This window comes from Nelumbo nucifera, chromosome 2 (genome assembly GCF_055504915.1).
Source record: "Nelumbo nucifera cultivar China Antique chromosome 2, China Antique-T2T, whole genome shotgun sequence".
Classification (NCBI taxonomy): Eukaryota; Viridiplantae; Streptophyta; class Magnoliopsida; order Proteales; family Nelumbonaceae; genus Nelumbo; species Nelumbo nucifera.
In genome coordinates this window covers 67,506,323-67,575,796 of record NC_142650.1, presented here as the reverse complement: position 1 = coordinate 67,575,796, position 69,474 = coordinate 67,506,323, and the positions used below count along the sequence as shown (strand labels likewise).

General features: G+C 40.6%; 2 protein-coding genes across 2 annotated transcripts; one reads left to right on the top strand and one right to left on the bottom strand.

Moving 5' to 3' along the window:
* The first annotated feature begins 14,745 nt into the window (after positions 1 to 14,745).
* LOC104601422 (serine/threonine-protein phosphatase BSL3) lies at positions 14,746 to 60,571 on the top strand. The gene is made up of 21 exons (XM_010264734.3): positions 14,746 to 15,726; positions 16,031 to 16,091; positions 16,211 to 16,289; positions 16,421 to 16,500; positions 16,582 to 16,676; positions 16,850 to 16,949; positions 20,489 to 20,558; positions 27,753 to 27,854; positions 27,942 to 28,023; positions 32,838 to 33,017; positions 42,724 to 42,991; positions 43,089 to 43,329; positions 43,466 to 43,636; positions 44,174 to 44,412; positions 53,987 to 54,071; positions 54,165 to 54,263; positions 54,367 to 54,566; positions 54,673 to 54,748; positions 59,198 to 59,333; positions 59,416 to 59,555; positions 59,675 to 60,571. Exons 1-21 carry the CDS (start codon positions 15,267 to 15,269, stop codon positions 59,756 to 59,758), a joined length of 3,048 nt encoding a protein of 1,015 aa, XP_010263036.1. The 5' UTR covers positions 14,746 to 15,266; the 3' UTR covers positions 59,759 to 60,571.
* A 1,889-nt stretch (positions 60,572 to 62,460) lies between these two features.
* On the bottom strand, positions 62,461 to 63,678 carry LOC104601421 (syntaxin-121-like). The gene has a single exon (XM_010264733.3). It carries the CDS (start codon positions 63,536 to 63,538, stop codon positions 62,597 to 62,599), a length of 942 nt encoding a protein of 313 aa, XP_010263035.1. The 5' UTR covers positions 63,539 to 63,678; the 3' UTR covers positions 62,461 to 62,596.
* Positions 63,679 to 69,474: the final 5,796 nt, after the last annotated feature.

The following is a 69,474-nucleotide window of genomic DNA, read 5'->3' as shown; positions in this document are numbered from 1 at the left end:
TTGATGGAGGGTGATTTGGCCTGACCTCGTGGCATGGGGACACGTGGACATGACCTGGCATAAGTGACAACTCAGTGTGACAGCTTGGCCATAACTCGGCGTACCGAACTCGCCGGAGCTCGGCCGGACAGCTCGGCGGACGAGGCAACTAGCCGGGAAATAACATCCAGTTCACCTTGAATTCTCTCCAAGGGTGGAGCGAACCGAGCTCCCCCCTCAGCGAAGGGACCCGAGCTCCTCTTAAGACCCGAGCTCTTCCTAAGAAGGGAACACCCCGACCTACGGCTAATTATCCCGAAGTGGAAACACTTCGGGTCAGCACCATTAACACTCCTGTCCATACTTGCCTAAGGCTCGCCTCAAGCATAAGCACCTCGGTGCACCCCCAGCACCTCGGTGTAAGGTAGCTCGGTGCAAAGTAGCTCGGCAACCTACAGGAAAGATTTGCCTGACAATAGTACCTGCCGAATCTGGAGGCTGCGCCCACGTCTCTCATCAGGCGGCGTCGTGCCTGCCATTTCTGAAAGATGTGGCATGCCTGGCAGGTCCATACCCTGCAACGGCTGCCTGCACCCGCCACCTCAGCTCCGACAGTAACGGCTGCGGCGAAGGCAGTTACGCCTGACTTGACAGAGGCGGTTACGCTTGATTTGACAGAACTCCAATATAAAAGGACCCTGATCCCCAAGGAGCAAAGGTACTGAACTTGCGCCATCTGCACTCTTAGCACTCTCTTTGCATTCTCTATAGTTCTCTTAGACTTCTAACTTAATCATCGGAGTGTTCCCGTCGGGCGAGCTCCCTGGGAATTCTTCACCTCCTTCTTCTTCTCATGTACCGTCCGTCGCCAGCTAGGAGTGTTCGGAACACGCTGCATCATTTGGTACTGTCTGTGGGAATGCTTCAAAAAGCCTTTCTCCAATCTCTGCAACTCTCAGAACTCAGCATCCATGGTTTCCTCCAGCAATGTCGGACGAGGTGCCGACCAAAATGCCTCTGAGGAGTGACCTCAACTTCCCACTGTCTGCATTGGACAGTTCACCATCCCCCTCTCTGCGGACGGAGTTCCCAGCCTGAATGTGCCTCAAACAGTGGCACCTGTGAACGCTTTACTTCCTTCCTTGATTGAAACAACCTTCACTGAACCCTCCATTGTTCCTTCGGCGACCAGCCAAAACCAGCTTGAAGACCTGGTGGATGCATGCGAGCTATGCAATATCAAATGCAACAGTTCCAGCAGTTTCAACTCTATCAGCAACAAGTGTTGCATCAAGTTTCCCAGTATCAGTATCAACAACAGTTTCCTCCACTACCTCAGGCCCAGTAGCCGCTTCATCCTCGGCATCCGGCCACGTAGCAAGCCAAGCCTCACCGTCGGAACGAATGTCCTTTTCATCGGGGAGAGACCTCGGCATTGTCTCACGGCAGGAAAGAGAGACCAGCTACCCCTGCCTCGTAGCTTGCAGTCAGGTCAGAGGCCTCTCAGCCAGTTAGGCTCACGTTGCCTCAACATTTGCAATTTGAACTCCCGCTCACCGAAAACCAGTTCGAGGTACTAGCCACGGATTTCAGGCAAGGCCCCTCAGTTCGCAGCTACCAGCATCAGTCCGAGCCCCTCCCTGGGACCATCGAGCTCGGTAACATAGAGGCCAGCAGTACTAACATCGAGCCAGCAAAGAAGCAGCGGAGGCGCCGCCGAGCTCGCTGAGCTACCACTCACGACCTGCCCGAGCTCAAGGGTAAGGAAGAGGTAAGCTTGGGTGAAGTAAAAGCTACTCCACTTCTCTCAGTTCCATCCCCCTATCTCAAGAACTCCTTGCTGTTTCTATGCCCAAGGACTTTAAAGTTCCCCCGTTGGATAAGTATGATGAATCCTTCGATCTGAATGACACTATTGACGCCTTCCAGTCCCAAATGCATTTGGCGAAGGCCATCGAGTCTTGCATGTGCGTGGCTTTCTCAACCACCTTCAAAGGGGTGGCCCGTACATGATACCGGAACCTTGTGTCCGGATCAAAAAGAAGTTGGGCGTAGTTCGTGCAAGTCTTCACTTCTCATTTTGTCACCAGCAAGTGGTGCCCTAGAAACCAGGAGAACCTCCTTGGCATAGTCTAGAGGGAAGGAGAGACAATCCGGAGTTATATCAAGCGGTTCAATGATGCTTGTCTGCAGATACCTGACCTGGACCCCGCAGTTTGCCTCACTACAGCCAAGAGGGGCATCACACACAAAGAATTCAAGTGGCATGTGGTTGTTAATCAGCCCAAGACTGTGACCGAGTTCCTCAAGCTCGCAGATCAGTTTATAGGGACAGAGGAGGAGATCTACCAGAAAGGTGAACAGGCCCTTAAGAAAAGAAAAAGGGAAACAGAGTCCTCAACTCAGGGTGATAGCAAGGATAAGAAGGACCAAGCTCGGGGGGCAAGGCCAGGTCAGCCTTTCCGAGCTCCAGCAGCAGAGAGGACGGACTACACGCCCCTAAACGCGAAGCGGGCCGAGATCCTTATGGCGATCAGGGACGCCCCATATGTGAAGTGGCCACCTCGGCTGAAGGCGGATCCTAGTGTAAGAAATAAGAATTTGTATTGTAATTTCCATAAATACCACGGTCAAAGCACCGAATAGAGATGCTCCTGAATCCAGTAGGCAAGCAGAGTAGCCACAGAGGCAGCCCCCTGAAGAAAGACCAGTTCAGGGAACTATTCATGTGATCGTCGGAGGTTCGATCATCGCGGACTGCACCTCGACTGCAGCTCGAACATTAGCTCGCGAGGCCACCAAGGAAGAGTAGAATCCCCCGAAGCGGCCAAGGACGAAAGACTCGATCTTCTTGACATAGGATGATGCGCGCGGGGTCCACTACCCCCATGATGACGCGCTCGTCATAAAGATAAAGATTAATGACTTTGAAGCCAGGCATGTCCTCGTCGACTCTGGCAGCTCGGCATATATCCTTTTCAAAGCAGCATTTGACAAACTTCAGCTCTGGAAGAGTGATCTCAAGCCTGCAAGCACTCCCTTGGTAGGTTTCAGCGGAGAGGAAGTCAGGCCCTTGGGAAGAGTCACCGTACCTGTGGAGGTCGGCACCTGGCCTAGCATGGTAAGGCTCAACCATGATTTCTTGGTGGTCGTGACTCCCTCCCCGTACAATGCCATAGTAGGTCATCCCATTACCCACGTGTTACGTGCGGTGGTCTCCACCTACTATCTGGCAATGAAGTTCCCTACGGACTTTGGAGTCGGGGTGGCGCGAGGTGATCAACTTGAGTCCCGCAAGTGCTACGTCGCCGTCCTCAAAGGAAAAGCTAAGGTGGTAGACAACCTCAAGCTGGAGCGAGCTGCACCCACAGAAGAGACTGTCTCCACCCTGGCATCGACAAAGGACCCAACTCGATCACTTCAGATCAACACTTCTATTGAGGAGCCTCCGCGATCCCAACTGGTAAATTTCTTACTTGAAAATTTAGATGTTTTGCAAGGTCCGCGGCAGAGATGCCCGGCATAAACCCTAACATCATAACTCACAAGCTTAATGCTAATCCTGTAGTTAGGCCCGTTAGACAGAAGAAACGCAACTGAGCCCCAGAACGATGGAGAGCAGTTGACGAGGAGGTTGGCACGCTCCTCGCAGTCGACTTTATCAAAGAGGTCCATTACCCGAGTTGGGTGGCCAACCCCGTTATGGTAAAAAAGGCTAACGGTAAATGGCGAATGTGCGTCGATTATACTGACCTGAACCAAGCTTGCCCAAAGGACTGCTTCCCGCTCCCCAGGATTGACTGTCTAGTGGACGCGACCTTAGGGCATGAGTTGCTGAGATTTTTAGACGCCTATTCGGGCTACAACCAGATCAGGATGGACCCAACTGACGAATAAAAGACTGCCTTCATAACCGAACTCAGCCTATACTGTTACAAGGTCGTCAAAACCTTTCAGAGACTTGTAAATAAATTATTTGAGCCATTGCTTGGCAGAAAAATAGAATGTTATGTAGACGACATGGTCGTCAAAACCCAATTTTCACATGATTTAATACAAGATTTGCTTTTAGTTTTTGAAATTCGGTGTAAATTTAACATGAAACTGAATCCGAATAATTGCGTCTTCGGTGTCACCTCGGGTAAATTCCTAGGGTACATCATTAACCGGCGCAACATTGAGGCTAACCCGGATAAAATTAAGGCTATCCTAGATATGAGACCACCTCGAAAATTGATGGAGGTTCAGAGGTTGAACAGTCATATAGCCGCTCTTAGCCGCTTCATGTCCAAATCGACATATCACTGCCTGCCTTTCTTTACGGCAATTAAAAGCAAAGGCTTCGAATGGACCGAAGAGTGCCAACTCGTGTTCGACGAGCTCAAAAGGTACCTTGCCAGTATACCGGTCTTAACCCAACCCGAGGAGGGTGATGTTTTGGAGCTGTACCTCTCGGCAAGTAACGAGGTGGTCAGCTCGGTACTGATAAAAGAGGTAGATCGGGTCCAGCGATCTATCTAATATGTTAGCAAAGTGTTGTAGGGAGCTGAGACGAGGTACCCGGAGATCAAAAAATTGGCGTACGCGCTAGTCATTGCAGCTCGGAAGCTTCGTCCGTACTTCCAAGCTCATACTGTCGTCGTCCTCACCAACAAGCCTTTGAGGCAAGTCTTGCTCAAGCTCGAGGTCTCTGGTAGGTTGACGAAGTGGCCATCGAGCTCAGCGAGTACGATCTCCAATACAAGCCGCGAATTGCTATCAAGGCCCAAGCCTTGGCAGACTTTGTCGCGGAATGCACTTTCAGCTCCAAAGTCCCTAGGCCGGTTGAACACGAGGCCCCTAGTTTGGGCGAGCCCGAGGTTCCCTGGCCGGTTAAGCTCGAGCACCGTGAAGTAGCAACCAATACAACAACTCTCCTAGTTAGACCAAGTGCGAACTGGGATGAGGAGCCTTGGATCCTTCACGTAGATGGCTCGTCAAACTAGTAGGGCAGCGGAGCTGGGATCGTTCTGCACAGGCCAAGCGGTGTGAAACTGGAGTATGCACTATGCTTTGAGTTCGCGGCATCCAACAATGAAGCGGAGTATGAGGCGTTAATAGCCGGTCAGACTCTAGCAAACGAAGTGAAAGCCAAATACATTGTCATCTGCAGTGATTCTCAGCTCGTAGTCAACCAGGTTATGGGTGAGTACGAAGCTCGCAAGCCAACCATGATCGCTTACTTAGCCAAAGTAAGAGAGGCTCTGCTCAACTTCCAATCACACTTCATTTAGCAGATCCCGAGATCAGAGAACGTTGAGGCCGATGCCCTATCCCGGTTAGCCAACACCAGTGATAACACCATGAGAACCGTGTATATAGAGAACTTACCTCAGCCTAGCATTCTCACGGGGGCAGAGGAGGTTGCTCCCGTCGTTCAAGAAGAGCCGAGCTGGATCGATCCGCTCGCGAGCTTCCTGCTACACGGAACCCTCCCTGCAAATCGTAATGCCGCCAGAAGGGTAGAGCGTCAGGCAACCAAATACGTCATGATAGACGAACGGCTGTACCGAAAATCTTACACACTCCCCTACTTGTGTTGCTTGCGACCTTCCGAGACTGAGCTCGTCCTCTGCGATACTCATGAGGGCCTGTGCGGTGGACACTTGAGGGGCAAGGCTCTCGCCTAGAAAGTGCTACGACAGGGGTATTACTGGCCAACGATGAAGGTAGATGCAATCGAGCTCGTCAGAAGATGTGACAAGGGTCAGAAGCAAGCCATCATCCACCACCAGCCTGCCGCCGACATAAAATATCTTACCAGCCCGTGGCCCTTCGCACAATGGGGGATCGACATATTCGGACCATTCCCACTAGCAACAGGGTAGAGAAGATTCTTAGTGGTGGCAGTCGACAATTTACTAAGTGGGTTGAGGCTGAACCTCTCGCGACGATTACAACTCAGAATGTGGAAAACTTCTTCTGGAAGAGTATAGTATGCCGTTTCGGACTACCCCGAGTACTGATCTCTGACAATGGTAAGAAGTTCGAAGACATCAAATTCCAAAACTAGTGCAAAAACATGGGGATGCAACAAAACTTTACCTCGGTAGCGCACCTTCAAGCAAACGGCCAAGCGGAAGTCACGAACAGAGCCATCCTCCGCGGACTGAAGGCACGCCTGGACCGAGATAAAGGACTATGGGCAGACGAGCTACCTAGTGTTCTATGGGCTTATCGGACCATGGTGAAGACCGCTACAGGAGAGACTCCCTTCAACCTCACTTATGGCATCGAGGCAGTTATCCTAGCCGAGATCGAGGTTCCCACGTTACGTATAGAAGCGCACGGCGACAAAGCAAACAAAGACGAGATATGCACCAACCTCGACCTAATTGATGAGGTACGAGACCTCGCGTACATAAGGACCGTGGCCTACCAACAGAGAGTAGCTCGGTACTATAACGCTAGGGTCAAAAAGCGGAACCTCTGCGTCGGAGACCTGGTCCTTCGTAAAGTTATGGTGCCTGAAATTGGTGTTGATAAGCTCGGACCAAATTGGGAAGGACCCTACCGAGTAAAGTGGGTGCGCGGGAAAGGAACGTATGAGCTCAAAACCCTAGAGGGGAGACAAGTACATCGGGCATGGAATATTATCAACTTAAGGCAATATTACCTATAAATTTATGAACTGAGTGGACAACAAGTCACTCTCTGAGCCTAAGGGCCAAAATGCCGAGCTAACAAAAAGACCTCGGCACTATTAGACCCAGTTGCCTCTTCGGGATGGGCAAACTCCAGGAGGGGGTGGACTGTAATCGCTCCTAGAGCCTAAGGGCCAAAATGCCAAACTAACGATGACCTCATCACTATAAGACCCAGTCGCCTCTTCAGCATGGGCAGACTCTCGGAGAGTGTGACTATAAGTCACTCTCCCAGCCTAAGGGCTAAAACGCCGAGCTAACTAAGGGCCTCGACACTATATATGACCTAACCGCCTCATCGGCATAGGCTTAGTATGCCAAGGACGCAGGCAACTCGATATACAACAGGTTGGACCTGCTAGGGACAACTATCAATTCAAGTAACCTAGGAGTAGACAAATCGGGCATATGCCTTACTATGTCGCTCACCTCGGTGTACGTTATAAAAATCACCCCTACAAAGTACTGGGAGACAGTTCGGGGTGACAACAGTTGAGAAACCCTACTTCGGGCACTTAACTCTAATAGCTCGGATAAAGCAATCATTTCGGCAAAAGAATAAAGTGACAACACTTGGCAAAAAACAAATTTCATTGATGGAGAGTTCTATACAATGAGCTCAATATATATAAAAAAAGAGAGAATAGGAAACTAAAGCTGAGCTCGCAGGCTCATAGTACAAGGACAACTATTTCATGGGCTTGTCGTTTCTACTCAGGACCTCCTCTGGAGCTTCAGCCAGGTCGGTGACATCTACCTCTTCGTCGCCACCCTCCTCTTCGGAATCCGGATCCTCTATAGCTTGACGGGCTATGTCATTTGTGATCCGTGAAGTGGTGATGGCACTTGTGTCGAGCTCGGGGTACGTGTGCCTTATTAACCACCTACTTAGCTTGAAGCCCTTACGATAGGCCTCCCCCACCACGGCATCGAACTTGTCTGACTTGACATAGTCCATAACAGCCTTGACCTTCGTCTCCTCTATGGCCTGGGTGAAGATCTCGGTTTTCTCCTCAATATCAACATTGAGGAACTCCACCTCGTGCTCCAAGGCCCCCTTGTCTGCCTTGAGGGTGTTCACCTCGCTCTTCAGCCCGTCCCTCTCGCGTGCCAACTCTTCTTTCTCCGCCATCAGTGCTTCAATGACGTTCTTCTGAGCTGAAGCATTGCTCTCCAGCTGATGGATTTGGCCGCGAGTTGCCCTAAGATCGGTATGGGCTACGCGAGCCGAGTCCTCGGCAGCCAGGGCCCGCTTCAAGTGCCTCTCGGACTGAAGGGTCAAGGCGTCACGACGGAGTTCACCTGACAAGAGAAGGTTGGTTAGCACCGAAGAGATAATGACAAAAAAAGGGGAGGAGTTTTAGAACTTACCACCATAGAGTGGGTGGCAGCCCGAGCCCCAAGCTAAGCAGGAGTGAGGTCGGCCCATTCGGTAACCTCTTTAGTGTAGGCAACCTCCTTACTCTTCTGAAGGCTGCACTGTGGGATCAGGATACTTCGGGCTCCCTCCTGGCTCTCCGAGCTGGAAATTGCCTTCTCAGCTGCGTGAATGGGCTCGACAGAGGCTTCAACGGCTACATGAGTGGCTTCGGCAGCAACCTCAGGCTCCATAGCTACCTTAGAAACAAGCTCTGCCACCGCCTCGGGCTCCCAAGGTGGTAAATCCTCCTCCAAGTCAATGACTAGAGAGGCATAAGGAAGCTCGGGCTCAGAGGTAGGGACCTGCGGAGACTCGATGCGAGCTCTCTTAGCAGCTCGCTTCTTTCTCCCCTTCATATGGCTGAAAAGCCTCTCCCCCTTAAGCTTCTCTTCCTCCATGGGTCCTTTAACAAAGCTCGGCGTCAGCAATTCGAAGGTACAAGCTACTAAGGTAAAATGTTTAACTCTAGGTATGACGACCTACCCAGGCTCAAGTCGGCCTATATGAGCTTGCTCTCGGCGATATAATCCTTGTAATCAAACCCGAGCTCAACCCATGACTGGAGCGCCTCTCTTGTCTCCTTGTCCAGTATAATGCTGGGGTCCTGAACAACCGCCCTCCAATGAGTGAGGAAGGGCCACCCTGCGGTGTTCCAGACTAGAAAGTAGTCCTGCTTCCAAGCCGGGACTTTACTTGGAAACTTGTGTAGTAACTTGAAACCCAGGTGAGAGGACAGGTAGTAGGCCCGCCTGTGCTAAGGGAGAACGCTTGAAGCACTCTTCTTTATTGAGAGAATTGAACAAAAAATATCTAAGTCTAAAGGGAGGGCGTAATAAAAGCAGAGGGAAGTGGTCCCGACCACATTACGAATGGAGTTCGGGTGAAGCTGGTCTATTGTAACGTTAAAGTGATTCAGAACCTCTATGACAAGGGGGTGGAGAGGAAGACGGAGCCTGGCTATGAGCTGCTCTCGGAAGATCACGATCTCAGCAGGATCGTGCTCCCATGGGAAGTTACCCATAGGCAGACTGTAGGTATACTCCCTAGGTAAGTTGTACTGCCGGATAAGGTGTCGGAGTCTCTCCAGGGTCATGGTGGAAGTACCGAGGTCTCCCGTGCCTCGTGAGATTGGACTTCGGTAGGGTCACCCTGAGCCGAGGTACCCACCTTGGGCTCATCCAGTTGACTATCGAAACTAGACATGGTGATAGAGAGAAACGAACTGGAAGAAATAAGGAAACTGAAAGAAAAGCTAAGGGAACTCACCAAGGAAAAGCAACCGAACTGGGGAGAATTGACCCGAGCTAGATACCTTAGACACGAGCTTAAGATGAATGCTAAGAACTTATGACGAGGGAAAAATGACTAGGACCCCCACTATGTATAGCCGCTATACTCGGGCATCAACGATCAAGATCAAGATGATCTGACGGCTCTCAAGAAAACCGGCTACGCGACCCCCGAGGTGAAATCGGTTTACCGCATTTTTTGACGTCCGCGAAGTCCATAGATCGTGTGACATCCGCGTGTGAACTGTATGTGACCCAAGTTGCTCTTGGTTGAGCCGAGCAGTGAACTGGTCTGACTAATGAGCTGCCTGACAAGAAGGCCTGAGCTTCGAGCCAAATCCACCCGGCACACCGTGGACTCCCCGCGCTGGGTCAGAACCCCCACCATGGGGAGTGGGGGGCAATTGATGGAGGGTGATTTGGCCCGACCTCGTGGCATGGGGACACGTGGACATGACCTGGCATAAGTGACAACTCAGCGTGACAGCTTGGCCATAACTCGGCGTACCGAACTCGCTGGAGCCCGGCCGGACAGCTCGGTGGACGAGGCAACTCGCCGGGAAATAACATCCAATTCACCCCGAATTCTCTCAAGGGTGGAGCGAAACCAAGCTCCCCCCTCAGCGAGGGGACCCGAGCTCCTCTTAAAACCCGAGCTCCTCCCATTGAGCCCCAAGCTCTTCCTAGAAAGGGAACACCTCGACCTATGGCTAAGTATCCTGAAGTGGAAACACTTCGGGTTAGCACCATTAACATTCCTGTCCATACTTGCCTAAGGCCCGCCTCAAGCATAAGCACCTCGGCGCACCCCTAGCACCTCAGTGTAAGGTAGCTCGGTGCAAAGTAGCTCGACAACCTGCAGGAAAGATCTGCCTAACAACAGTACCTGCCGAATCTGGAGGCTGCGTCCACGTCTCTCGTCAGGCGTCATCGTGCCTGCCATTTCTAAAAGATGTGGCACGCCTGACAGGTCCGTACCCTGCAACGACTGCCTGCACCCGCCAATATAAAAGGACCCCGATCCCCAAGGAGCAAAGCTACGAACTTGCGCCATCTGCACTCTTAGCTCACTCTTTGCATTCTCTACAGTTCTCTCATAGTTCTAACTTAATCATTGGAGTGTTCCCGCCGGGCGAGCTCCCCGGGAATTCTTCACCTCCCTCTTCTTCTCAAGTACCGTCCGACGCCAGCTAGGAGTGTTCGGATCCCACTGCATCAGGTATTTTTATGAAAGTAGTCCGTATTCTTGTCTCCTTGTTACAGCCACACCTATCTGGATTTTTGTCTCCAAAAACTTTCCACTTGGGCTTTAAACTAGTTATACAAATAATTTATCTTGTTACTATCTCAATGAATTGAATGTTATGTCAAAATGATTTGCTCCTCTAAGGTTTTGAGTTTACTTTGAGGATCTTTGAAAGTTGCTTTGTTCCATTGAATAAGATATTTTTTACTCAATTCAATTTCAAAGGTATTTTATAAGTTGCATTCCCATTAATCTTAAGACTCCAAGTATCCTCGGTTACCTTTCTATAGGATTGCTTAAACATCCACATCTCATAGAAGCGAAAAGGTTTTGGAAATTGGTGTTTTCTTGAATTAGTCTCTAACAAAATAGGGTGATGATCTGAACCCATTAGGAGGTCAAGGAAAGAGTAGCATTTGGAAAGTAAGTAATCCAATTAGGAGAGGTTAAGGCTCTATTTAAGGTTCTAATATAACAAGCTCCTAATATTCTTTTATTTGACCAAGTTAGATCTCCACCACTAATACCAAGTTCTAGTAAATTAAGATAAAAAAACAAGATTATAGTATTGGCAAGAGGTGCTTTTAGAATGGATATTTGAAGAGCTTCGGTCTTGAACTTCCACTGTAGCAACTTCATTAAAGTCTCCAAGTTTTAAGTTTGGCCTTGAATTTGTTTTAGTAGGTTTTAATTAATGGGCTATAAATAAAGTCGATAATCCAATCTTCTAAAGGGATGGAAGAAAAGATTTGAAGAAAAAAATACCTTGTACTTACCACACACCTGCACTCCAAATTTCTAGAAATCTGCTAATTCTCCTGCTTAGCCTTTAAGAAGGATTACGTAGGAGTTTGAATATTTTAAATGATTAGATAATTTATATGTTTTTTTTTTTTTCATTTGGGATTTTGGTTTCACAAAGGAAGATGAAATCATGATTATATCTTTGAACCAAATCCCTAAGACCTTGAATTGGCTTGGGATGAATCACCCCACGACTTCTCCAACTTAGAATTAACACTGGTGGTGGCATGTCTTTTGAGGGCCAGCCACCAACATACTTAAGAATAAAAAAGACGTAGAAAATAGAAAGAAATTACTTATAAGAGAGGTCTGCTCATCTGGTTGATTCAATGTTCCACCCAAACTATTAGATTTTTCATTTTTTTCCAGATTTTCAGTGGGTTCAACTGAAGTGTGGTCTAAAAGGATGACCTTATCTATAGGAGGATAGGTTGACGAAGACTCTGGACGATCAAATATGGGATGGTTAGGTCTATCATCCTCAATTTCCAACGCAGATGGAAAGTCCAATCGATGTCTCTTACCATGAACAAAAGTTGATGAGCTAGGAGTATCTTGAGAGAATAGTTGGCTTAGGTGTGGGTGGTGAGACGATACGTCTTTGGAGAAACTTTGATAGAAGTGTAGAGGGTGAGGCATAGGCTCTTACCGATCAGACTAAGGGGACATGATTAAAGCGATAGTATCATCAAAGGGGTTTTTGGGATGAGGGTGACCTTGGGCCTTAGGTTGGTCAGGGATGTGAACAAGCTCTTGAAACAATGTGTATTGCCAAATACAACGCATGTTGAGTTCCACTCTGAGCCATGGTCCCGTAAGGTTCATATTTTGACAGTTGGAGAATTGGTCGAACAATTGATCGTTTGTATGAGGATGAGGCTGAGGACAATGCTGGAAGAGATGACCGGCTTTTCCACACAGATAACAAATCCATGTGAGATCTTCATAACAAAAAAGTGACTCAATTTTGAACACTAAAAAAATAATCCGTTTTGAGAGGTTCTTTGATTGAAATGAGAACTTTAGCTTTGATATAGTTTTGAACTACCCAGAAGGAATGCACTGATCCTATTCCTCAATAAGAATTTCAAAAGGAAGATCATGTAGTTGGACCCGGATTTTAATTTAATGCAAATTTCATTCATATTGAGGTTTCCTAGGTAAAGGTTTAAGGATAATCCACTGGCCATTGAGTTGCCAAGGTCCATTGTCTATTACACGTATGAAGCCACTTGCATATCTAAGGTGGAAACGAAAATGACCTTGTTGAAAAGGAGCAATGAGAAGTCTATTGAGATTTAGATGCCAAAGGCTATAAAGGCCTTGCTCCAACTCTACAAATTGATCAGTTAAACGAGGGAAGAACCTACAAATGAAAACCGGCATTTCTCATAAAGATTAGGAGGGATATGAGATTGGATATTTATCACTTGTACTACTGCTTGATTATCATTGTGAAGCTTGCTTTAAAAAGCTTTGTTAAAGGCGTTAAGGTCATCCATGGAAGAGAATCAAAGAAGAGCAAAATAAAGATAGGAAGATGAAGGAACTGAGAAGAGTAGTGATGGTAGGAGAAAGGGCAGCGAGAAGGAAAGTAATAGCTTTTCAGTTTCGATCAGGAGAGCAAATTTTTTGATACCCTCGCCGGAGCCAGGTGGCAAGGAAAACTCCAATAACAAGACAAGACAATAAGAAAAGAAAAGACAGCCCCAACTAAACAAAGTGGATTGTCAGTCATCATGCACAACTAAATCAAGAAGCACACAGTACTTCAGTTACTTCCCTCTAAGAAAATGGACTCACTAATCTCCACGGGTTGTCAATTGGACTGGATTTGGTCCAATCTGATCCAGTCTCACTAATCTCCACGGGGTCCAATCTAAAATCGGTCTATTGACAACTCTTACTAATCTCCACAAGAGAATGTGCTGAAATTATTTTCCCGCAACCTTTTCACATAGCTTGGTTTCGTGTTTTTTGTGATAACATTCCCAATCCAAAGAATTTCCCTTTTGAAAAATGGTACAAAATTGACTTTCACACCCTCAAAAAGCAAAATACCAGTTTTAAAACATTCATTTTCCCAAGGCTTAGTTTGAATTTTGGAAAAAGTATAAATACAAATATATATGCAAAATACAAGGTTTTACTATCCCTCCAAACTGAGCCTAAAAAACGAGAAATATAGTAAAAATAAATTATTTAAAATCTTTTTCTAAGAGCCTATGATTTTTTTATCCACCAACTCAGTAGACAACTTGAATTAATTAATAACAGTGCATTACCAAGGTAAATATGCATAGGAGCTGAGTTGGGACCGAGTCAAAATGCCATTTTGAACAAAGAGGTGCTGAAGCTGAACTGCTGGTCAGCCCGGATGAAAAGTCAAAACCGCGACTCAGCATCGGAGAGATGAATGAAAACGAAAACATAGACAAAAGGACAACCGATACCCTGTCCGTCACTCGGTTGACACTCGTCTCTCCATAAAGGTGTGTAGGATCCAGAACATTCCGAACCGATGGCCTTTATATACTACAACTTAAAAAGGCAACCTCACATGAATTCCCTCCTTTTCGAATCAACGGCCTGGATTGGGTGCACCCACTTTGTGGGCCCCACAGGCTTCATCACCTGTTCAGCGGTTCTTGCCATCGAACAGGCGATCAACGATTGAACGGCAGCAATCAAGTCCCACGGGTCCCACTTGATGGAGATTAGCTGCATTATACGATGATTCCACGCCATCACCAACTGGGACAAGGTGTGGCGTTTGGATAGAGATGATGGGAGGCACGACCACTAGACAAGATGTGGCGTTTCTCATGTATGTAGTATGACCAAAATAATCTTGACCATTCGATGGCGATCAAAACCGGGCACCAGGGGACCACGGTGGGCCCCATATGCTGCGTGTCTAGTACATGGAGATAGCTGTACTCTAGATTTCCCCACGTTAACTAAAACTATCTAAAGCATTTAATAGAAGGGAATTATCACCTGTGACCAATGACATAGGATACTACTTCATAATAGCTTCCAGACACAGAACCGGTGTTGGAGTCCCCATTTGAGGAGACCGGATCTGCTCCTCACACATGGCGCCTCACAGGAGCCTCATACGCACATCCTAGGAGCATCTCACGTTTTAATTATTATTCGCGGGATATATTCTCAATGCACGGTGGATGTGACTGTGAGCCGCCCATTTGTGAGGAGCAGATCCCGCTTCCCATTTGAGAATGAGGAGGGGAACCGGTAACCACGGTTATTAATGGAAGCCGGTGTACTGGCTCAGCCGGTAACATAAATTTTTCATTTCCGCCGTCGCTCATCTCATCTGACGGCGTTCTACGGATTCGTCGGAGTTGTGGGTCGTACACATCACCACCGGATCATTAAGGTAAGAGAGGAGAGAGAAAAAAAAAGAGAAGTGGAAGGAGAGACGGGCATTCGCTGTCTTGGCCCTGAGCTGCTTTTGTGATTTTCTTCTCCCCTCCCTCTCCCCCGAAGGCCCCAACCCGGTTTCTATTCCTCTCGACCGTTTCGAGGAATCAGAAAGAGAAAAGATAGAAGTGAGAGAGAGAAAACCTAAATTTAATTTTCTCCGGAGGTCTTCGGGTTTCGAATTATCGGGATTTCGATTTGTTCTCGGGCAATCGGTAATCCAGGAGAGGGTTTCATTGCCCTTTATTGATGATCTCGTGGGCTTGAATCGGCGAAGGTGGGGCTGAATTGTGCGGTTATTCGATATGTGGATGGGACAAAGAAGAAATGCTAATCTTGCAGAATCGTAGCTCCGATCTCTGGAACGTGGAAGGCAGCAGCACCGAAGGCCGGACGTAATGGAGGTCGATTCGTCGATGATGCCGGAGTCCGATCAAGATCATGGGCAGAATCACGACCCTGGAGCGATCTCGTCTATGGACAGTAGCAGGCATGGAGAGCAGCTCGGTGGAGGAGAGCAATCTGCGTCTTCGGTGACTCCAACGTCGCAGCCGCAGCAGGCTCAGGTACAGCAGCCGCAAGCTCAGCCCCAGCAGCAGCCGCCTCAGGTGCAGCAAGCTCCGGTCGCCGGGCCGAGGCCGGCGCCCACGTACTCTGTCGTTGAAGCGAACATAGAGAAGAAAGAGGATGGGCCGGGGCCTAGATGCGGTCACACGTTGACCGCGGTTGCTGCCGTTGGGGAAGAAGGGACGGCTGGATATATCGGCCCTCGACTTATCTTGTTTGGTGGTGCCACTGCTCTAGAAGGCAACTCTGCGGCTTCTGGTCCACCGTCGTCTGCCGGAAGTGCTGGCATCCGTATGTCTATTGATCCATTTTGCCTTATCATTACCATATTTCTTACTATTATTGTTTTCCCGCCCTGAATTTCGGTTCGCTTACCGCTTCTCTAGTTTATGTAATAGAACCCTAATCTTACCTTAACTGAGTAATTTCACGTTTAAGTTTCACAGATAGAGATCATGTTCCAATGTAGTTGAATTCATTACACCCACAAACTTTGGCTTATCCACAACTCAGCTTCCTATAAGAACTAGAGTTTATGCTAGTAAAAAAAATTGTTCTAAAGCCCTTTTGTGACAACAGATTTCCTGGATTGCAGGACTAGCAGGTGCCACTGCTGATGTTCACTGTTATGATGTTAATTCAAATAAATGGTCTAGGTATGTTTCAGAGTGTTACTTTTTATCTTATCAAGTTGCAAAACATTGTGGATGTTTGAAATGTCTAAAATAGTTATAATGCGGCTGACTGCTTTGCTTCTTTATGAGCTTCTTTGCAGGCTTACTCCTCTTGGAGAACCACCCTCGCCGAGGGCAGCACATGTGGCAACTGCTGTGGGTACAATGGTAGTTATTCAGGTTGGTGTAAAACTAAATATCTACTGATATGCATATATTGGTTAATGTAATTAAAATCCTTTATTTCTACTGACAGATTAATACTCATCTATATACTCTCTTTTCCCCTCTTTAACAATGATTTGAGTCAGGGAGGAATTGGTCCTGCTGGGCTGTCTGCAGAGGATCTGCATGTTCTAGACCTTACACAACAACGACCAAGATGGCACAGGTTTTTTACATAGGACTGATTTCATATTTCGTTTAATTTAGGTGTTTTTTATTTGTTAAAAATGAAATTCATTTTTCTTAGGGTTGTCGTCCAAGGCCCTGGTCCAGGGCCACGTTATGGTCATGTGATGGCTCTTGTTGGGCAAAGGTTTCTTTTGGCAATTGGTGGAAATGATGGTAAGCTACTATGTTCTTTTAGCGCAGACAATTCCCACCTCTTGGTCACTGAATAATTGTTTTATTATCTCTTGTTGCTCATTATATAAAAGGTGGCAAAATTTTGGTACTAATACAATACAATTGATACTTGCAAAAAAAAGCTGGTAAAATTTTTGGTGCGTGTTAAACAGGGAAGCGACCTTTAGCTGATGTATGGGCCCTAGACACTGCTGCGAAGCCTTATGAATGGCGCAAATTGGAGCCAGAAGGGGAAGGTCCACCTCCATGCATGTAAGTTTTTTTATCAGATTCTATAAGATCTGATTGCATGTAATTGTGAAAACATTGTGCATCATCTAAGCTTTGTCTCAACTATATGGGGTCGGTTACATGAATCCTGTTTCTCCATTCTGTTCTGTTCAATGCCATACCCATTGTTAAATTATGGGCACTTAAACCCTTTTTGTTGGTAATAAATAAAATAAATTACTAAGAGAAAAGGAAGAAGGATACAAGGATATGGGGTCAGCTACGTGAATCCTGTTTTGCCAATTCATTCTATTTAAAGCCATATCCACAGTTAAATCTGGAGGTGATAAGATATCACCCTCAAAAAAAGAAAAGACAACCCCTTAAACCAAACTCACACCCAACTCACACGTCCAAACATAGTGATAGTGTGACACAAATCAAATTGACAGCTGCCACCCAAACCTGACTAATAGAGAAAAACAAACACCATGAGAAGAGCTCAACACGCCATTAACAAAATGCCACTACAAACCCACATCACTAACTCCATGCTCCCAACAACTGGAAAAACCAACAACATTAAACTCCAACTGAACTCCTTTCAAGATTTGCTTAAATGCTTGACTGCTTCAGACTCTTGACTAGGAATTTCTTTGCTCCTCTTACTATTTCCACCAAAGTCCCTTTAGGTCTGCCCTAATTCTTCTAGCCCCTTCAACTTGTAATAGACCACTTCTTTTAATGGGTGCTGTAGATGGTCTTTTATGCATGTGACCAAGCTATCCCAATCTACTTTATCTCATTTTATCACATATATATTTTGATCAGCAACTCAAGAAAATTTTATTAAGATTAAAGAACAAAAAGGTACAACAAGAAGTTGTTGGGTCGAAGTCCCTTTACAGCAAAGATCCCCCCCCCCCCCCCCCCCCACATAATTAACATTGAGTCCAAAACAAATGCTGCCTATGAGTCCCTTGCTTAGCCAGTCCATCTTCCAACCCATTTGCAGACCTCCTAAATGGATTTGCATATTCTTGAGATCATCTTGAATCTTCTGAAATCCTTTCTGAATTGCCATAGAACCCCTTCTCCTTTTTTCAACCAACCCATGACTATTTTTGAGTCCCCTTCAACAATCAGACTAATAATTCCCATACCCTTAGCTTTTTGTGCCCTAATAATAGCAGCCAAAAATTCATCTCTTACTGAGTCGCCTTGATCGATAGGTCCTGAATACAGGCCACATATATTCCCATTCTCATCTCTAGACACTCCACCAATTTTGGAAGGTTTCTTACAAGCTCCAAATTCCATCCCCCCCTAGGGGAGGAGGGAGACCCAAAGAAATCGGACACAGGTTTCTCCTTGAGATTAGAGAGAGCAAACAGTGAAGGAAACAAATCTTTTGAAGGAACATTGAACATTCCCAACCCACACATCTTCCCAAAAACTTATCCTATTACCAGAAAGCCAAATCATACTTGACGTTCTCAAGGAATTGGGGCAGGATACCATGCACTGCTTTCCACGGCATGGCAAGGTTAGCTCTTTGCAGAATGCTGGCATCCCGTCCATTCCTAGCCAGCCAATGAATACTTGAGACCATTTTATGCCACAATCTGTCATTCTCTAAAGGGAAACACCACAACCACTTACTTAAAAGAGCAAGGTTTTTCTTACTAATGTTACCTATACCCAACCCCTCCTCTTTCCTTTTTACCACCTTTTCCCATTTCATCAGATGGTCCCTTTTTCTATCTCCTGGTTCCCACAGGAAATCTCTCATCAGCTTTTCCACCCTCTTCACAACTGCTTGAGACATCCTAAATACAGTCATGAAGTAGATAGGGAGGTTGGCCAAGGTTGATTTTATCAAAGTGATTTTCCCCCCTAGAGAAATGTACTTCCTTTTCCACCCAGCTAATGCTTTCTCAATTCTCTCAACTACTGGAGTCCAAAAGCTTATAGATCTTGGATTGCCACCAAGGGGTAATCTACTTCTAGGTTCCTTTGTATGACTTCATTTCTAACCCTGCCCATTGTGGTTTTACTACTCATCCATCTATGCATTTGTTTTTCTGCATGATGTTACTTAACTGCCCAAGCACAATACTTTTGCTTCATGCAACATAGCTGGTCTTGCAACTGTTTTATAGAATTTTCCTTTTAGCCAAAGTGGTATTTGTCTTATCACATATGATTCTGGATTAGACCTGTTCATGGGCCGGGTGGCCCGACGGGCCGGCCCGGCCCGGCCCGACCCCCGGACGGGCTTGAACATGCTTATAGGCCCACGGGCTTAAATTCGGGCCAAAAAGCCCGGCCCGCAATAAATTCGAGCCGGGCTTGGGTTTTGTCAAAATAGCCCGGCCCGACCCGACCTAATATTAAACTTAAAATTAGTTATGTGATTATGTCCATTTGAATAAATTTTTTGATTTAAGAATGTAAAATTGTGTTTTAAAATATAAAAGAAAGGGAAAAATACCATCTTGTAGGCCCATTGTTCATTTAAATAGAAAAAAAAAATACTATCTGAATTTTTAATTCTAATTTGAATAGGGAAAATTGTTTTTTTTTTCAATTAGGTCGGGCTTCGGGCTCGGGCTCGGGCCTAGTATATTTTCATTAGTGACAAGTGAAAGCCCGGCCCGGCCCGACCCATGAACAGGTCTATTCTGGATGCACCTCTCCTTTGTTATGGATTCTTAACCCAGGTAATGAAAGCGGTTGCATTGTGTGCATTGTGTCATTTCTTGGTCTCCAATCCTAAGTGTACTCTGGCTTGCACTCTTATTATTATTAAATTTACATTGCATCTATTCTATTTTAGTTGTACTTATTTTGAAACCTCATGTTTCTAATATAGTTGTCCATAGACCTAATTTTGCATTTAATATAGTTGTACATCTATAACATGAAGTATTGGTTATTGCTTACATTAAACAAAGTACGTTGTTGCAGGTTCTCATCTTGTTCATTAGTTGTACATGTATAACATGAAGTATTGGTTATTTGCTTACATTAAACAAAGTACATCTGCTGCTTTGCATACTTTTGGCAACTCATACTTTCTTTGCAGTTGCTGATGGATGATTATGCATTGATATGCTTTGGTCTTTGTTTTTAAGCTTTTGGAATGGTGTGACCGAAGTGATTTATTTGGGGCCATTTAATGACAGATGAAGTGGCTGTACTAGGGGTGCAACTTGAGCAAGCTTGAGTTGAGCATTTTAAAACTTGAATGGGTCTGGCCCAATGCAACATAAATTGTTCAAATTGGGTGTTTGCATCCTTGGGCTAAATGAACAACTTTTTGCTCTGTCTTATCAGTGAATAAATCATTAATTAGGTTATGATCTCCTTAATGGCTGAATGACATATTGGATTGATTACTATTATAGTTAGGATAAGGCTTAATTGAGTTGAGTTGACTATTTTTTCCAAGTACAAACCAATGAGTAATTCAATTCAGCCATTTCAATGCTTACCAAATGACTTCTTGTTGTGGAAGTCCTTGATTGGTTTTTCTTTCTTTCAACCTGAGTTTGTTTCTACCTTATATTCTTGATTAGGTATGCAACAGCAAGTGCACGTTCCGATGGTCTTCTTCTGCTTTGTGGAGGGAGGGATGCAAACAGTGTGGTGAGCTAACAAAATTTCCATTCCAATGATGTTTGATACCCGTAGATTCTTGGAGTGTATATTTTTGTACATTTTTTGATCAGTAATATGTTTTCATACATTTTTAACAGTTAACTTGTTTTTCCTTTAACACTGCATGATTTTAAAAGGAATTTATGGAGGAACTTCATAAATTGGATTTACACATTTTATCATGTTACTTTGCCCTATGTACCATCAAGGTTTAAACCAGTGTTGGTGGAAATATTGGTCTTTGAAAGCGATGGGATTCTTTTTGTATTGGGTTGTAGTTTTAACAACCTCTTGTTGTAATCTTTGTCTTTTTTAATCTTAATAAAATTTCTGTGTTGCTGATAAAAAAATATTGGTCTTCCAAATATAGGAAACATGTTGAAATGTTGTAAAGAGTTATTCTTTTTGAAGATAAATGAAAAGTAAAATTTATTAAGAAAAAATATTACATCAAGAGGTGATTAGGCATTGCCCACCAAAAAAAAAAAAATACAACAAAACCCAATCAAATCTCCCAAGAAACAAACCAAGCCAGAACCAGCAACAGTCTCGAAAAGACCAAACCCAAATGCAACCAAAGACCCTTCTGACTAAAGAGAAAGACAAAAAGGGAACCCATTCAAAAACAAGCCCCAAGGACCCACACTCATGGGACAAAGATTACCCCCAACCCTAATCTCTACCAAACAATAGAAACACCCAACTTCAATTCAAACCCCTCAAAAACCCCTGACATCCCACCCTAATTGTAAAAATGCATTTTCTCCTTCCTGGCTTTCATACATTTCTTCATAAATACTGGAAACTGTTGAAACTTGAAAGGTTCTGAGTTGCTTCTTGTTCCTAAATCTTCTTACTGCAGTAGGCATCTGTTCACTTAATCATATCCCCTTAGAACAGTCAATAAATCTTTCTAATTTAACCACTGCATTTTTCTCAAAAGTTTGAACTGCCTCCCACACTCCAACATCTACTCAAGCATCAACTTCAACTTCAGTACTCTTAAAGCCTTTTTTTCCACCAATGTACTTGTGAACCCTCTCTGATCCGACTTTCCATTGACTTCTTCCCTACAATCTTCTTCTTCTATCTCCCTGAATGTCTTGCATATTCCTCCTCTCCAAGAAAAAATAAGCCCAAAGTTTTGCTTACTTCCACTTCTTTTTTAACCACTGTCCCCAAGTCCATTTCCTTACCAACTTCATGAGTTTCATAAAAAAAATTCTGCCTTCCTCCTCTAACAGATCGACCTCCAGTAATCCAGTTCCACTTCCTTTTCCTTATCTTTGTCCAGCAGAAAAGTTCTATTCTTTTTCTCTCATAAACTTTTGAACCTGACATCTCTGCTACCCCACCATCTTTCTCACCCTCCCTTTTCCTTTCATTCATTCTGTCTTTAAAAACCTCTTCCCTCTCTTCCTCCCTTTTTCATCCTTCTTGCCAATATCTCCACTGCCATAGACTGATAAAAGTCATGCATGACCCCCTCATAAATTCCAGCTTCAGATTCCATCTCCTCCTGTGGACACACATCTGCCACTGTTCCACGTGCCACAATTAGATTCCCATTCTTAAGATCCACGCTGTTCATTGGACCTTCATCACATTCAATGAGGAACCTTCTTTTCTATTGCCTTTTCCAATGCACAACACAATTGGATGAGCTTCTTGCTTTTCTTTTCCAACCTTACATTGCCGAGAACTCTCCCTGGATCTGTCAACAGTCCTCGCCATCTTTGTTTTTGAGTTGCCCTTCTTTATGATCTTCTCTTTATTCTTGTAGGAATAATAAGTTGTGCACCATGCAAATGCAACAAATCCATCCGTATCCTGTAAAGAGAAAGTCTGAACTTTTGAAATATCTTTTTCGTAATCAACCTCCTTCTTACACCTATGCCTCTGAGAAGGAGAAGATGAAGATAGACCACCGCCATTGTCTAGCAATGTGCTATTACCATTCAAACAAGCTTGGGGCAAACCCGAGTCACGTGACTCCTTGAAAACATTCAACTATTGGTCTGGACCACCCTCTGGTTGAACCAACAGAAAACTATTAGAATTTGGCTCCTTAGACTTCTCTACAACATTAACTTCCTCTTTTCCACTTCCCATAACAGTGTTCCTCGGTGGTTGAGCTGCAAACTGCTCAACATCATCCATTGTAGTTTCTCCTTGGGAACCAACTTCTTTTCCAATTGCCCTTTCCCCTTCCCTAGCACAACTAATCCACTGACCCACTTCATTCTTGTTAACTCTACCGCCATGTGTAATCCACCCTGCCATGTCATCACCTTCAACCTCATGCCCCTGACTCCACAACCAGAGACCATTAGATTTAACTACAATCACTCGAGGGATCATGCAAATTGGCTCCTTCCAACACAGCTCTGCAAAGTTCTGCGACCTTCACCAAAACCTCTTTGCACCACAAGTTGAACAGTAATCCAAAATGTCTAACCACTAACCTGTCTGTCTCTACTGATATCTGATTACAAGAGGGAACCCATCTTTTCACTCGAAACACCCCCTGGACTGTAGAGATCGAGACTGCCACAAAGTTATATGATGCGAATCATGCGATGCCAAAATCAAATAGAGCCGAATCATGTCCAAACGGGAAAATTAAGCCTGAGTCCTCAATCTTAAAAAACTTCTTAATAGTTTCCTTAACAAATCCCAATCTGCCACTTCCTTTAGATGATTTCGCAATCAGCAAATCTTTCCATCGTTCGCTTGCCTTTTCTTGTTTGAATCTAACAACCTGCTCTTGTAAGAGGGAAGTAAAATCCATCCATCCCTTTGACCTTCTCTCCCTTGAGGAATAAAAATCAATTGTCGTCCTTGTTTTCAAAAAAATTCCTTGCAGCAGATAAATCTTCCTTTAGCATTTTCCTTCCTCTCCACTTACAAATCTTTTGCTTGGAATTTTAATTGGATCCTTCCAATGTGCTTTTGAGTCTATATAAATTGCACCATCGATGAAACCCTTAAACCATTCAATCAAGTTCAGATCCAAGAAAATCGTTGCATTCCCTACTTCCCTGATCTTCAACCAGAACTGATCACATCTCCTGATTTCCTTCCTTAAAAACAAATACCTTGGACTCAACCATACGTGTCACATTTGGCATAAGATATATGGAAATCATACAAATCAAAAACATGAGAAATCATATATATGGAATATGGTGGAAAGTGGAAATATCATGAAATATATGGAAACATACAATGATAATTATGAAAGGAAGGAAGCATAGGCTTAGGTATGTAACCAATCACAAAAAAATTTATATGGAATATGGTGGAAATTGTACAAATCAAAAACATGAGAAATCATATATATGGAATATGGTGGAAAGCGGAAATATCATGAAATATATGGAAACATACAATGATAATTATGAAATGAAGCATAGGTTAGGTATGTAACCAATCACAAAAAAATTACCCAAGGCCTACCCCTACCAAGAGTTCAGATAATGGCGTTTTTATAAAAGAAGCATAGGTGCACCCTTATAGATTATTATCTTATTCCAAATCATGAAAATAGCCAATAAAATAAGGTTAATAGACAAAACAATGTGCTGCAAAGTTGTCCCGTAAACTTTAATAGTTAAGGCTACATAAAAGAATAAGTAAAGTTGAAATTCAAAAAAAGTGCTAATGATTATAATGAATCAACCAAACACTATTACACAAACAAAAGCTAAGATTTCATGTCATGTCTGAAAAGAATTTTGAGCTGGCTCAAATTGGTCATCACGTCCATTAAGTGGTAATACTGCTTCTCCACATATCTATATATTGTTGCCTAAGAAGATGGGTGAATTTTGCTTGAGATACGAGAGAGGTGTCTTCTTATGGGGTGAATGTTTGCAAAGTGATTGCTAGACAGAATTTTCCAGCTGCTCCAAGTTTGTTGTGGGGGGTGTAGTAGATTAGGATTCTAGGAAGATGCATGGTGTAGAAATGGAAAGTTGTGTGAGGTTTGCCCTTGGTTGTACAAGTTGAGCATGGAGAATGTTTTTGTAAGTCTGTGTTTTGAAGTAAGAAGAAATCAAGTTGTGTGGTACTGTGGTCTTCAATTTTCAGACATCCATGATTGGATGGAGAGTTGGATGAATGTGCAACATTATTTGCCAGGTTGGAAAAAGTCAAGGTGGATGTTAGTAAACCTGATGCCAGGTGGTGGAAAGAGTGTGTAGAGATGGGGAATTTTCTATTAAATCTTTTCATAATACTTTGATGAAAGGTCAGATGGAGAATAGCAGCATCTTAGGTGTTTTGAGAAATCCAAATCCTCCTCAGGGTTTCCACTTGGTTACTTTTGCTGGGTAGTATTCTCAGTTTCTCACTATAGATCACTTCAAGTCAAGGGGATTTTTCCAATTAGATGCGTCATGTGCAAAGAGCACGAGGAAGATGCATTTCATTTGTTAATTCAATCTAGGGCAGGTGGTTTGCTCTTTCTTCTCTGTATTATTTGAAGCGTCTTTGCTGACTCTGGTTCATCGTAAGGAGATCTTCTCCAAGTAGCCAAAATTGGCAGGCAGCAACAAAGCTAAAATCTTTTGGAGCATCATTCCTTTTGTGGTCTGTTGGAGCATTTGGAGGGAATGAAACCAGCGATTTTTGAAGACAAGTGAAGTCAAGTTAGTCATTGGGCCTTCAATTGTTGATTGGGCCCTTGCTCATTTTGAGTTAAAAATTTGAGCAGTATTGATTTTGGGGAGTTGTGCCCTTGTGGTTGACTTTAGAATTTTGTAACATGTAGTTTATTTTTTATTTTTTTGGTTAAGTAAAGAAAGTTTTACTAAATATGTGACTGAGAGTTAGTACAAACAGGTTGGAGGATTCCAACAACCCAAAATTACAAAATGGATCACTATTTTTTATTAAATAGTGAGTTCACCATCCCATTTGTAGTTCTTCTAACCCAATTAAAGGTGATATTCAACTCCCTTTATAGGCATTCTTTCTCCCTAAAGGCGGTGTGCCTGTAGATCCAAGGGACTGGGCAGTTGCACCCTGTCCAAGATATGACCAGTTTTGAACCCCCTTCTACTTACAACTATTGGAAGCTAGATAGCTTTTCTAATCTTACTCTTTGTAGCAAAGTCAACAGTTCAGCTTTCAACAAATCTCCAACTCCACTAGGTCCTGATTACAAAGCCACCACCCTGCCTGAGGAGTCTCTAAACACTCCCATCAAAATTCATTTTTGTTCTATTGTTTGTTGGAGATTTCCATTTCAAGATCACCCTATCTTTTTCTTTGAAAGATTGTACCACATCAGCCCATGTTCTTATTATTTCATCTGCTGAGAATATTTGAAAATTTTTTATTGTCTTTTCCCAATGTGCAACTGTAACATTTGTACTCTCTATTATCTCCTCCTTAGACCTGCTTTTCTCATTGAAAATTTTCTCATTCCTTTCTTCCCATATAGTTCTAAGTTCTAACCACTGCTGTGCTGACTGTCCTTCACATAATTGTCCCTCTCTTCCTTGGTTGTCTTAGGAAGCTTGGATTGAAGAGACTCACATCTTGAGGAGGAACTCACCTGTAACCAAAGATAGAGTAGTACTCCCAAACACAAAGCACAGAAATTAGTAAGTGGGGAGTGGTTTCACCACTTGTTTTGCAAAGAAAGCACATATGAGAATATAGTCTTTTATTAGGCCTTCTTTTTTGGAGCGTGCCACAAGTATTTATCAAAAATCTTTCACTAGGAAGTTCTCCCCCAGAGGATTGGACTTTATGAGGGCTTTGAAGAGCGATGCACAGGTAAAGAAACCATTGGAAGAGATTGACCATATTCTACTGTCCTCCAAATTTTGGTCCAAAAAGACAGTCCAATTTGGCCAGTAACTCAACAAGGGATTCACATTTATTAACCCTCAAGCTGCTCCTAAAACCAAAGTCCCAGTTTATCTCAAAGGGGGAGGGTGTCCCAATTTCAGAGACAGGCTCAAGATTGTAGTTAGACAGGGTATAAAACAGAGGGAACTGCAGTTTAAGACGAGTCTCTTGTAACTAGAGATCCTCCCAAGTTTGTAACTGGTAGTTTATTGTTTTGCTTCTTTTGTGGCTGGAGCATCTTTTGATGTAATGCTTTGTGGTGAAATATCTTCACCTTTTTCTATCTTTTTCTTTTCAATGAATTTTACTTTTACCATAAAAAAATCTCGTGTACTCCACATTGTGCCAGGAATCACCCAAGAGAACAACTCTAAAACCACCAAAACACATTGTGCCAGTAGTTTTCATTGGGGAATATGCTGACTAGTAGTATTTTGTTTGATACCCTTGGAAGTGAAAATATATCATGGAAATATTATGAAATTTATTGATTTTTTTTGTTATGATGTTAACCATGTAAAAATGTATAAAACCTTTATGGATGCCATACTTAGAGCTTGGAAGTTGTTACTCATTGAAGATTGTGTGTCATGTGGAGCAGCCAATCACATTAGATCTATGAACCATTTCAAGAGGTTGATTGATGAGGGAGATTTGAAGTAGTGGTTGTAGTTTTGCTTCTTTGTTCCACCTTTCTAGTGCAATTGTTCATGTCTTGAACATTTTTTTTGAGAGAACTAGTCAAAAGTTGTTTGTTTATTTTATAAAATTCTTATGGCTTAGGCATTGACTAGGTGCCTCACTATCACCCTGAATTGCCCTAGACTCCTTGAGGCCCTTGACAATTATGTGAACAAAGTTGACCTGTTGATAATATTGGTGATGTTGTATGTATCATGAATAAATTAGATGAACTCAAGAGTCTTTTGGAACAAAGGCTGTCAAATTGAGGATGAGTGGCAAAAAATAGTGGGCAAACTATTTTCCTGGACTGCTGGACAGCAGCTCATCAGATAAGAAGGGATAGATCAAATTAAGTTCTCTGTTTGATTATGAAAATCTTTTTGTAAACACAAAGGGAATGGTGGTTTAGTTCTTGATTATTGTAAGGTCTCTGTTTTTTAATGAAAGTATACTTAACATATTCTCAAAAAAAAAAAAAAAAAGAAAAAATTAGCTTTTAGTTTAAGAGATGTACCATATCCGTTACTCAATGAGTTTTCTGTTAATTAATCTTTTCTATCAGTATGTCTTTGTAGTATAAAAAACTATACAACTCTTTATTTTTTCCTTTTAACATTGTATTTATTGTTCTTGTAGCCGCTGGCTCAGGCATATGGTCTTGCCAAACATAGGGATGGTCGTTGGGAATGGGCCATAGCACCTGGTGTCTCTCCATCACCAAGATATCAACATGCAGCGGTTGGTTTTATTTTTTTCTCGTCCTTTTGAAACAGAACCCACTTGCATTTTATTTCTTTATTTTCACCTACATTTCATTTTTTCTAGGTTTTCGTAAATGCACGACTTCATGTATCCGGAGGGGCACTTGGTGGTGGCCGCATGGTAGAAGATTCATCAAGTGTAGCAGGTACTTCCATGTCTTCATAGATCTCAAACATGTGGTTCCTTCATGCTTAAGTGGTCACTCTATCCTTGGATTGTTATGTTTTTTCTTTTCCATCTTCTCTACCATTCTCTTCCTGTTTACTGCAGCCTTCATGTGCCATATTTCAGGGGATTTTTCCTTGTGTTGGTTCTAAACTCGTGTCATCACTTTTAAGCACACATAGCACCATATTGTTCCTCCTTTGCATTTGTAGAGTACTATATGAGATGTCCCAATGGATTTTGACTACTAGAATTTTATTTATTTATTTTTTTGTTTTTTGTTTTTTAAGATGTCCTTGTGCCTTGCCAAGGATTTCAAGACTAGATAGGCATAGTTACTAAGATGAGGGAAGGTATCAGTTTCCTGTCATTACACAGTCGTCTTCTACTGCTATAGATTGATGATTGTTGAACTCTTTATCAAAAATCTCATTTGTTTCTCCCTTGGTTCTCTTTTTGGTACTCTAGGGGTTTCTACCTATGATCCCATATCAATGCAAATATACAAATTATAGACTTGTCTATCAAAGTGGATCTCATAATATCACTTGAGCATGCATGGATTGTGATGACACAGATAAGTCAATGCAAAAATCATAGTTAAATTGACGGGATTCAGTGGTTTTGAGCAAAAGCTTTTGTGGAGGAAGGTGCATTATGTTTTTTATGAAGTTTTTGTCTTGAGACTGTGTACAATAATAAATTTGTGCAAGCCTTTGGAATAGAGGTGATATATTTTTTTTGGATAAAAAATAGTAAGGTTTTATTTGTCCAAGCCTTGGACTAGGGGTGGTATTCCTAGTTCAGCCCACAATTTTTTGGGCTTGGGCCCAATGCTTCTAGGCCTGGGTTGGTGTGGAGTTGTATTCATGTGTGTATGTGTTATTAACTTATTATATACATATCAGTGTCATTAATGCAGTGGGGCAATTATTAGCTTTTCTGCAATTATCAAAAAAAAAAGCATTTTTGCATCCCTAGTCAATGTGATGACTAGTTGGTGTCTAGGTGCTGACTGGTCGATTGCAAAAGATGTGTTCTAAATATAAGACATTGATTTGTATATATTATTCTTTCTTTATTAAAGCAATAAAGTGATGTTACTGATAAAAAAAATACAAGGCATTGTCATTCATAAGTTAATGTCATTACAAGAATGCAGTAAAAGAATGATATATAAAATTTGATTTACAATCTTTGTTTAGATAATATAGAAAAAGGCAGGCTGGGTGGGCTAGGATAGGGAATAAAGCGTTTGTTTTTCAAAGAAAGAGTGCAACCTTTGAGTATTTGGTTGCCCCTTTGTCTATGGCTACTTTTACCAGCATACAACTAATTGGAAGAACTCTAATCTTTTGTGAAGGGAATGAATAAAGGTTGGTAGGGCATTTGAAGAGTTTGGTGAAAAAATTTGAAGCTTTCTCGAATTTCAAAGTTTATTTTGAAAAGAGTTGCATTGTGAGGATTAATTAGGGGGATAGAGAACTAGATGCTATTGTAGAGAGGATTTAGTGTTCCATTTCTAGTTGGCCTGTGACCTACTTGGGGCTTCCTTTAGGAGCAAATCCTAAAGAGAGTAGTTTTTGGTTGCCAATTTTAGAAAGGTGTGCAGAAGACAGTAGTGTGGAAGAGGAACTACATATCTTTGGGTGGGAGAATTACTTTGATTAGATCAATTCTAGCAAACCTGCCATTATATTATTTGTCAGTGTTATGGATTCCATAGAAGGAAGCTAGGAAGATTGAGAAGGTAAGGAGGGATTTTCTAAGGGAACCAGGGGAGGAGAAAAAAGATCACCTATTGAGATGGAAAATCGTGACTAAATATCTAAAGGAGGGAGGGTTGGGTTTGGGTAATGTAAATAAAAAGAACTTTGCTTTGTTAGGTAAATGGATTTGGAGGTGGCCTTTGGAGAGGGACAGATTGTGGCACCAGGTGATTACTAGAATTCATGGTAGGATGAACTCTGGATGGGATGCAGGAGTTTCTCTTTGGGCTACCATGGCTTCACCATGGAAAGCTATTCATGGATTTCTTCCATAGTTTTCAAGGTGCCAAGGCGAGGCTAGGCGACAGGGGGGCACCTAGGCGTCGCCCAGGCGATGGATTTTTTTTTCAAGTAAAAACATGTATCCTAGGGTAGTTCCCTAGGTTCCATAATCATATTTCCTTAATAAATATGCATAATTTTCATAAGAAAAGTATAAACTTAATGTTAAAGTATAGAAAATCAACATATTCCAACATATTCATGAGAAGAAAAAGAAAGAAAAGAAAATTCAAAATATATAGGTGCTGAACCCCTATTTCTGTTATAGGAAAAGAAGAAGAAATTAGTATATAAAAACACAAAATTAGTAAAGAAAAAGAATAAAATGTGTTGATTGGACAGCATTTTATGTTCTTTCTTACTTATTGGTTCAGGTTTTGAAGTCTTTAGGGTTCAATACAGCATTTAGCAATGTTTGTGTTGATTAGACCCTAACAAATAAGAAAATAACAAAAAGAAATTAGTATATAAACATACAAAATGAGTATTTTAGTTTAAAAATGTCTATTTTATAATTATAACCTCAAAAAATTAAGAATATAAAAGTTTGTTATAACACTCTATAGAAAACTGCTTGGCGATTAGGAGAGGCGAGACTCCAAGGGTGCCTTGTCGCCTAGGCGTCGCCTTGACAATTATGATTTCTTCACCAGTTTCTCAGCTTCATCAGGTATGATGTGTGTTCCAGGGAGGCTCTGTAGTTTTGGGAAGATCTTTGGGTTGGTTCCTCAACTCTTAAGGATCTGTTCCCTTCCCTTTACTCAGTTTCCTTGTACAAAAACAAGCGTGTCTTGGATTATATTGTTCCTCCTATCCTTACATTGAATCATAATTGGGATTTTGGTTTCTAAAGAGAGTTGAGGGATGCTGAAATGGTAGAGTTGAATGGGCCTTTGCAACTTCTTTACTCCATTTGCTTGGATCCTACCAAACCGGATAGCGTATCTAGGTTCCTCATCCTAAAGGTCTTTTTTCTTGTGCTTCTCTTTTCAACTCTTTTTGTTTGTCTTCTCCTCCTCAACCTTTCCCTACTAAAGAAGTGTGGTATTGGCCTGTCCCTACCAATTGGAGACTTTTGTTGGGAAGCGTACCATGGGAAGATCAACACTATGGGCTTTCTACAAAAAAGAAGACCCTTTTTATGCTTATCCCTACTGGTGCATCCTTTGTAAATCCAATGAAGAAAATTGTTACCACTTACTAATATCTTGTCCCTTGCTGCTAATATACGGGGTTGGCTTTTCTCTTTGTTTGGTTGCAGGTGGTCTTTGCCAACGGAGGTAGATAAGATTTTTGACCCTTGAACCTTTGTTCAGCCTAAAAGGAGTGGTAGGATTATGTGGAAAAGTGATAGAGCAGCAATAATATGAACTCTCTGGGAAGAAAGAATATAACAGAATTTTCTCAGAATGGGAGAGATTCATAGAAGCGATAATAGACTGCATATTGGTAAGAGTGATCCATTGACTTAGGACCATGGATTTTTTTCGTCTTGGTCCTATGATGATATTTGGGGAAATTGGGGGGTAGTGGTCAGAAGTTCTTCCAAAAAAGAAGAAAAGACTTTGTGGAAAACCCCAGTTGCAGACTTCGTAAAATTACATTTTGATGGGAGCAGTCAAGGCAATTCAGGCCCTTGAGGCATTGGGGGGGGGGTGCTGAGAAATAAAGAAGGGATTATCATTGCACTATTTTCCATTCTAGTGGGAGTGGGGGATTCCATTAGGGTGGAATTGTTTGTGGCTATGAGAGGGCTACAGATTGCAAGTAATATAGGCCTAATAAATGTGGAGACTGAAGGGGACTCAAAAATGGTGATAGGGTGGCTGAAGGATCCTGAGTCTATTGTTTGGTGTTTTAGGGATGAGATGAGAAAGTTTAAAATTTTAACCAGAAACATGAACTTGAAAATCTCTTGGGTTAGGAGAACAGCTAATGATATGGCAGATGGTTAGCTAAACAAGGGGTCAATAGGGACAGTTTGCATTGGGCTCAGCTGTAATTGTTTTTGGTACTTTTATTATCAAGTTTGTGTGAGAGTGCCTCTCTGTGGGATGCTTCTAATGCTTATTCTCTTGATATTTAATAAATACTTGTTTACTTATCTAAAAAAAACTCTTCCACTGTTTTCTCTTATTATTGCCTTATTCATTTTATATACCATCAACCATTCATGTGCAATTAAAATGCTTAAAGTAATTAGAATAAATGTACCAAATAAAAGTATATATGATTTTATTTTAACTAATTACAGATAAACACAAACAAATAAAATTTTAAAATGACTTTGTTTGACTAGGTTGTCTAGTTGACCTAGTTAATGCCGAGTCATCCCAAGTGAGCATATCATGTGTATTGACCAATTAGTTTGTGTTTGTTGACTAGTTGACCCCTTCCAAATGAGTGGGTTGCAACATGAATGAATTTTTATTACCTTATTTCCTGTTGCTTGGTACTCGACCCTATATGATTCTGTTATTTTCCACTCAACAATACCTTCTGATCTATCTATTTCATTACTTGGAAGGCCATGATATTGAACTTATTGTGTTTTTAAATAAAATAAATGGGCCTAAATCCCAAGTTTTTCTATGGAATTACAGATAGAAGATGTAATATTTCACATCTTCTGTTATTTTGTTCTTTCTATTTTCTCTTTTATAAAGCAGGTAAAGGATTCTTTTCTTATTACAATTGTTGATTCTGTACAATCATCTTACATGTACAATGTTTCTCTTTGTAGTGCTGGATACTGCAGCTGGAGTCTGGTGTGACACAAAATCTGTTGTTACTAGTCCCAGGACGGGTAGATATAGTGCTGATGCAGCTGGAGGAGATGCTGCAGTTGAATTGACTAGGCGTTGTAGGCATGCAGCAGCTGCTGTTGGTGACTTGATTTATATTTATGGAGGTCTACGTGGTGGTAAGACATGAAACTGATAAGTGGTAGTATCCACAATACAACTACTAATTGATTGCTAATGTGCAAACACCTTTAGTTGCAATTTCCATTATGGTTATTTATGTAGCCATGAACCCATTAAGTCAACATTGTTACTCCAAAGTGAGCTGTTGCATTTCCAAGGATAAGCAGGAATAACTCTGGATATCCTATATCACTATTGCTTTGAAGATACTCTAATTTCATGTTTGTATTTTTATGTTTTATTCTAACTTGTCACAGAACTTGGAGCTTGAGAAATTGTGAATATATATACCTAATGTTGTGCACCATTGTGGTTTATCTGTTTTCATTACTAGGATTTACAATTTTTTTGTGGCCCTCAACTCTAGGTGGTAGTGCATATCTGATATGTCAGTTCAGATGTGGGTTAGAAGGCTTAGGAACTCTTGAGAGGAATTTTGCCCTTCATCAATAGAAAGAAAGATTATGTGGAGACTGGAGATGTACTCTTGTTGTTTTTTGACCATTTTTGAGGAGAGTAATTTTAGGATATTTGCCAACAGAGTTTGATCATTATAATTACAATTTTCCTTGATTACCTTCAGAATTGCCTGTTGGATTACAGCAGGAGATGAGTTCATAGGTATCTTGATACATTATGCCATTAAAGTATGGAGTATAGATTTCACTATTCTATCCACTGGCAGAGAGTTGCATGGGAGAGGATCCTTTTCTTAGGGACGACACCTGAGGTATTGCAGATACAACATATATGAATATACTTGCTTACTAGAATATATACAGGGACACAAGGTTATTCCAAGCTATATGCATTTGGGAAAGTACCATTGGCAAAGCTCTAAAAACCCCAATTTTTTTTTTAGGGATTAAGAGTTTAAGACCCTAATATGAACTTATTTGGGTTTGCCTTGAGGGGTTTGGTACAAAGGTAGGTCGTAGAATCAAGAGTGCATAATTTTTAACATCACATTAGCTATTTGAAGTAATGCAATTGGGAAAAAGAATAAAGAGATTGAGAGCTTACATTCTTGAATTTATTTTATATGTTATGCGTGATTTTATTTTTAAATTTCCATTTTAAATATGTTTTACATCTTATGTTTATGTATTTTAATTTGAGATAATAGGTTTAAAATTTAAGTTTATATTCGTAATATTTCAATAATTTGCATTTTATTTTTATTTATTTTTGTTTTTTTTAAGATTTTTTTGGCATTTTGTGCCTTGCTTCAAAAAGGCACACACCTTGCCTTGCAGTGCAAAATGGCCCTTGCACTTTTTTGCGCCTTTCAATTTTAAAACACTGCGTAGACCCTTTTTGGGTCCTAAAATAGCCAAGAAATACACACTTTGTAGATCGTTCATCCAATTTGTCCATCCCAAGCCCTAGATTATGAACAAAACAAACACAACCAAAAACCCTGGGAGTGAGAGGAAAAGAAGATAAAGTAGGAAATAAAACTAGGAAGGGAACATGATGCAAGTACATTACTCCAAAAACGCTTGGGAACACTCACATGATGCAAAAGTGACTGAGCAATCTCAAGTAGATGACGATTCTTTTGTTCAACCACTCCATTTTATTGTGGGGGTGTAAGCATAGCAAGTTTGATGAATAATGCTGTGTTGTTCCAAATATTGCTGAAAAAAGTGTGTAGAAGTACTCTGCCATTATCAGAACGAAGAGTTTTTATGCAAGCACCATCCTTTCCACCTTTAAGATCCCAGTGAAAATAGATAGTAAGTTGGAGAAGATTATGGGGGATTTTTTGTGGGAACCTGGCGATGAAAAGAAGGATCTTTAAGTGAAGTGGGAGCAAGTTTGTTACCCTAAGGAGCAGGGTGGCCTAGGTATAGGGAACATTTTGAAGAAAATAAGGCCCTTCTAGGGAAATGGTTGTGGAGATTCCCTTGTGAAGAAGATAGGTTGTGGCATAGGGTCATTAAAAGCATTCATGGTGAAGCATGTAACGGTTGGGATGCAAAACTAGCTTCCAATGCATCTCCAAATTCTCCCTGGAAGGCAATCTTTGAGGTATTATCAACCTTTCTTCAATTTATCAGGTTTGATGTTGGTTGTGGCAATAAAGTCTTATTCTGGGAAGACGTTTGGGTTGGGAATGTCCTTCTTATGGTTAAATTCTCGGACCTCTACTGCTTTTCAAACCATAAAAACAAACCTGTTGCTAGGTTTGCTTTGCTTTTAGATTTGGGTATGTCTTGGGATTTTGGATTCAGAAGAGGGTTGAGGGAAAATGAATGTGAGTCTCTAGTGCTTTTGATCTCAACACTTGAGAGGGTCTACTTGGACCAATCTATAGCTGATAGTAGAGTTTGCTCCTCAACTTTTGATGGGTTATTTTCCTGTGCATCTTTCTTTGGTTTGCTCACTTACACTGGTCCTATGAGGGTGAACTTCCTAGTGAGAGAAATCTGGTGTAAACCGATCCCTCCAAAAGTACAAGCTTTCTGTTGGGAAGTGTTCCTAGGGAAGGTAAACACTTGTGATGTGCTACAACCTACAGAAAAGGAGGCCAAACAATTGCCTCTCTCCTCGTGTGTGTATCCTTTGTATGGATTGTGGTGAAACCCTAACCCACTTACCTTTATCCTGCTCTTTTGTTTCTGGTATTTAGAATGTTGTTTGTTCTCTCTTTGGATGCAGATGGGTTCCCCCACAGGATGTGGTAAGCCTTTCCAGCCCCTCCTTCCTGAGACAACGGAAGAAAAGTGGAAAGTGCTTATGGAAGGCAGCAAGGGCAGCTACAATATGGGCTATTGAAGCCATAAAAATCAGAACTATACATTGGGTGAAGACCATGGAGCTATTCAAAAGTTACTCCACGAATGAGATTCTAAGAAGGTGGGCTGAAGTAGCACAAGCAGATGCACCCAAAGTAATTGTGAGTGTGGAAAGGAAGCCACCGACGCTGAACAAACTAAAACTAAACTTTGATGGGAGTTCTTTTGTTAACCCAGGAAGGGTAGGCATAGGGGGTGTGTTTAGAAATCATTTGGGTGTGGTGGTGGCACTCTTCTCAGTACCAATAGGTATTGGTGACTCAATATAGGCTGAACCTCTAGCCCTGCTTCAAGGTCTAAAGATGGCTGAGCAGATGGGTACAACAGACTTGTAAATAGGAGACTCACTACTGGTCATTTCTTGGGCTAAAAATATCACATCAGTACCTTGGAAGCTCAGAGTTATCTTCAGAGAAATTGACATACTCGCAAGGAGGATCAACTCTCAGTTTGTTTGGGTCAAACAGAATGCAAATGGGATGGCAGATACCCTAGCAAAACAAGGGGCAAATAGATCTTCTTTGTACTGGGCAGAATTGTAGTTGATTGCAAGTGGTTGTAGATTAGATTAATGCTTCTCTGCAACCTTTAACTATTGTAACTGATTTTCTCTGTTTTAATTAAAAATTTTCTTGCTAATAAAAAAAAACACCAGATACCCTAACAAAACAAGGGGCAAATATATCTTCTTTGTACTGGGCAGAATTGTAGTTGATTGCAGTGGTTGTAGATTAGATTAATGCTTCTCTGCAACCTTTAACTATTGTAACTGATTTTCTCTGTTTTAATTAAAAATTTTCTTGCTGATAAAAAAAAAACACCAAATAGAGTGTGGATTTCAGCATGAAAATTTTGGAAGAAATGGAAAATAATTCACTCATTTCTTTCATAAGATAAGGCCATGTCATCCTTTTATAATCATCAACAAAAATTACAAAATACTTGTAACTGTTGTACAACACAATTTTATTTGGACCCCAAATATCTGAATGAACCAAAGCAAAAGGACTCGACATACGACTATCACCTCTAGGATTGAAGGAAACTCGATGATGTTTCCCATATTGACATGAGTCACTCCAAAGTAGAAAGATGACTCAATGATGGAACGAGTAACTTAAGTGCCTTGTGAGACGGATGACCAAGCCTACAATGCCACTAGAGGGGAGAAAGAGAAGACTGAAAAGCTATTGTCGAACCACTGCCATCAAGATAATACAATCTTCCAGCCTCATGCCCTCCACCAATCTTCATTCCTGTCTTGAGATCCTGAAAAACACAAGAAGAGGGGTAAAAAATGATAGAGCAATTAAGAGACTTCGTCAATTTACTAACAGATATAAGATTGAGTAGGAATTTGGGTACACACAATACTAAGGATAAAGGTAATGAATTAATGTTAACATTACCAACACCACAAATAGAAGATGTAGAACCATTAGCAAAGGTAATTGTTTGGTATGTAGGAGACTGAGAAGGGGAAGAAAACACACTTGGAGTTCCAATCATATGACTGGAAGCTCCAGAATCGATAATCCAATTGGAGGGTTTGGATGCTAGACAAGTCGTGCCTGAGTGGGCAACAAGGTTCAAAGTATCGATACGTATCGGCCCGTATCGGCCGATACATATCGTCTCGGGACCCCTCCTATATGCCCCCATAGTGGGTGTATCGGGGGTTTGACCGGTTCAGGGGGTGGAGGAACCCTAAACCGCTCTCGAACCGGTTTCAAAAAAAAAAAGAAAGTAAAAAAAATAGTATTGATTTACCCGATACGCCCACGTATCGATATTTTGAACCTTGGTGGGCAAGGGTAGCGGTATTTTGCTATAAGGTAACCTGAAGAAACCGCTCATATTCGTCATGTGGAACACTCATCATTTCTTTCCTAGAAGCATCTGTAGATGTAAAAGGTGTCTGATCAACTTGCTGAATTTCATCTCTTGTACTACCACCACTTGTAAACCACATGATTGGTCCACGTAGAGGGTGGCCCACATAGATCATAACAGAAATTAATGGTGCAACCATTACTATGTCCTCTACCACGACCTCCCCCTTGAATCTCTACCTCCATTACACCCACCACCATGGTTAAGCGTAGAACCACCATCATGACTTGTCTGAACTCCCTAGTCTCCTCCCCTCTTGTCATTGCAAATAGGGGTGTTTGTGGTCTGGTTTGGTGCAGTTTGGAGAATTTCTCAAACCAAACCAATAAATTATGGTTTGGGAAATTCTTAGACCAAACGAAACCATTTTATTATGGTTTGGTGCGGTTTCTAATACGGTTTGGGGACTTTGTACCATTCTATGCTTTACTTAGACTACAAAACTAGTATAGAAAAATAATTAATTAACAAAACAAGAATAACATAGATATCAATATCAATAGGAGAATAACTGAATAACATCATAAACGATAGATTTTGACAAATTCAAAGTTGACAAAACAAGAATTCATATATATCTTTTCTTCATATTTAATCTGACCAAACCAAGCAAGTATGTAAATATGTTAATAATGAAGTATATTAACAATAATGACCTAAACAATTTTGAAAATAGGAACATTAGAACAATTAGTGATTTAAAAGGCATGCCTAAGGTGCACCTAGGCGCACAAGTGAGGCGCATTTTGGGGTATGTGCCTTGCCTAGGTCTTAGGCACACCCCTTTCAAAAGACGCACGCCTGGTGCACCTAGGTGTGCGCCTGATGCACCTTGCGCCTTTTAAAATTTTGCGCTTTTTACTTTTTTTTGAGTCTAACGGCTGGGCCCCCGACCATGCCCCTCGAGGCAAGTCCGAACAAGTCTATATTAGGGTCTGAAATTCTTATTTCTCTCATAAAAATAATGATTTTATAACTTTCATTGCCTTTTAAGAAGATATTTTATTGGAATGAATGAATGAACAACATTAGCAAATAGGGGGTTCTCCTCTGCTATGGTTACCATATTTTCAAATTTGTGAAACCAAAACCAAACTGTTATGAATATAGACCCGAACCAAATCACAAATTTGGTTTGGTTTTACGGTTTGAACCGTATAATGAACACCCTTAACCACAAAGGCAGACCTATCAAAGATAGTAGAGCTCTTTGAAGGTCCAAATAGAAGTCCTACGGAGACGAGCAAACACCTCTTCAAGGGAGGGAAGAGCAGAACTGCCTAATATTTGTGCTGTCATCGGCTTTCCACTAAAAATCTGGTCACATCAAATTGTTCCCTTTGTTGTTGCTAAATTTTGACATCAGATGTAAGGGAATGATAGACATTCAACTCACTCCGAAGATTTCTCATAATGGCATAATAATACTCCTAGGCTTTGATTTCCCTACTACAGATTAAAGTACTCTTGGTAAAGTTGGTATACTCTCATAGTATTATTTTGTCCAGAATAAAGTTTCTTAGCATGCTCTCAAATCTCCTTGGTATCTAAAAACATAAAATTCACACTAATTTTGGGTTCTATGCTATTCCACAATCATGTAGTTTGTGCATTTTCTTGTTCCCACTCACTGTACTCTTGAGAATCAACTAAGGGTTTGTCATCTTTCACGTGTTTCACCTTCTTAGCCGCAAGGAAGACTTCCGCTGACTTAGCCCAAGGCACATAGTTGCCACCATTCCATTTGATAGAGGTCAGTTGAAAATTCATATAATTAGGGAGAATCATAACACTGGATTTGTGTTCACTACTGTCCTCTGTGGTTGCCATGGGTTTGAAAAAAAACAAGCTGACTATTACATAAAAACCAACTGTGCACTATCTGTCCACTACACAGCCCTCTTCGATTCATCATTTAGAGGGTTTCTAGCAACCACCTTAAACACCTACTTTAGCACCAACTGGAGGCATGAAAACCTCCTAAACAGAGAAACGGCTACTCCTTTCTGTTATCCTTTTGATTCTCCAAAGGATCAATGTGATCTCTTCAGAGCAGTAAGGTGAGAGGCGATGAAAAATTTTGGATTGATCTCTGGACTGATTACCAATGCTCTGACACCATGTTATTGATTCGATTGGCACTGGTTTCAGTCCTAGAATGAGAGAGAAAGAGAGTAGAAGAAGCAGGAGAGAGAGAGAGAGAACCCTTGGTTCAATCTAGAGAGAACTCAAATCTAGTCTCTCTAGTTGACCAGGCTGTATTTATATGCTTCTAATATGAAATACAATAACAGTTACATCCCTAATTAAGTATGGGACATAACACTTAAAAGTGAGACATAAAAAACATCACACTAATCATTTAAAATAAGGCAAAAAGGACCAAACTACCCTTTGACAGCCGACTCTTAACACCTATAAGCTAATCCTCCTTTCAAGTCTCTTTAATATCCTCAACTTCCCTGCTTTCCTTTAAACTACCACCCTCAATCTTTCCAGATTCCCAACTCCTTAAAAGCTTTTCTTGCAAATTGCTCCTCTTTTCAATTGACCATACTTAATCAAGCAAAATTTCATCTTTCTACTCTTCAGCACCTTCTACAGAATCTACACTAGCTTCATCTTCCAAACTTGCTCCATTGATGTTTGTTTGCCTCAGTTCTTTTGATTTCTCACTTTACTTCTCATCTGCTTCCTCTTATTAGTCCTTTTGATTCTATTGCAAGGGCCTGCACCAATAATGACATCCTTCAACTGTGATAAGACTTTGGTTATGTGCACTAAATTACCATTAAATGCTCCTTTTACGTTTCTTTATAGGCATGAGACAACTTTATTCATCGTTGTTAAACTTTACCCGCTTCTGACACTAGTCCGAACTTAGTTTTCCTATAAACACCTCTTTAACAGATCCATCAGAACCTCTTTCTGCACCATCAAACTCACCTTTTAAACTACTGAATATACTCTTTCTTATCACTCCTCACTCCCAACCAAATCATCAGTCTGTGCCATCATCATTACTTACAGCTTCTGACAAACCATTTATCTCATCAATGTTGAGATGACTTTGAACACCATTTTCTGCCTCAAATCTTCGAGTTTCTCTACCCTTTGAAAACAAAAAGTACCTTTCTTTGTACACCATGACCTGATCTGCTAAGCCATCCTCATCCTCAATTCCATCCTCTGACTTCTGCCCCTCATCTTCAATGAATGCAACATTGTTTCATCCTCTTTAGATGTAGACTCCCCCACATTCAGCCACCTCTTCAACAAGAGGGTGCACAAAGGCCACATTTTCTGACTCGCCATCCTTGATATTTTGAGGTTTCTCATCTGAACCTTTCCTGACCCTGCACTTATCAGATTCCCTTTCCCCAGCCAATAAAATTGTTGCTTTTTGTGGACTTTCCATCTGAGACTCGTAAATGAACCTGGTAATTACCCATTCTCACCTTTCAAAATTGCTTCACACACTTCTTCCTCTGAAAAGGGCTTTTCTAATTCTAATGCCAATCTGTTCAGTTGTAACTCGTCCTGCCTTGGCCTTCTTGCTTTTCTAAGGCTGGTGTAGATAATGCATTTATAATGTCTCCATTCTGAATGATGGGACAACCCATCAAAATTGGGCTTGACTGCTTCCAGGTCTAGCTCTGTGGATCACTCTCTTGAACATTTATCTTATCCTGCACCTTTTTTGAAATTAATATAGTTTCTTTGTTGCGAGTTATCAATAAGTGAATATGGTGGACGGAGCTTTATTACCGAATCAGATTGAGGTGTCTTTATACATTTTTATTTTACTTTGTATCCTAAAATGCCATTGCTTGGTGTAATGGAAATTTCAGGCTGGCAACACATGAGAGTGCAGGTTTGAGTTTAAATTTTGAAAGATGGAAAAAATCTAGAGTTTTGGTTCATAGTTCCATATCCAGTCCACCCCACCTAAGACCCCAGACAACTGTGACCAACATTGGGTAAATGGCGTTTTGTACCCTAAGGTGCTTTCTTGAGGGCTGATTGGGAACGATTATCTGTTGTGGGTGGAATTTTTGCATAGGAGGGCAAATGAGATCCATTTGTCCAAATTCAAATTCAGATATGATTTGATTAAGGTGATCTGAGTTTGATCTGTTTCTAATTGGGTCAAATATGGCTCCATTCAGAGTTATCTGATAATATGTAAATATATATGCTTACATCTACATAAAATTAATATGTATCTATTAGTAAAGTTGATTTGAATATTGTGCTTTTATTAAATTCATAGGTTAAAATGTCTTAGAAGGTATTTTTTAGTCACATTATTCATGAAGTTTTTCATTTTAAGTTCATTTTATTAATAATTTATAATATTCTAATCAATTTCGTTATAATTTACTAATTGAATTCAATATATGATTTCAACTCGTCTCCAATCAAAATTCGATGGATAAGATTCGATTGGAATCTAAATGTTAACAGGTCAAATTTGGATATATCTGGTTTAATCTGATCTGTTTGCTGCCCTTTTTTGTATGTTTTGTAGTTTTTTTGTATTTTTGCTTCTTTCATTGTTAATAATATTGTTAGATACCAAGAAGAAAAATTTTACTGTCATCAATAGGGAAAGGGACGAATGAAAGAAAACTATCATTTTTAACAGTGGTTGTTTTCCCTTTGCAAGTTCCTTGATTTGGTCATGAGATGTAAAATATTATTACATCTCTCCAGAAGAATGCTTTAAAGTTTAAACCAATAGGCAAGCAAAATGGGTTTTTATATTGCAACCTAATAGTCATACAATTAATATTTTCTTCTAGAATTCTCGGCACCCTCTAACTGGTTTTCTAAGTTAGTTTATGATGTTTCTCATGCTGGAATTTGGAATTAGACATTACTATCTGTTTGCTTGTGCAAACACTGTTGTCTGTGTGTGGGTTTGTCTATGTTAAAATAAAACTAATTGATCTATAAATATGATGATATTGTAGCATATTTTCTGAAATTGGATATTGTGCCATAGGAGTGTTGCTGGATGACTTGCTTGTTGCTGAAGATCTGGCTGCTGCTGAAACGACAAGTGCAGCTTCACATGCAGCAGCAGCAGCTGCTGCAACCAATATACAAGCGGGAAGATTACCTGGGAGGTACTTTGATGATAGAACTAGGCAAACAATTCCTGAAGCAGTTCCTGACGGTGCAGTTGTTCTTGGAAGCCCTGTTGCTCCTCCTGCAAATGGGGACATGTATACAGATTTAAGCACCGAAAATGCCATGCTTCAGGGACCCAGGTAAGCCACCATATATACAACTAGATAGATATCCTCAGTTTTAAATGGTGAAATTTTACCTTTCAGTCTCGGGCACTTATTCTAGATGATACTTCAGGAGACTGAGCAAAGATGTTGACTACTTGGTCAAAGCCTCGGCAGCAGAAGCTGAAGCTATTAGTGCTGCATTAGCTGCTGCAAAAGCACGCCAAGTTAATGGAGAAGTTGAGCAAATGCCAGAGAGGGATCGTGGGGCAGAAGCAACTCCGAGTGGGAAACAGATATCCACCCTGATAAAAACGCCCGATTCTTCTTTGTCAAATAACAACCCTCCTGGCGTTCGGCTGCATCATAGAGCTGTCTGTATTAGAAATCCATTTCTGTTTCACCTTTTTTTTCTGCTCCAGTTTATTGTTCTTTTTCATTATCTAGCTGGCGTGAAAGTGCTATTTTTAGTGACTCATTTTAGTTTGGTCAATTCTTTTAACTCTACAGGTAGTGGTAGCTGCAGAGACTGGTGGAGCTTTAGGTGGTATGGTCAGACAACTTTCAATTGATCAGTTTGAAAACGAAGGCAGGCGGGTGAGCTATGGTACTCCAGAGAGTGCAACTGCAGCTAGGAAATTATTAGATCGGCAAATGTCTATCAATAGTGTCCCGAAGAAGGTAAGTTGGTACCTCAAGTATAATCGAGCATTTTAAAACGCCTTTTGGAATATATATGTGTTTTATTTTCTGCCTGGTTACTTATTTCTTGTTTTTAATGTTAATTGTTTTCAACAGTATTGGACACTCAATTCTTACACCAACACCTACAATTTCATGTTGCAGTATTAAATATATTAAATATTTTACTTTCTTGAAGTTGGTTCTTGTTCAGTTATAAGATGTTCATTGTTTCTAACCTATTTTGTATATTGGGCAAGGACTTGTTAGCTTGCTGTTTTTGTGTTTGTTATTTTGCTAGTGTTTGTTGTTCACTACTATTTGTTATTGGTGGTGGGGATTCTTTTTTACATTAATAAAATCTCTTTGGTTGTTGTTAGGTATAAAAATTAATGGTAAATAAACTTGGTGATCTTGTTCTTATGTACCCATTTTTTGGCTTTTTGGAATTAATGGTACCAGTTATTTCATTGGCTACTGAGTTGTCACACAGGCTTTTCCTTTTTTGAAGTCTTGATTCAATCTCTTAATTTTCAGGTGATAGAACATCTTCTGAAGCCTCGTGGTTGGAAGCCTCCTGTCCGTAGGCAATTTTTCTTAGATTGCAATGAGATAGCAGATCTTTGTGATAGTGCAGAACGAATTTTTGCAAATGAACCTAGTGTGCTGCAAATAAAGGCTCCTGTCAAGATTTTTGGTGATTTACATGGACAATTTGGGGATTTAATGCGCCTTTTTGATGAATATGGTGCTCCTTCAACTGCAGGAGACATAGCGTAAGTAATTCTATGTTTAGATATTTTACATGTCTTTCAGTTGATAATTATGTCTCTTTTATATAGTGATATCTTGTGCGGTGCTATATTCTAGTAATTTTTCATAGAGTAATCGTGATCGGTATTTTAAATGGCAAATTTCTTAAAGTACCCCTAAGGTTTAGCTAATTGACCAACTCTATCCCTACTGTTTGACTATTGTCTTAAAGTATCCCTACTGTTTCTGACAATTGACTAGCTCTACCCCTGTCGTTAACATCCGTTAATGTTCCGTCAAAATCCATATACACGTGACACCACATGACATATAAATATTTTTAAAACCCAATACTATCTTCCATCCCTTTTCTCTTCACTTCCCCTGTTCCTTCTCTTCAACCTTCTCTTCTTTGACAGCAACACCACCAGCTGTCATTGCCCGTGCTCAGGAGCAGAAGGAAGCTGCCCTTGTTGAATTCGAGAAAACAGGAACTGCAAATCTGGGTCTGGCAGAAGCTCTCAGGTCTTATTGTCAAAATATACTTGTTCATGGCAGTAACGGTGGCGGCGGCAGTTTGGTGAAAACTGTACAGGATATGATCAGAGATCTGAAAAAACACCTCTTCTGCGCTCGAGGTGAAAATTGCAAAAGAGTGAAAGTGCAAAAAAAAAGATCTGTACCTCTGTAGATACTGGAGGGGGGAAAAATAAAAAATTGCCGCTTGAAGTTGCAGCGGCGATGTCGTTGACACGAAGAGAGACATGTCAACGCAGCTAGATGCTTTTGAGATTCATTTAGCTTCCCACACACCCAATTCCTTTGTGCTGTTGAACAGAGAAACCTTACATAAGTACTCTGTCGAAGGATTGAGATTTGATATGAAAAATCTCTTCTCTGGCCTGAGGACAATGCAAGTGGACTTTTTTTGATAGTTGATCACATTGGACCTTTGATGCCAAAGTCTGCAACCTAGAAAGTCCTCCAACAGCTTATCTTCATATTCCAAAATAATGACAATGGTGGTAGTTGATGGTTCTTCAAATCGGATCAGACAAGCTGATGAACAGCCCAGACTTAGCATCAATGCAGAAACAGAGAAACTAACATTGAAAAGATTAAGCAATGATTGATAAAAAAACTTACTTGGTTGTCCTTTTTCTTGGTTTGTTTTCAATTTAGTATTTTTCCAGCTTCAACCGATCTTGTCTCCTTAACCCAGGAAGAGTATAACAGGTTCTTCTATGTATATTTGAGGGAGGAAGAATAGCCAAAGCAGGTTACGGTATCGGCAGGACAGTGCAGAGAGGTTTCTAAGGAACATTGACGTTCAGATTCACAGAAATCTCTGGTACTTCAATCCCTTTACAACGCATTTAGCCAATAGTTCCTTTAAAGACAATAAAAAGCATAAACAATTGAAGAACGCAAAAGAGGAAGCTTGATAGGAGCAGAAAAGAAAAAAATCAAGTTAGAGAGATGAATGAACACACAGCAGAAAAGAAAAGATAGAAATCAGAATAAGAAAGAATGGAGTGACCCAAACACAACATATGAGTTGATAGTAGAGAAAGGCCGAAAGAAATATAGTCGGAGGCATGCCCCAATAGCTCACAATCATCTTCTCCTCCGGGCGATTGGCACCACCAACGGTAGAACTGGTTCTCACACCCTTCTCTTCTTTGTTGTTCAAAGTTGAGGTACTCCGTTACGTACACCCAGACTGGGAAACCTGATCCAAGTTCGCCCCGGCACAGCAGACCGGCTGGAAGGAGTTGGATTTTGTTTTGAAAATTTGAGAAACAGTAGAGGGCAAATTTGAGATTTTATTTTTTTCTGTTACGATTTTATGATGACAACAATTGCCAGAAACAGTAGGGGTACTTTAAGACCATACTGAAACAGTAGGGGTATAGTTAGTCAATTTCCTAAACCTTGGGGGTAGTTTAAGAAATTTGCCAACCCAACCTGGTTTTTCCCCTTCAGGCGGCAGCTTACTGGTTCATAGGTCAAAGCCATGATTTCATAAATATAAATACTTAAGAATACAAAAAGTTGAGAGAAAAACATCAATTACATACTTAATGGTTTAACTCAGATCATTTGAATATTTGATGTGTTAACTCATCAACTAATGATTAGAAGTGTATAAAATGCCATAAGCCAACCAGGACAAAGGACTCCATGGTCCTACTGATCACGATAAAACATGTGTCATAAGCAACACTGCATAATATTAAGATGCAGGGTACAGATCCATTTTCAGGTATTACATGAATTTGTATGTGTTAGTGTCGAGTATGCAGGGGTATTTCTGTCTTTGTGCTTATGGTTAGGTGCTGATGTGTAAGTTTATGTTAGATCTAATGTCCCTAACTTAAGTAGGGGCACATGTGACTTTTCCACAATATTTTAGTAATATAAAACAGATCTGGCCGAATGGGAGGGTTTACTTTCCTCTCATTCGAACCAGACCTTTTCCTCCTTGTCCTCTCTTCTACACTTCTCCTTTCTCTCTTTGTCTCTTTGTCTCTTCTTTCTTTTCCTTGACTATTATCAGTCAAATAGGCAGGCTGAACTCTAATATGGTATCAGAGCTAAACTGAGCAAATTGGATCTGCCCAGAATTCTGTTCTCTGCACACCCAGTCTAGGGTTTTCTCTTGCTTTCTTTGCCATCAGTTGGAGATAAGGGAAAGGGCTGAAAAGGAGTGATCACGTTCTTCCCTTGGAGGTTTCTATGCCTCCAGTTGTGGTGTTTGTGGTCGGTTGCTGCAGTTTCTAAGAAGTCCTCCCCTAATCGATGAAGAGAAGAGTTCTGATTCATGTGGTGTAGTGGGTGCTTTGTGTAGTCTGATTTTTGGGTGTCAGGCAAGATGTTCTTTGCATTTTCGTGGTGTGAATTAAATGACAAGTCTGTTTCAGATGGTATGGTGGGATTTCAGATTGTAGTGTGCTAGGGTTTGTGCAGTTTTCATTGTGATTCGAAGGGGAAGTATTCATCAAACAGTGTGGTGAAGTTTCAGGTAGTCGTGAGGTAGGGTTTGTGGTGTAAAGAGTGAGGTTTACAACAATAGTATGTGCTGAAATCAGTGTGTAGTGTGGTCTAGTGTGTCGAATTCAGCAATACCAGAATTCAGTAATGGGAGACGGTAGTGATAGCAAGACTAGTGTGATGGTTCCTACTGACTACCTAAATGTTCAAATGACCTCCATTAAGCTGAATGGAGAAAATTATGTACCTTGGGCTAAATCTGTAGAAGTCTTTCTTAAGGCAAAGAAGAAGGTGAAACACATAAGAGACGAAAAACCCTCCACCGATTCTCATGAGTATGATGATTGGGACAAGCAGATGCACAGGTTATCACATGGTTATGGAATAGTATGGAACCCAAGATTAGTGTAAATTTCATGTTTGTTGATACTGCCAAAGAAGTGTGAGACTATGCTAAGAAGCTGTTTTCGGGCCAAGACAACACAACTAGAGTATATCAGTTGTATCAAGAATACCTTAATCTACAACAGGGTAATCAGAGTCTTGAGGAGTACTATGCTAGTATGAGAAACATTCGTAATGAATTGAATGTTTATTAGCCCCTCACTTCTGATGTCAAAATTCAGCAACACCAGAGGGAACAACTTGATGTGACTCGATTTTTGGTGGGGTTGAAATCTGAGTATGAACCAGTGCGGGCTCAGATACTAGGAGGGTCAGCTCTCCCTTCCTTGGAAGAGGTGTTTACTCGAATTAGGAGGATTTCCATTGGATATACCGAGAACCCTAATGTTTCCGATGGATCAGCCTTTGCAGTATCTAGAGGCCGTGGTGTTAGAGGTGGAGCTCGGGGAGCTCAGTCTGGTCGTAGTGGCAACAGTGGACCGGCATATGGCCACTGTAGTGGTAGTGGACCTGCATATAACCGTGGTGGTGGTCGTATTGGAGGTCGAGATTTAGGGGGAGCCCGTGGTAGAGGACGTAGTTTGGGTCCGAGGAGGTGTACACACTGTGGTATGGATGGACATACCATTAATTATTGCTATGACTTGTGTGGTCCTCCCTTAACTTGGGCCAGTCATGCCGTGACTAGTGATAGTAGCTTCAGACAGGAGAGTCATTCAACTGATCAGATACCTTCTACATCCACAGATGTTACTGGGAAGGAGATGATGAGTGTTCCCCATGATGAGTATGAGAGGTTTGTTCAGGCCACATCTCAGCAGAACACGACCACTCTTGCACACTCAGGTATGGCTTGTCTGGCATCCACACCCAATCCCTGGATTATTGATTCTGGAGCCTCCGATCACATGACTGGAACTCCAGGTGTGTTTTCTTCCCTCTCTCATTGCCTAACATCACAATTTGTCACCCTTGCTAATGGTTCCACATCTTCTATTTGTGGTGTTGGTAATGTTAACATGGACTCTGTATCCTTATCCCAAGTTTTTATGTCCCTAAATTACCTTTTAATCTTATGTCAGTTAGTAAGTTGTCGAAGTCTCTTAATTGTTCTATTACCTTTTACCCCTCTTTGTGTGTTTTTCAGGATCTTAAGACGGGGATGAAGATTGGTGGAGGGCATGAAGTTGGTGGATTGTATTATCTTGATGGTGGTGGAAGTACGTCAATGGCTCTCCAATCGTCTCTTTCTCCTCTAGTGGCACTGTAGATTTGCTCATCCTTCACTGAAAGTTATGAAGTCTTTGGTTCCTTCATTGAATCATCTGTCTATTTTGGATTGTTAGTCGTGTCAGTTGGGGAAACATCATTGTGTTCCCTTAGTCCTAGAGTTGATAACCGTATGTCGAGTCTTTTTTCTTTGGTTCACTCGGATATTTGGGGTCCTTATAAAGTAATGTCATACAATGGATATAAATATTTTGTCATTTTTATTGATGATTGTTCAAGATGACGTGGCTCTATTTAATGAAAGAAATGAGTGAATTGTTTACCATTTTCCAAAAATTTTATGTTGAGATTCACAACCAATTTAGTGTTCACATTAAAATTTTTTGTTTCGATAATGGCCGTGAATATTTCTCTTCATCATTTCAAGAACACTTATACCAATATTGCATTATCCATAAGACTTCTTGTACCTACACCCCACAACAAAATGGGGTGGCTAAGAGAAAGAACCGCCATCTTTTGGAAATAGTTCGATCCCGCATGCATCACATGAATGTCCCCAAATCTTTTTGGAGTGATGCAGTGCTTACTTCTTGGTTCTTGATTAACCCGATGCCCATGTCTATCCTTGATGGTCATTCTCCATTCACCACATTGTTTCCTACCTTGTCTCTGTTTCCTCCTTCTCCTCGGGTTTTTTGGTGTGTTTGCTTCGCTCATAATCTAGGGCTAGGAAAGGACAAGTTAGATGCACGATCTATTAAGTGCATCTTCCTTGGCTATTCCTGGACTCAGAAAGGGTATAAGTGTTATCATTCCAGTTCTTGACGTTCCTTTGTGTGTGCTGATGTTACCTTCTTTGAGTCTACTCCATTTTTCTTGGAGTCCGATGATATTTCTTCCTCTTCATCACCTCCTCCCCTTCCTCTTCCAGTTGTGGATTCTATTCCTCTTGTTCCGGCTGTGACCAAGTCCTTGCCTCCGGTGCCACCACCAGTTGAATGACCACCTATGCATCACGTGTATACACATCAAGGGTATTCCCAAACCTATGGTATTGATTATGTAGAGACTTTCTCCCCGGTTGCTAAGATTGGTTCAACCCGTGTTGTGGTTTCTCTTCTTGCGATGTATGATTGGCCCCTCTATCAGCTTGATATCAAGAATGCCTTCTTGCATGATGATCTGCTCGAGGAGGTCTATATGGAGCAACCACCGAAGTTTGTTGCTCAGGGGGAGGATGGTAAGGTGTGCCGACTACTGAAGGCCATTTATGGGCTTAAACAGTCTCCTCGAGCATGGTTTGGCAGATTTAGTGAGGTGGTAAAGAAGTTTGGTATGAAATAGTGCCAAGTTGACCATTTAGTCTTCAGTCATGACTCTCAGGCAGGGAAGATCCTATTGGTGGTGTATGTAGATGATATTGTCATTACCGGAAATGATAAAATGGGCTTTGACAGGTTGAAGACTTTCCTGCAAGAACATTTTTAGACAAAGGACCTTGGTAAATTGAAGTATTTCTTGGGGATAGAAGTAGCAAGGTCTAAGCATGGTATTAACTTGTGTAAGAGGAAATATGTTCTTGATTTGCTTGAAGAAACAGGTTTGTTAGGTGCTAAACCAGCTGAAACACCTATGGAAACAAACACTAAGTTGAGCAGTGATATGGGTGAAGTATTTGAAGACCCTGGTAGATACCGGCGACTGCTAGGTAAATTGAACTACCTAACCATCACTCGGCCAGACATTTCATTCGCAGTTAGTATGGTAAGCTAGTTCATGCAGAAACCTTTGGTTCCACATTGGGATGCGGTTCTAAGGATTGTGAGGTATTTAAAGGTGGCTCCTGGTCGTGGTTTGATATTCGGAAGTGGTGGAAAACTTGGAATAAAAGGATATACTGATGCTGATTGGGCCGGTTTTGTATCTGATAGGAGATCTACCACAGGCTATTGTACTTTTCTTGGAGGTAATCTGGTGACATGGAAAAGCAAGAAGCAGACAGTTGTGGCAAGAAGCAGTGCAGAGGCAGAATATAGAGCTATGACACATACTACTTGTGAATTAGTGTGGCTAAGGAACCTTCTATAGGAGATGGGATACACTGTTGATACTCCGATGAAGCTCTACTGTGACAATCAGGCTGCAGTTCATATTTCCTCTAATCCAGTGTTTCATGAGAGAACCAAGCACATAGAGGTTGACTGTCACTTTGTTAGAGAGAAGGTGCTGAGTGGAGTGATAGACACTGCATATGTCAACACAGGGAACCGGTGGGCAGATTTGTTTACTAAAGGATTGAGTCGGAGTAGAGTGGACTACATATCTAACAAGTTGGGATTATATGATATATACTCTTCAGCTTGAGGGGGAGTGTTAGTGTCGAGTATGTAGGGGTATTTCTGTCTTTGTGCTTATGGTTAGGTGCTGATGTGTATGTTTATGTTAGATCTAATGTTCCTAACTTAAGTAGGGGCACATGTGACTTTTCCACAATATTTTAGTAATATAAAACAGATCTGGCCGAATGGGAGGGTTTACTTTTCTCTTATTCGAACCAGACCTTTTCCTCCATGTCCTCTCTTCTACTCTTCTCCTTTCTCTCTTTCTCTCTTCTCTCTTTTCCTTGACTGTTATCAGTCAAACAGGCAGGCTGAACTCTAATAGTATGTCAATCTCTGTAACCAGATCCAATATACATATTGAAGAAAAGGAAAAAAGGGGTAAAGTAAAATAGAAAATAAAAAGAAAAGGTTAAACCCTAAGAGAGTGAAGCAAAATTTTTGATTTTTGAGAGTGAGAGAGAGAAAATAAGGAGCATAAAATACAAATAGATTACAGAAATACAGAGTTCAGGAAAACATAGTAGTAACCTTTATCATGGTTGGCAAGTCACAAGCTCTTTAGAGGAAGTGGTGTCATTTTTTTTTTCCTGATTTTGAGTATCTTTCTTTTGTAAGCAGTCATGATCTCTTTGTTTCTTTCTTTTGTTTTTTTGAAAAAGGTCAAGTATATATATTACTAAAATTGAGAGAAACCGACTACAAGACCCATGTGCACCAAGGAACTGTAGAATGAGAATATACGGTTACCCCACATGATTTACAAGAAAGGGCATCTCTATCAAAAAATGACTTGTATGATTTACTTTTTAACAACCTATGTACCCCTACCTAAGACAATTCTGCTCTTCCAACTAGCCTTCAGTCCATCTTCAGCTCAATTTACTTTCAGTAATTCTTAAACTCCTTCCTGTCCATATGGTGCACATCACTGCATGAAAAGCAGTGTTCCACACAATGGACCCCTCTTTGCTTAAGCCCTTCAAACCATGTAAGCAATTAAGGTCTGATTCAATAGTGTAATAGGTACTGTCTTTATATTCTCATTGTACATCCTCCAGTTGTAGAGAGGCTTATTCCATTTCTACTTTAAGGCAGTATTTCACCTTTAATGCAGTAACCTTGAGTCATTGTTACTCTTTGGTGCTTGTCACTCACTGATATCTGAAAAAAGGCAGGGATGCCTAAGAAGAAATTTTGCTTATGGAAAGGATTTGATTCATTGCACTGCACATGGAATAGAGAGAATGGTTGTTGTCCATCTGATCACCAAATAGGGAATTCTGGCTGATGTTTCCATGTGAAAATCACCGCTGAAAATGATCACTAGAAATTGGCCTACATGGAAGAGACTAGAGGGGGCTATTGCCTCTCAAACTTACCTCTCTCTATGCAATTGCTGTTCGCTGCTTCTAAGAAAGTTTTTCAAAAGTGACGGACTGAAATGAAGAGAATAATATTTTGATTAGGGTTAAAATATGTAGTGTTTAGACGTAGGGACATGAAAGAAATTAGGAGAAAAGAAAAGTCTAATTAGTGATAAAACATGAGGACCAGGGTTTGAACCACTGCCCATTAAGCTGGTTGAGCGGTTTTGCAGTTAAACCGTCTGGATATCTGACTATGTTAATGCTTTTTCAAACTATCTAGATGTAAGGTTGGTCCGAAATGCTCTCTTGACCAGATGTGGGTTGAACAGCTTAGCTGCCTTCTTATATGATCAGTTGAAAACATTGATTGCAGGATGTTTTTTTTTGTTTTTTTTTTTGATGAATCACTGATTGCAGGATATTATACCATGACTATGTTTCTGAAAACTGAAAATATTTTTATTTCATGCATCTTTTGTTGTGCCTTTGTTACATCCTCTTCTGTGTTCTGTCTGCCTTTGGTAGACCATTGTTGTGTTGAATGCATTTCATAGACAGGAATGCAATACAGGGTGGCCTTATTGTTACATTATGGATACATAAACACAAAAGTCAAAGTATTAACTTATTTCTAGGCCACTTCTTGAATGCACAATCTAAAATTTACACCATTTGAAATGATTTTGATGGTGACACCAATCTTTCTGAATAATAAAAATACATTTGGTAAATTATTTGGGTGAGAGTTTTGCTATCTTGCATACTTTATTTGCATGAGTGTTCATTTTCTGCAGCTCTTCAACTCTTGGAGGAAATGGATTTTGTATAGTTAGGATCCTTGTAGAATCAATAGTTCATTGGTTTACCTAAATTATTTGCTTGCATTCTCTTATTACTGCTTGATTATAGAACCAAGCCCACAGGTTAGCTGGGTTGGCATTGAGACTTATTTTCTTGTAGCTGATCTATATCAGTGGCTATTTTGCCACATGCATGGCTTTCTATGGAATCCCATCAGTGAAGTCCCTGATTTGTGTGTTCCCCAAAAGTTATCATATGGCCTAGTGATGAAGTTATTTACTGTTTCTTCTTCTTTTTCTTACCCCCTCTCTCTCTTTTATTCTCTTGCACACACACACACACACCAAGTTGCTAGATATCAGTCCTTATAAGCCTTTCTTTATAATGCAAATGGTTTTTTCTTAATGATCATGCATTGCTTTTGTTAATGCTAATTTTGTGCATGTGATTTTCAGTTATATTGACTATCTATTTTTGGGAGATTATGTTGACCGGGGTCAACATAGCTTGGAAACCATAACTCTTCTCCTTGCATTGAAGGTATCTTGCTAAGATATACATTTTGTGCTGTAAAACATTCAAGTGCTCAATTTTGTTCTGTATTGAACCAAGGTGATTATTTAAATTTTCCAGGTTGAGCATCCTCATCAAGTACATTTAATTCGTGGGAATCATGAGGCAGCAGATATCAATGCTCTCTTTGGTTTCCGGATTGAGTGCATTGAGCGGATGGTATAAATTTCTTTCTTTTTTCTCTCTTTTTTGTGTTTGTGTGTCTGCTAGCATGCCTGCATGTATTAATTTTTTGCATTTATCTTCATTCACATGCTAACAGGGTGAACGGGATGGAATTTGGGCTTGGCATCGCATAAACCGATTATTTAATTGGCTACCTCTGGCAGCCCTAATTGAAAAGAAAATTATTTGCATGCATGGTGGCATTGGTCGGTCAATAAATCATATAGAACAGATTGAGAACCTTCAACGCCCAATCACAATGGAAACAGGCTCGGTTGTTCTTATGGATCTACTATGGTTGGTTATCTTGTTTTCATTTATTTCTTGTTCTTTTGATGGCTTTCACACTTCAGATAGAAATGGCATATCTATTGCAGTCTTAACTGTGATTTCCTTGTTACAGGTCAGATCCAACTGAAAATGATAGTGTTGAAGGATTAAGGCCTAATGCTAGGGGTCCAGGCTTGGTTACTTTTGGAGTGGGTGCCTTTTTTCTTTGCTTATTTCATTGATATCAAACTATGCATGGTTACTTCTAGATGTACTCTCTAGTATTAACTATTAACACTTCAAAAATATGTAAGGTGGTATGTTTTAAGAAGTTATACTATATGGCCAGCCATCTGCATATGTTAGAAATTCAGTTAAACTTGGCAACTTGGCAAGGCATTAACTCTTGAGAAATGGCGTTTGGCTTTAAAACTAGATATAAATACATGATAGAAGCATATTATGGTATTCCCGTACCCATATATCCATGTCCAGGATTTTAGAAAATGGAGGCTTGTATCTTCGTGTCTTGTATCCATGATTTGTCCATGTTGTTATCCATATCTGGGCATCTTTGAACCAGAAAACAGAAAATAGGAGAAGATTGTTCTTTTGAGAGAGAAAACTCACCTAGGGATAGACACTTGCTTCTCATGGAAAAAACTGATTAAGTTCTTGCTACATTCTTTTGCTTCAACTAAGTCTTTGTGATCCATGCACAGTTATCTTGTGGGGGGACTTTTTTCCATCCAATTTAGTAACCAGGACATGATTGTAAAGTTTTCTTGTTCCCACTTTTCTTAGGTGAGATTAGTGGTTTTTGGCTTTTCGATCTTCCTCGTCAAATATCTTGACTTCCCACACCCTCCAGTGTACATTTTTACCGACTGTGACCATTCTAAAAAGTTTGAACCATCTAAATTTGACAGTTGAACCTGCAAACTTGGGTTGTCAATGAGAGAGGTAAAGATAGACCAAAACCCTGAGGTTCCTAATATGTTCTTAATATCCGTAGCTTATTCCCTGTAGGCAGTTTCTTGCAGCTAGATCTTTGCAAAAGGCATCTGAATCAACTACACTTTTCCCAAGACCAGTACCTTCCATACATAGAAACCACTTGTATGAGCCTATGATAAAAGAACTGGCAACATGAGTCTTTTACTCAGAATGATATCAAAGATCATGCATGAATCACACAACACTAATTCAAGGTGCCAAGGTGAAGCTAGGTGATAGGGGAGCGTCTTGTCGCTTAGTCGCTTAGGCATCAGCTAGGTGATGAGTTCTTTAACATAAAAAAAAACAGTATCAATCCTAGGGTAGATCCCTAGGTTTTATAGTAATAAGTAGTGATCTTTAACTAATAATCACCATAATTCTCATGAAATAAGTATAAACCCCTTAGCAATAGATAGAAAGTGAACATATTTATGAGTAGAAAAATAAGAAAGGGAAGAAACATACAAAACATAATGGTTGAGCCCTTGTTTTGGTCCTAGTGATTGTTCTTGTGTGTCAATTGGATAAAATCTTCAAGTTACTTTTTACTTATCAATTCAGGTTTTAAAGTCTTAAAGGGTTCAAGACTATGACACTGACTTGTGTCTCGATTGAACTCAAACAAATAAGATAATAACAAAAAGAAACTAGTATGAATAACAATATTAATACTATGAACCTGCAATATGAATAATCTAGTCTAATAATATATATTGTACTACTATTAATGCATGCAGAGCTAATGGACGTTAGCTCATCCTGTTAGTTCCAAGTTCAAATGTGAATGTAAACAAATAATTTAGTCTGGCAACCCCCCAAGAATGCCTTATTGCCTAGGCATTGCCTTGATAACTATGGATACAATCATCTGTCATTCAACAGCGAGTAAAGACAACTTTCTGGTATATACAGTAAATATGAAGTGAAAACTTTTGACGAAATGTTCTATACTTTACCAAAAATCTAGGATCAGTTCTATATTAATGCAGAATTGTCATGTGACCAGAGTCTACAGGTCCCATTTGGGGGAAAAATACTTCATATATTTGTGGGATCCCTACTGACTATTTTGTTACTGTTCTGCTGTATTTTGTTCAGCCATAAAATGTACAAAAATCTGAAATCAACTCAAATGGGTACAACTCTTGGATGCAAATTCGTCTACCAGACCATGTGATTTTTTCTTGAAGTAGTTGCAAACCACCTGCAGCCCTACTGACCATGTATGGTTGTAGAAGAATGACAAGAACCCGAAAACAGAATGAACAATCCATCTGAGAGAAAAAAATGAACTATGCAACTAGTTATGTGGTGCATTTGAGTCATTTGGTCTGGCTACAACTAGGAATGATGAAAACCAAGTCAAGCAACTGCTTAGTCCACTGAGTTTGAATTTTTCTTTCTTTAGTTTTTTTAACAGAACATCTAAGTAGAGTTTAGGATTTTCTTTTTCTTTGAAATGGTGGAGGATAGTTGAAGAAGCAATGCTGTGATTGAAAGGGATCTCTCCAGCCCATCTAACCAAATGAGTTGAGTAATTATAACTAGGAAATGACCAGTCTACTGTTCACCCAGGGAAAGCCCAAATGAGCAGGCACTGTTTAGCTTGCTTGACTATGCTGTCTTCAACTCTAAGAGATGAGATGAGAGAGTTTATGCATGTAATCATTTTGGATATACTGGTGTTGAAACCTGGAGTTTGTTTGCTGGCCTAACTATCAGACCCCTGATTGGTTTTACTTTGTTATCTGATCTTGGAATGCTTGAGAAAACTAGTTTAATGTGGTTAACTAGAAGTGTGGTTCATGTTCTAGTCTGAACTAGTTTATCTGAAGTCTAAACTGCCACTGAATCGATAGACCCCTGATCATAAATGAGCAGCTTTGATGTGATAATAATAATGTTTTTGTCCTATTAGTTTAAAATAAATGTCTTAAAGTTGCAACAACAAATTGGTATATTTTTTTTGTTCAATAACCACATAATTCATTAAAATAGGAAAAAAGTTACAGGGAAGGGGAGCTAAAGGTACTTAACTCCCCAGAAAAGAAGTACAACTGATTTAAACACTCAGACCCTCACAATTGAGCCCAAAACCCAGAATTACTAAAAACTCCTTGCCTAGCCAATCCATCAGCAAAGGAGTGTTAGCATTTCTTCTAACCCAAGTACATTGGACTTCCATATCCTTAATCAGCCACTTGAATTTTCTTTTCTCATTGCTGTAGCTCCACATCTTGCAAGTGTCTTCTTTCAGCCAATTCACAACAATCACAGAATCTCCTTCTATAAGCAGTTTCTTGACTTGAATTTCTTTGGCCCTTTGTACCCCCTCCAACACTGCTAACACCTAAGCCCTCAAGGAGTCTCCCACTCCAATTGGACATGAGAACATAGCTATTACATTACCTCTCTCATCCCTTAGGACCCCCCCAATACCCAAAGGCCCTGGATTCCCCATGCTACTGCCATCAAAATTTAGTTTGACAAAACCATGAGGTGGAGGGTTCCACATGATATTCAAAGTCTTCTTCCTTGTAACTGAGCTAGCAACTTCTTTCCACTTTCTTAGCATATCATTTATTGAAAAATCTGTAAACTCCTTCATTGTCTTCAGCCAGTGTGTTACTCTTATATGAATCAACTCTACCAAAGTTTCCAAGCCTCTCTCCTTTTCCGAGAAGATTCTTCCATTTCTTTCCTCCCATAGTGTCCAACAAACAGCAGCTCTCACGCATCTCTACATAATTCTTGATGTTTTCGTTGAGCATTCAATAGGTGAAGAGGAAAACAAGCTTTGCAGACTATTTGGAGGTGTCCACCTGCACCCAAATAAAGAAGCAAAACAATCCCAAATATTTTTTGCCAAAACACAAGATATTAGTAAGTGGTACCCAGACTCACCAGCAGCTTTGCATAAAACACACAAGTGTGGAGATAAACAGCTATTGGGTCTTTTTCTTTGAAGTAGGTCGGTCACCTGTGTTGATTCTTTCAAGGAAAACTTCCCAACAAAAAGCTCCTAACCCTCGGAGGTATAGGTTTACACCACACTTCCTTGACAGGGAATGACAGACCAAAAGGAATTTCTGGTTGTATCAGGACTTTAATATATTCAAGTGTAAAATACTACTTTAACTACTTGGTATTGGATTTGAGTTCCTCTACATTGTGTGCGTCATAAAACATGATCAAGCATGTGGGTTTTAATGGCCTCAGTAAGGAGCAAGTGGAGAAAAGTACTTCCTTTTGCAAGCCAATTAGAAATTTTTGTTTTCAACATACTGATGAATCATCTTTGTATTTCACCTAATTAAAAAAAGTTGCATCTGGTGTAATCTTTTCATGTTATGCTTATATGTTTGTGGTTATACTCTACATTTTTAGACTTTTGAACAGTTAAAATTGTAATTATTTGTACGAGATCTCTTCTAAACATGAACTTTGAATTCCCTTGATACTTGCATTTTGTCTGTGCTGTTATTTTGGTAGATGAAAATCTGAACCTCTGCCAAAAATGTGAAATAATTTCAGGCTTTATGCTTATATCATAATCAAAGAAATCTTATGATTGAACTTGTTCAATTACTTGCTTTGTTTGAAAATATATGTGCCATTTGGGAGGCCTTTCTGTTCTCTAAAGCAGTTTAGCTTTGCAGCCTGATCGCGTGATGGAGTTTTGCAACAACAATGACCTCCAGTTGATTGTGCGCGCACATGAATGTGTGATGGATGGCTTCGAGCGCTTTGCCCAAGGACATTTGATAACTCTCTTCTCAGCTACCAATTATTGTGGTATGTTGGCATGGTGTTATCCTTCTTTCAACAGAACTTGGTTGATTCAACCTCTAATTTGGATTTTTACCTGTTTCCATAGGTACTGCAAATAATGCAGGGGCGATCTTAGTTTTAGGAAGAGACCTTGTGGTAGTGCCAAAACTCATTCACCCACTACCACCAGCAGTTGCATCACCACAGACATCACCCGAACACCATATAGAAGATACATGGATGCAGGTACTGTTGTAATCTCATCTTTTGAAGGGTCATGCCTCTTTATTGATAATTTTTCTTTATTGCCATCCTTGCATGTTATCTGAGAATTAACCCTGTCCATTCATTTGATGTGAGATCAGGAGCTTAATGCAAACAGACCACCAACACCAACCAGAGGCCGCCCTCAAGTTGCAAATGATCGGGGTTCTCTTGCCTGGATTTAGAATTTCCTTCAAGATTTTTTTGTATTCTTTTAAGGGCTTAGATGGCCTAAGGCTTATGACATTGGCTGGGTTTGTCTTGCACAAAGCATTGGCAGTTTAAACAGGAATCCTCAACCATGCAATATTGTCCGTCCCTGATTCACAATTGAAGATTTTCATGAGAACCCGTTGGTTTCTTCAACTTGAGAGAATGCAGATCGGGGTTGATCAAGACTATGACTTGGAAAGAGAACCTGGGTTGCAGATGGTGGGATTGGTTTGTTTAGCGATTCCAGTCAAAGAACTTCAACTGCTGCGGGCGTTCCTCCATAGGTTGTTGCCTCTTGTATATTGAGCCACATTCATTTTTGTGTTATTGTCCTTTCTATATTTGGCCCGTTTTTTTCCACCAGTAGACATCAGATCTCAAGATATGTATGAACTCATGGCGTCCATGTATCATAGCGGGTGTTGTCAGGTGCAGTTATGGTGCCTTGTAATTTCCTTTGTGCTGTTTGTAGAATGTAACTTTGTGTGAAGAAAAGTGGCTTCGTTTTATGTTTTCTTTCGTCCAAGAGATTTTGATGGACACTAGCCTGGGCTCCTGGGTGAAAGGGATGTTTTGATTTGGGCTGAGAGAGATAAGAGTTGTCCTGGTGATTTCAGCTGTTTTTTATCAGTATTTGCAAGTTTTTGGAATGTAAAAACGGCAACTGCTCTGGTTAATTGTATAGGAGTAGGACTGTAGGACATGAGACGCGTGACTCTTAGTCCTTTGTATATGGGATCAGTAGAGTCAACCAAATGAATGAAACCTATTGAGAGTTATGGTTATATAGCCTTTGTTGAGATTTCATAGATCATAGACCCTTGTTACATTTCTGTGCAGCAAGAAAGATCATTACCTCTATTATTTTTTGGTACTTTGTATAAAGTGAACAATTATCTATCCATGCATACTTCAAAATTGAAGGAAACAGACTATATTGAGCCTTTGAAGTGATCCTTTGGCTAAGGCTGTTCATAAGAAGACCCAATCCGACTAAACCGACCAATTTGAGCCGATCCAATTAGGTTATAAAAAATCATTAACCGATGATTCGGTTCGGTTTCGGTTTTCATGTATGAAAATCAAAACTGACCCGAACCGAATCGACTTAATAGTTAGTTTCTAATTAGTAATTATAACCTACTTAGTTCCTACTTAACTTAATCAAAACTGACCCGTCTTTATTTTTAGCGGGAGCCACCGGCTCTACTCAACCTCCATCTCCACAATCCGATCTTCAATAGAAGATTGATGTACATGTACTCAAATAAAAAGTTATAGACCCTACTTTTTAGTGGGAGGGGGACATGGCCGGGTTTTACATGCCCATCCTGGCCCAGAACTCTTTTGTCTTTTTCCGAATCCCACAGGGGCTAGAAATCCCAGCCATATTTCTGCCCCGTGGGAAATAGGGATTCCCAAATTTGCTCCGCCCTTCCTTGTCATCTTATTTGCAAATTTATTTATTTTTTTTGAAAATTACGTAGAACTATATTATATTATGTAATATATTAATGTAGTGGGGCTGGGGTGGACAAATACCATCCCTGTCCTTAGAATTTTGGGTTTCCTCGAAATGCACCCTGAACCTCGACCATTGGTCAAAAAACCCACCATGACTGGGGTGTAACCCCAAGGAGACGGATCAAATTGCCAATCTCTACAAATTAGAGCCACTCATGGGCACGATGAGAGAGCACTCATTGAGTCATTACTAATGTTTCTTTCTAATGCGTGGATAGTAGCGTAGATGATGGGTCATGACCCACTTTTGTTTAGTTTCTCAACATTAGGCCCATATGCTTGCCTGTTCAAATAACTTAGGGTCCGTTTGGCTCGTAGTCGGAATCAGAATCGAAATCTTTTGGAATCGGAATCGGAATGGTCCATTCCCATAGTCTGTTTAGTCTGGGAATGAGAATTAAAATCAGCAGGAATGAGATTTCATTCCCAAAGGAGGAGCAGGGAATAGCCATTCTCTCAAATGGGGGAATGCCATTCCAGCAGGAATGGGAGCGGGATTCCGATTCCACCCAACCAAACAGTTGGAATCGGAATAGCTTATTCCAATTCCGATTCCAGACCCCTATTCCTGCAAACCAAACGGATCCTTCATTTTTTTTCGGGAATTAGTTCAACAACTTAATTTTGACTTAAAGAATAGCGCTGGAGAATATGCCAAAATTTAGCGAGGATTTACCCCTCTCCAACCCCAAAGTTCCATTACCAAATTGATGTAGGCCTCATAAGGTTCAAATACAAATATGTACAGTATAAATACATACAAAATGCAAATTTTGGTACTCTACATATTTGCATAATTGCATTCGCATTTGTACACCTTCCAAACTGAGCCTAAAGAAAAAATTAAACCACCAAGGAATCTATTATATATTTATATATCATATGCACTTGTGCAAGTAGGTTTTTGTTATATGGTTATAATATTGATCTTCGCCAAATCCAAGGTTTTAAAGATCACTTTCCTTCCGTTTTTAGCTTTTACATTTATTACAGCCTTCAACTCTGAAAAGTAGTCATATACCCCTTTCCCCCTTTTATCCAGGATGCCCAGCCAGTTCATTTTTCAAGGCTCGTCCAATTGGGTTACATTGCTGGCTGAACACTAAAAACAAATCGTAGAAATGAAAGAATATGAGATCATGATGCATGGAGCAACCAAAAGGAGGAAGAAAAAGTCTAAAAAAACTAAACAAGTCTCAACCGTCAACTCTCAAGTGAGTCTTCTCTAAGTTCAAGCTGTAAGAAGTAAAACGTACTACAGGGGGTTTGGAGCTGGCTTCAATGCTTCATGGGGCTGGGCTGCTCTTCTTCTTAGGGACTACGATAATGACTATGATGATGATGATTATCAGGAGGATGGTGATCCCAAAGCAAGCCCATTTTCGAGTGTTCTTCTGAAGCGTTCTGGCCACTTGAAGCTGCTCTGTCCCGCCTCTGATGAAAGAAGTGGCCCGGGCCACTTGGCTCTCAATGTCGTCCAACTGCTCTCCCTGGCTCTGCACCAGCACTGCCATGTCCAAGAACACCTGATGCAATTCCTTCAGATTCTTCTCTATCTCTTTCACTGCGTCCTGTCTCTCTTGTATTTCCGATACTATGTCCATAACCGTCCCCCTCCCTTGCTCCTGTATCATCTTCTGAAACAGATTCTCGCTCTGCCCCGTCGATATCAAGGCATCCACTGTTCTCTTGTCGGGCTTCTCCCCCGTGACCGTGAAGTATCTGTGCTCCACGGTCTCTTTGTACTCCGTGGCAATCTTCTCCCTCAGTGTGTTGAAATTCTCCATTTGGTCCTTCAGCTTCTTCCTTAGGCCGCTGACGACGGACGTCCGCGTCCGGTCGGAGGAGCTTCCCGGGCCGCACCCAGGAGTGCTGCGGTGGGCGGCGTTAGCACGATCGAGTGCCTCGAGACGGATCTTGACCATCTTGGCCTTCTTGAGCACGAGTGCAACGTCGGCGTCCATTCGGGCTCGGAGATCTTTGATGGACCTAGCGTTATGGAGGGTCATGCTTTCTTCATGGGAATCTTGGAGACGCCGGTGGAGTGCTTCTACTTCTTTGAGCTCGTCTTTGATCCCTTCCACGTCTTCGAAGAACTTGTCCAGGTTGACTCCCACAGTTCGCATCTGTACATCTCCACCACTGGCTCCTCTGCGGGAGTACGGTGGTTCGAGATCAACATTGTTGCTCCTGAGTCCAGAGAAGGATCCGGAGAAAAGATCATTCATCCTCTCTTTCTACAGGATGAAATCTGTTTCTGGGGCGCTAAACCGGGGAAGATGAAATCTTCTTCGACAAGAACTAAGAGATGGAGTAGAGAGAGAGAGAGAGAGACAGAGGTGGGGGCCGTCCCGCCGTCTCGGTTGGTCTGGTGGCGCTGACTGAGACGACTGAGGAGAATATTTATATAGATGGATAGATGGATGGACAGGGAAGCGAAGACCAGAGAGTCCAGAGGCCTCGTCCTTTGGGTGTCGGTAAAGGAGTCCGGTTCAGGCAGAGGTGGTGATATTTTGAAGTCAACTGGAGTTAGACGTGGAAATTAAAAGGGACTTTATTTATTTATTTATTTTTGCTGAATTTAAAAGGGAGAACTTGGATTGGTGAAGTGAATCTAAAATAATGGAAGGTCACAACTGGATCAGTTGGTTAATTAAAAAAAAAAAAAAGCTGGGTCAGTTGGTAAGGCTATTTTGATAGTACAAAAATACCTATTAAACAAAATAATAATAATAATAAATAAAAACAATAAGGCTATATTTGGTTTAAAGTAAAAGGTAGGGAAACCTATACAAGGTTTCCTTACTTTTCCCTACCTTTTCCTTCAAACCAAACATAGCCTAAAAGGAAATCTCTTTGAATAAAATCCCCCTCTCCCCTCCCTCTTAAGTCTATGATCAATTCTATTTTTCATTGATATTATTATTATTATTATTATTATTATTATTATTAAATGGAGGTATAAAATTCGTAGAAGGGGTTAGCTTTTATAATTATTCAAAATGTAAAAGGAGATTTTTGAAGAGGTCAAATTTCAAGAGAGGTTAAGACAATTGTTAGAAACTACAAGAAAGGCTTAAGTCATTTCTTGGAAAAAAGTCTAGAATAATTGGGTACAATGAAAATGCTTTGGAAGTGAGGAGCTTGTTGTGCAAAGTCTATGATTTATTTGATTACAAACTTTGGGAGTCCAAGGGAATTTGCATAACACAAAGGAAGAAGCTAATAAACTTTTGCATTCACCAATAATTTTGGTTAATTTTCAAAGAGGTAATAAAGATTCCTTCAACAAAAGTTTGACAATGGATTAATATGAATTAATCCATATCTTTCCATACCACTTTGGCCACGACCAGTTTCATCTATATTTCTCCATTGTGATAGCTAGAGCCAAGAATAAAACCTATAATGGTAAAAGAAGTCACATATGTTTAGGACATAATTTGGTAAGATAGTGTTTCAGTGAATGATTAGATTTTGTAAGGTCTGAAAAGAACCTTATAGATTCATTAACCAAATCACAGACTTCTAAAGTAGTTTATGAGGCATTGATAGGAATGGGGTTGAAGCTAATTACATAAGTGATTGGTGATGGACACCCAACCTATGTGAAAGGAGATCCCTGGAATTAGGTAGAATGGGTAAGAACTAGTCACTAGATGATTTGGGAAAACATTATCAATATGTGTTCCATTACAGATGTTGAAGTAAGATAGTGTTCATTACAAGATGTGGAGGTTGAGTGTAAGACTCTTAATCGGTTTATACAGAACGGTGTGTTATAGTGCATGTTATGTAACCAATGTAAGTGACTGTAAAGTGTGGCCGCTTCTACGAGAGTTCCAAGTGTTAATTCTCTAAAACACTCGTGATTCCAAGAGAGGAACAATGCCAAAATGTTTCAAAACAAAGAACCACTAAGGAATTAGTGAGTTAGGTTGGTTAGTAGATTAGTTGGTTATGGAAAAGAGGAAAGTTTGAAGGAGTCTAAATCTACTTGTACTCTATAACATAATTTGTCATACCTAAATATTGATTTAAGTCCAAAAGACATCACCATGAATACTTTTCTTACCTCGATGCTCAGGTTATTCTTATATTTTGAATCTTGTGTGAGATTGTTGGAGGGAATATTCAAATTACAAGAATATGAACTCCCTCCCTTTTGCTTTTATTTTATCTTTGTTAGCTTTTATCTCTATCGTCTTCTTTCCTCTTGAATGCATGTGAAGACCTCTTGTCCCACATTGCTTGGGAAAAGAGTCAGGCTTGAGTATATTACTAGACTTACTCTCTTTATGGGTAGGGACCCATAGGAGGAAAACACTATACAATATTCACATGCATGTGAGAGAAGTTAGGGGTGCTTTTCACATAGGTGCGCATCGAGCCGAGCCAAGCCAAGCCAGGCTGGGTTGAGGCATAGGCACGCATGTGCATGTACATGTGTGTACCACACCATATCTTTTTGCTCTTGACTGTTTGGTTTCTAACCTGTTTGACCGTTTGATTTTAATTTTTATTTTAAAACATCTCTTTTCCTATCTCTCCCTCTATCAAAGGACATCTCTGTGTATGCTCGAATGATTGTAAACACTTGATAAATAGAGTGTTGGTAAACTCAGTGTCACAGAACATACACAAACACAATCCTCTGTTATTTGTTTGAACCATCTTCCATTAGTGGTTCATAGAGGTTTGGTTGTTTCATATTGAAGACCAATTTGCATTCACTCAGCTACACCATGAGGGAAAATGCAGTTTTAAGGAAAGTGACCAAGTGGCATAGCTCAGCCCTGCTTCTGATTGCATTTCTCAATTTCTCAACACTGCTTCTGCAAACATTGTTGTGTACTCTAGTTTGAAAAGAAAAAAATGATAAGTTCCATTCTCCTTCTTGATTACATTTTTACAATAGATAATGACATGGATAAATGCACAATTTGAAGATTTGGCTCCATTGAGGCTACGGAATTGGTACGATACCCTCCCCGTCACCAGAACCAACAACCTCAAACATGAAAAGAGGCTCATTCAAACTGGAAATATGCTATCACCTCTTTATTTTTGGCCATTTTTGCATCTTTCCCTTCCCCTAGAACAACAATGAAAAACTTAAACTAGATGTTTATGACCATGATCAAGGTGTGAACACCCAGCATCGACATTTTCATGTGCACTCTATTTTTCAAAAACTCAAACACTAACAATGTGTAAAAAGCACCTAACCCATTGAATGACGAACTCAAAAAGCTTGGAACCATCCTAAATAGATTTTCTCCAAATGAGTAAATGAAAAGACTCTATATTGAGCCAAGAAAGATTTACGTGATCAACAATGATGAAACCCTTTGCTGCATCTTTGATTTCCTTGAAGACCATTGGGCACTAATCATGGAGGGAGACTCTAAAGGCCCAAATCCACCAACGACCATTGCACTTCCTTGTTTCCCAAGATAGCCTATTGGAGTCCAAGGTGAGAGAGTCAAGTGCTGACCATTTAGCTAAGATTTGTCTGATTGTAGAGTATCAACAACTTTAGTCTTGGACAAAGAAATAGGAAGCAACTTGTTCCCTTCCAAGCTTTAGATCTTTGACTTTGAATAGTTGTTCCAACAGAGAGAAGCTCAACTCTTTACCTCCCTCAAATCTAGAAACCTATCAACAAACCAAATCTGTCCTTACAATTAAAGATGGACCATATTTAAAAATTGGGGTATTTTAGTCAAACAAAAGTTCCACTCTCACATGTTGTTAAAAAAAGTATGTTGTATCCAAACACATGTTCTTGCTGTCTACTACTAAAAGCATGTTGGGAAAATATTGCCAAACCCATTTTATTACCATATCAAAGAAAACTCACTTTATCACACAAAGTACATAGTAAAACTTGAAAAAGCAAAATCTGCATTTGGGCTTTTAGAAACATATAAAAGTAGAAGTCTATCCAAACAACACATCAGTACGGCCTTTGTCCTTTCCAAAATACTAAAAGATGAAAATCAGTTGAAAATATATTTATTACTTATGTATTTTAGTTTAGCAATACAAGAAAAATTGTGAACATTTATAATTTGCAAAATAGGGTTCGACTGGAAAGACATGATACTAGAAAAACTTACAACCAATCAACCATCATAAAAAAGGTAGGAATGAATCAGGTGGATTTTAACCAAAATTCACTGAGGGTTGTAATTTATGAAAGCCTATCTAATATCATGTCTTTCTGGCATCATAGATTTTCTCTGTAAAATAGCATAATACAAATTAAAAGCAAAAAACAAAACAAAACTTTGTTAAGGAACGAATTATGCTTAGAAAGTAAAAGACACAATTTCAGTTGGTAGGCTTAATTTGTACATATAGAAAACATTTTTTGCTTTTCCTTTAACTTTTTTAAATGGGGATGGTTGTCCCTTCAACTTCTTTTATTATTTTATATAGTCAACTTTTAAGAAAACAAAGGGTAATTAATATGAAAATTTATATAAAGAAAAATTAAAGTGATGTTTCTTAAAGAACTTATTTGTATGATATATTTCCATATCAAATAATACACAACAAATTTCTTTAAAATATTGTTAAGTGACCGAGGTACCCAGATCCACCTCGGTAGGTCGATGAGTGTGGCGAGCTGCTCGGGCCCTGTCTTAGCTAAGTGACCCAAGGTGCCCTAGGTGACTTGGACTGTTTAGGTGTCCGAGGATGTTGAGATGTCACCAAGTCAATGGGTTGCTTCACATTTCATCAGGTCACTGGTCAGGCCAAATTATCCTTCATCAATAAGCTTAATCAGGTTATGGGAATTTTAATGGGATAATGTTTTCTTTTATTGACTAAATTTTCCCTAGTGGTATAGTGCTACAAATGGTATCAGTTTATCCATATCCAAAAGTGTGATTTTCTCTATAAAAAAAGTGCATTCTAAATAGATTTATTCATGGGCCAGGTTTGGTTTGAGATTTTGCCAAATTTTGAATGAACTAACCACATATCTTGAGCCCTAAATAGTGTAAAATTTGAATGTGCCGAGGCCTAAAAACAGCCCGTGAAAATTAGGAGAGAAGAGATGCCATAGTTATGGTTTAGAATAAGATGATGTTTTCATTTTATTTTATTTTATTATGTATTAAGCTTTGCATATTGTCTTGGTGTTGACCTTTTTTAGGACTTCTACAATATCATCACGGTTGTAGAATTTAACCACCAAATCGGGATGGATTGGCATGGTTCTAGCCCATTTTTAGACTGGACCACTTTTTTGAAAAAAAAAAATAGTTGAGTTGGTCAAAGAACTATGGACCTAGATGGTTAAACCGCTAAACCATTCGACTCGGGTAGGAATTTGCAATTTAATAAAAAAATATTAACTTTTTTAAGATATTAACAAAGAAGAAAAAAGAGATTGAGAGATAGGGGAAGGACTGAGACATGATCTTAGACCTAAGATTTGTGTGTGTGTGTGTGTGAGAGAGAGAGAGAGGTGAGATCTCGTTGCCACCATCACAAATGTCGCCTCCCCTTGGATCTCCCACCCACAAGAACCCATCCCACGTTTGCATCTCCCATGATTGCATGTTACCATCAAGGTTTTTAAAACCAAACCAGACAATGAATAGGTCAGAGATCCGATTTCCGTGTCAAACGGTCTGACCATTTGAACTGAATGGATGGCTCATTTTGACAAAAAATGAGAGATCCATCATATGGATAGCCGAACCCTACAGGTAGGTAGGGCGAAATTTCAAAAATTTCTCTCTCATATGGGAATCACATTCCCTGTTTTAGAAAATTGCATTTTCAATGATCAATCTTGAACCTAAACCAGACCAGATCTGAAACCAAAAAGTAGGAGAGAGATGTACCTGATATGGAGTAACAATAACTCCCAACGAAGGTGTTCATGCCCAAGAAAAACGCCAAAGACTACTCCCATTAAAGATGACACAGCGTATGGTGGAGCAGAATCAACAGATGGTTCTTCAGCAAGAACCGAACTCTTCAGCAACAATTCGATGGAGGGTAAGTGAGCACGACTTCAGATCAGTTTTTAACCAAAAACTAATATCAATAACGCTTTTTGATCGCTCTTATAGGTGGAGATCGAACTGGCTATGGCGGCAGCAATAGAAGGAGGCAAGGGCAGAAGATGGCGTCAGTCCAA

Coding starts and splice junctions, on each gene's coding strand:
- LOC104601421 (XM_010264733.3), bottom strand. CDS start 63,538: ATGAATGATCTTTTCTCCGGATCCTTCTCTGGACTCAGGAGCAACAAT.
- LOC104601422 (XM_010264734.3), top strand. CDS start 15,267: ATGGAGGTCGATTCGTCGATGATGCCGGAGTCCGATCAAGATCATGGG. Junction 54,749..59,197: donor CAGGCTTGGTTACTTTTGGA/GTGGGTGCCTTT, acceptor TTAGCTTTGCAG/CCTGATCGCGTGATGGAGTT. Junction 59,334..59,415: donor CTCAGCTACCAATTATTGTG/GTATGTTGGCAT, acceptor CTGTTTCCATAG/GTACTGCAAATAATGCAGGG.